The 72,089-nt window shown below is 43.3% G+C and overlaps 1 pseudogene; it reads right to left on the reverse strand.

The window, feature by feature from the left end:
• Nucleotides 1-50,659: 50,659 nt before the first annotated feature.
• LOC140198429 (piggyBac transposable element-derived protein 4-like) lies at nt 50,660-52,065 on the reverse strand (annotated as a pseudogene).
• Nucleotides 52,066-72,089: the final 20,024 nt, after the last annotated feature.

Raw genomic sequence — 72,089 nt, forward strand, 5'->3', positions numbered from 1 at the left:
CTGCCTGACATTCGCTTTGTAAGTGTCCTACTTTGTTGCATTTTCTGCAGGTTTCACCTGTGAATCTGCATTTGTTTGGTATATGTGGGCCTGTCGCACAATGGTAACTCAAGTTGTTTAGCCAGGCCAGGGTTCTGTTTAAACGTTACAATTTTATTCAAGTGCACTTTCATTCCTGACTGCAACTCAATTATGTCTGCAGTTTCCATTGAAACAGCAAATTCCATTGCTCATTTGAATGTAAGCTGTGCTTTAGTTAGCTGATTTTGAATGCTTTAAGATTCCACAAACTAAACAATCTATCTATTGAACTAATAAATACTCAGACAATTGCTTCAACTTAGCCATGCAGGCTGAAATGGAGTCCCCTGTTTTTTGATTTTTGCTAAAGCGTTCTGCAATGAACAAAGGCTTTGGTTATAAGTGCTCTTGCATTACTTTGACAAAATCACCAACGCTTATTTCTGCAAGTTGGATTGGAGCAGTCAAGTGTTGAAGCAAACTATTTGCCTTTAAACCCAATGCACTTAACAATATTGACACTTGCTTTTCATTGGCTATTTCATTTGCTTCAAAATGCTCTTCCAATAGCTCAGTATACATGAGCTAATTACCTGTGATTAAATTCATCATTTTTTAGCTGAATTCAGCCTTTTCTGATGTTTTTTAAAAAAAAAATGGTTATTATCACGAGGTACTCAGTCTTTATGAACCTTGAGTTCTTCTGTTTACTGACTTTTAGAAATTTTTTTTTTTTTTTATCATGTCTCCCCTTCCAAAGGCAGTCTGTTCATGTGCTGGGCTGCGCTAAGCTGTTTATTTCTCTGTGAATGTCTCACTCCACTTTAACAGGTCGGTAGCAATCTCAGATTAATTTAAAAAATACCCCATCAATTTGTTCAGTAATTTCAAAACATTAAAACAAATCCAAAGAAGACATGGGGAGTCTTGGAATATAGATGTAGCTTTGTCTTTACAGTAGGGGAGACTTGCTTCTATCAGATGGTAGTGTGATGATGCAGTCAATTTATTTATTTTTGCATATAACCAGTAATTAAATGAGGAAGACAAAATCATATTATTTATAACAAGATTACTGAAAACTTGTTGCAATATCAAATACACAACAGTTACTTTAAATAACATTCTTCATTAGTTATTCTGACTGTCAGATGTGTTTGAACTTGCCTGGTCTACAGCGGTAACCCAAATTCCTATCTGTATTAGAAAAAGCCATGCAGCCTTACAGAGTTCAGAATTCTCATTTGAACTGTCCAGTTTTGCAATTCTTTAACAAACAATAAAAATGACCGTCTTTCTTCAATGCCTCGATGAACAAGTGAAACCCCACTGGTTTCCTTGGCTGCGAAGGCCAAGGGAAGACACACTCTGGTCCTTCCAGACCCGTGAGATTGAGACAGCTCTCACACCCCAAACCCTGGTTTGTATGGATGCTGTGCCATTTGTTAGTCTATTACAAACTAGTGCTATGAAATAACAGACAGCACAGTGCTTAAGATTAAAGGAATTTTATTTATGAATCTTAACTGAAGGGTTAGTGAAGTGTTACGCATCAGCAGCAATAGATATGAAATTGAGTCAGGTTTTTATAAATAAAGAATGGAATTTATTAACCTCTGCTCAAAAACATAGAACAGTAAACAAACGATTAACTGAAACAGAAGTAAACAGTGTTATGCGTCTATAGTTATCAAACAGTCGAACTTAGAGACAATTCTTAACAGATCTTACGCAAACCCAGTCTTAAGGTGGTAGTTCAAAGAGTCCAAGTGTTTTATGAAATAAATGAGAGGAGAGAGTTTCCGAACCAGCGATGAAGAAAAGACGAAACTGCTGACGCAGATGCCAGCCGAGGAATGCCTTGTCCGAAGAAATCACGAGGAATAAGATTTCTCACATTAACTGACCTCTCGCAGTAGGTAGTCACCACACAGCACCCGAGACCATGCAGGGGTTAACCAATATTGTGCCACAATACTCGTATGGACCATACCAAATGTCAGTGACATGCAAGGCACACAGAACGCTGTTGATTTCTTGGGTTTGTACGAAGCTGACAAATTCTTCACTCTTTCCTCGATTACATAATCACCGACTGACTCCCCAACAAAACAACTATGCAACAAACTGCGGTCTCCCCCTTTATACCAATTGGGACATGCCATCACGTGACATCACATCATCCCATTATCACGACCATTACCTCATGCTAATATCACAAGACAATTGCATCATGCTCAAGAGATACTCATGGGACAGGTAACATCTGCCCGAAGAAAAGAAAATTTTGATCTATCGAGAGCAAGATTTTAACTACAATTTACGAAAATATACTAATGTATAAATTTTACAAAATGCACAATACACATACAGTTATCATACAGTATTAATATAACATATGGCAGGAGTGTATACAAATATCAAAATTACACTCCATTAAAAAAATACATTGCAAGTTCAACATCTGGATAGACAGTCAGCAATTACATTATCTTTGCCTTTAATGTGAGTTATTAAGAGATTATATTCTTGTAAAATCATACTCCAATTTAGCAACCTTCTATTTTTGTTTCTCAGTTTACTCAAAAATACCAGTGGGTTATGATCAGTGTAAACCATGAATGGTTTCTGAGTTGCGCCAACATACACATCAAAATGTTGCAGAGCTAAAATAAGGGATAATAATTCCTTTCCTATGGTTGAATAATTTCTTTAATGCCCATTAAATTTCTTGGAAAAGTAAGCCCCAGGATGGTCAACATCATCATAATTATCCCTTTGTAGTAACACTGCTTCTACAGCCTCATTGCTGGCATCCACAGCTAGGGAAAATGGCTTTTCAAAGTCAGGTGACCTGAGCACAGGGTGGTGACATGGGATAGCTTTAACTTATCAAAGACCTCCTGACAAGGCTCTTCCCAAACAAACTTCTCACCTTTCTTCAGGTTTGTTAATGGAAGGGAATCTTGCCAAAGTTCTTACAGAACTTACAGTAATATCCTACCATTCCCAAGAATCTTTTTTTTGTAATTTATTTTTTATTGAGTTTCATCATCAAAGAAACATTTCTATATGATGTATTTCAGATATCTTCTCCATTTTGTAAATGTCCATTTTAATTTCCATCCATACATTTAAAGTTGGGCTCTCCTGAGATAACCATTTCCTAGTAAGGGTCTTTTTACCAGCCACCAGCAATACATTCATTAAATATTTATATTTATCTGTTTTCAACCATTTTTGAGGTATATACCCAAAATATATGGCCTTGCTCTCTAAGTGTATTTATCTGTTAGTAGCTCATTGAAATTTACAGAATGTAACTTAATGGATATACTCCCTGAACAAATAAGAACCAAGAAAAGTGAATAATAAAAAGAAAGGTAAGGAAGGTGTGGTTCCAAGGCTGGGGTCTCTAGATGACCCTGGGTTGGGCTAGAAGAAAAGTCTAGCTGTGGGGGATAGCCCCTCCTACCTGTGGGTTTTGGGCCCCTGCTGCAGTACCTATAAAAGTAAGTTTAAAAAAAAACTGTGTCCATTACACAGAAATGATTTCTCTCTGTATTCCCCCCATGTATATATTCTCATTTAGGTGGGGGAAAAGAATGAATAAATGACTTTAAAAAAAAACTGAGTAATATAAAATCCACATTATAACATGTATTTCTCGAGATAGGTATATCACTATCTATTTTTGCTTCTGTTTAGTTTATCAGGACTTTTAAAGTTAGCCAAACCGTATGGCTCTTCTGGACGAGGTGAGGGCTGCCCTCGGAGAACTCACAGTCTCTTCCTAATATCCTTCTCTCATCCTGTTCCCGACCCCTGCTTTCTAGCTTCTCTTAGTATTTCCCAAGCAGTTCGGCATAACTGCTCAGCCAGAGTTTCCCTTGGTTTGACCACGCTAATGGGCAGTGCTCTGTTCTTCATGTCTGTAGTCGGCTCTTCCACCATCTGATATAGTCGTATCCCTTTTTGGTAAACTACCCTCAGTTTAGCAGGGTACGGGGTTTGGAATTTAACCTTTTCTTGCTTTAATATTCGTTTTGCTTCGGAATATTGTTTACATTTCTGTAGGACCGCCGGGGGGTAATCATTGAAGTGTGGCGACCCACTTGCTACACAAGCGAACCGGCTCACAAAATAGCCCGCGCGCGGGGAGAGACTTTTGTAATGCACCTCTGATGTCATTTCCGCCCGGAGAGAGCTGTAAGGGAACTGCTTAAAAGCCACTGCCACGAAGTTTGAATAAACGGAGTCTCGAGTGCGACTTACAGACTGCGTGTCGTTATTTCTAGCTCTGTGTGTAGCACATCACTACAGAAGTATATTAACTTCCCGTTCCAAAACACCCTCTTCTTACCCCAGGGCCTTCGTAGAATCTCTGCCTTGCTCTTGAATCGAAGGAATCTAAGTACAATGGAGCACGGTTTACTTTCTGTGTCTCCGAGAGACCACTGGACAAGCGAATGGTGCGTCGTTTCAATTTCAATCTCTGTAGTCTGAGGAATCTCCAGCGTGTCCCGCAGCAGCTTGTCTACATAGTCCATCATCGACAATCCCTCTGCTCCTTCAGGAACATTATAAATCCTGATATTTTTCCGTCGTGATCTTCCCTCCTGGTCAAGCAATTTACTTTCCTGTTGATTTAATATTTTTATCGTCTTACTTAGTATCTGTTCCACGTTTTGCACGCGATCTTCTACCTTCTCAATTCGAGTTTCTGCCACCGCTGTTTTCCGATTGACATTGGCGAGCTCTGACTTTATATCATTTAGCTGCTGCTTTATTTCTTTTTGGACTTCCCTTATCTCTTCCAGAATCCTCATCATATTTGCTGCTTCGCCTGAGCGAGGCCCAGTGTCAGCCTCGCCGCCATGCGCACATGTAGGAGAGCTGCGCGCTGTACCTCTCTCTTCTATAGGCTCCGCAGAGATGCTTTTTTTTATTTCTAAACTTCTTCCCCATTCTTGCCCCCCCTTATGAATTCAGATATTTTTGAAAGATCTTATATTTGATGGATTACCGGGGCAAAATATGTGTTTTTCCGGAGGATCTGTTGATTTAAGCTGCCATTATGAACGATGATGTCACCGGAAACCCCCAAGAATCTTCCGAGAGCTTTTTTTTACCAGTTGGAGTGGGAACCTCCAAAATTGCCTGAACTTTTTCTGGAGCATTCTTCATTTGAAATGGCTGAAAATTGTATTCATATAACCCAGATGGTGTTACAAAGGCAGAAGTTTCTCTCCCTTTATCTGTCAAGGGAACACACCAATATCCTTTTAACAGGTCGATCTTTGTAAGAAACTTAGCTTTTCCAATCTTACCTGCACAATCATCTACCCGAGGGATTGGATACCCATTGGTTTTTGTTACAGCATTCACCTTTCTGTAATCAGTACAAAACAGAATACTACCATTGGGTTTGGGCACCAGGACACAAAGTGAACTCCAATCTGAAGTAGAAGGTCTAATAATATCATTTTCTAACATTTTAATTTCTTATTCATCAAGTGTACATTCATTTGATATGGATGTTGCTTTATGGGTTTGGATTTTCCATCTTCTACAATATGTGAGGCTACTGAGGTTCTTTTTGGAACGTCTGGAGATAAATCCCTAAATTTCATAATTAACTGCTTCATTTGCTGCCACTGCTGTGGCTGTAGATGAGCCAATTTATCATCAATATTTCCTAAAATTATCAAATTTGTTAGTCTAGCGGAAATAATGTTCGGTTTAAAATAAATCTCTGATGGATCAGCTACCAAGTTCCCAGGGAGATCAGACAGTCATTGTGGCAGACTGTTTTTCATAATATGGTTTTATCATATTTACATGACAAAATTGTGTTGGCCTTCGTCGATCTGGTGTTTTTGTCACATAGTCCACTTTATTAACTTTAGATGTAATCTCGTAAGGACCATGAAATTTAGCTTGTAAAGGGTTGGTTTGCACAGGGAAAAGAACATTTTATCTCCTGGCTTAAATGAGCTCGTTCTGGCTTCCTTGTCATACCAAGTTTTCATTCTTTCCTGAGCAGATTTTAAACTTTCCCTTGCTAAGCTGCAAGCTTTTTGCAATCTTTCCTTAAATTTCAAGACATAATCCAGCAAATTAGTATGTAGTTCTTTGTTGACCCACTGTTCTTTTAATAATGCTAAAGGTCCTCAGACTCTACGCCCAAACACAAGTTCAAAGGGGCTAAAGCCTAGGGACTCCTGCACTGATTCCCTTTCTGCAAACAAAAGAATATGAACTCACTTATCCCAATCCTTCTCATTTTCAACACAATGTCCTAATCATAGTTTTGAGGATATATTGGAACCTTCTAAGGCCCCCGGTGATTCTCGATGGTACGCAGATGATATAATCTGTTTGGCTCCCAGGTTATAAACTACCTGCTAGAATATCCGAACATTAAATGACTTCCTTGATCAGACTGGATTTCTTTAGGCAACCCCAATAAGGTAAAGAACTTTATGAGAGCGTTCTTCACAGTTTTGGCTTTTATATTGCTGAGAGGTATTTCTTCTGGAAACCTAGATGCTGGACACATGATGGTCAGCCAATATTCATGTCCAGCTTTAGTTTTTGGCAGTGGTCCAACACAATCTATAATAACTTTAGAAAATGGTTCACCAAATGCAGGAATAGGTTGCAATGGGGCCACTGGGTTGACTTGATTAGGTTTACCCACAACCTGACAAGTGTGAGAGCCACTACCTCCACAAATAATGCTGCTCTGAGAGCGTCGTACTTAGTGGCTAGCTGTATTGCTAGGGCTAAGAAGCATTTCACTGTTGGTGAAGAATTGATTCTGCCTGCTGCCAAGGACATGTTCCGTGAGCTGTTGGGAGAAGCTGCAGCTTACAAGATGGCACAGGTTTCTCTTTCAGCTACCACAGTTCCAAGCAGAATTCGATGACATAGCGGAGGACATCGAAGCACTGTTGTTGGAACAGCTTAATGAGTCTTCATGGTATGTTATCCAGGTCGACGAGTCTACCGATGGTTATGTACGATATCTGTTTCAAGACGATACGCAGGAGGATACGTTGTGTGCCCTGCCCCTGCCAACTAATACAACCGGGGCAGAACTATTCAGGTCTTCGAATGACTACATGTCAGGCAAACTGGACTGGTCATTCTTTGTTGGAATATACACAGACAGGGCTGCAGCTATGACTGGACGGCTGTCTGGTTTCACTACCCGAGCCAAATGCTCCTGAATGCTAGTCTATACACTGTGTCATACACAGGAAATGCTGGCTAGCAGAAAAATGTCACCTGATCTTAACAGCGTATTGAGTGACGTTGTTGAAGTTGTCAATCACATCAAAGCAAAAGCCCTTAACTCATGTCTCTTTGAGCAGCTTTCTGAGGAAATGGATGCAGGGCACAAACCTCTTTTCTTACACACTGAAGTCAGGTGGCTATCAAGGGGGAGAGCCCTGATCAGGGTGTTTGAGTTAAGGGAGCAGCTACAGAGATTTCTTTCAAGAAAAAAGTCACGACTGGCAGCACACTTCAGTGATGAGGAGTGGATAGCAAAACTCGCTTATCTGTGTGACATCTTCAACCTGCTCAAAGAACTCAATTTGTCACTTCAGGGGAGAATGACAACTGTCTTCAAGTTGGCAGATAAAAGTGTCTGCTTTCAAAGCCAGACTGTAACTGTGGGGTCAGCGAGTGGACAGGGGCATATTTGACATGTTCCCAACATTAGCTGGGATTTTGGGAGAGACTGAGGCTGTACAGCTGGTGTGTGATCACCTGTCTTCGCTGTCGATAGAATTCGAGCGTTACTTCCTAAGTGCAAATGACCCAAGATGTGCAAAGGAATAGCTCCGTGACCCATTTGTGAATGTCCCTGGTGAATCATCCATGGCAATGCGGAATAAGATCAACTCCTCGAGCTTGCAAATGATGGTGGGCTGAAAAGTATGTTTGACATAATATCTCTGCTAGCATTCTGGATCAAAGTCAAGGCTGAATACTCTGAGATACCCACGAAAGCACTGAAAACGTTGCTTTTATTTCCAACATCATATCTCTGCGAAGCGTGGTTTTCTGCAATGAATGCAACGAAAACTAAATTGTGGAATAGACTGGACTATATTCATGCGAGGAAAATATGCACTGTGTGTTTAATATTAAATTTGTTAGCTGAACCCTTTTAGAAATGAAATTGAGTGTATTAGCCACTTATAAGTGACTTATAGTTGACTTATCACGTATATTCTGGTTGTGATTAACACCCCCCCCCCCAAGTGACTGAGAAGCCTCAGTATCCCGAAGAATTTTTATTGGTATTTGAGTGGACCCTTCATTCATGGAAACAAATCCCTCTGACATAAAATGATCGAATCCCTTCCTAACTCGGTCAGACCTTGTCAGAGCTTCATTTGAATGTCCTGAACCCTGCGGGTTTATGGGTATTTCAAGGTGTTGGACACTGGGATCTGGAACTGCCTCCTTTTCCTCCTCCTTCAGACGGAAACAGTTAGCCATAACATGACCAGATTTCCTACAATAGTGACAAATAGGACCAAAATACTTTTCCTTCTCTTGCTTCCCTTCATCCTTACCTTTATCAGTAGCTTCCGCTATAATTTCCGGTTTACCCTGACTACACTGACTCTTTTGGAAAGCCTTACTCGGAGTGAACTCTTGTAGGTGAGAGCAAACTCATCTGCTAACTTAGCAGACTCTGGCAACATGGCAGGATTCTTTTCATTCAAATATGCCTTGATGCTATCAGGGACGCACCTTTTAAATTCCTCTATTAAAATCAACTCTTTCAAGTTGTCGTGCTCTCCATTCACATTTCTAAAGGTGCACCAGTGCTCAAAACATACAGATTTGTCATAGGCAAATTCCACATAAGTCTGGTTCACAGATATCTTCAGACTCCTAAATCTCTGTCTGTAAGTTTCTGGAACCAATTCATTAGCTTTAAGTATAACCTCTTTCATAGCATTGTAATCAGCTGCTCACTGGTTAAGGCTGTATAAACCTGTTGTGCTCTACCTTTAAATACCCTTTTCGGCCACTGTGAACTCTGAGCAATCTTCTCAAAATGCTGGAAGTATTTATCAACATCTCAAGTCAAGTCAAGTCACTTTTTATTGTCATTTCATCCATAACTGCTGGTACAGAACATGGAAAATTGAGACAGTGTTTTCCAGGACCATGGTGCTGCATGAAACAATACAAAAAGTACACTGAACTATGTAAGAAAAAACACAAAACCTACACTAGACTACAGTCCTATCCAGGACTGCATAAAGTGCACAAAAACAGTGCAGGCCCTACAATAAATAATAAACAAGACAGTAGGCACAGTAGAGGGTATAGTAGGTTGGTGTCAAGCCAGGCTCTGGGTATTAAGGAGTCTGATGGCTTGGGGGAAGAAACTTATATAGTCTGGTCGTGAGAGCACGAATGCTTCGGTGCCTTTTTCCAGATGGCAGGAGGGAAGAAGCGTGTATGTGAGGGGTGCGTGAAATGGAGGAACCAATTTAGCTTCCTGACTAGCAACAAATGGTACACCAGATTCTACCACTAGTATTTAACCCTAAAACCCTCACTAATTTTTATAGATGCACTGTAGAAAGCATTCTTCTAGGGTGCATCACAACGTGGTATGGAAGTTGTCCTGTCCAAGACCGGAAGAAGCTGCAGAAGATTGTGAACACAGCCCAGCACATCACACAAACTAATCTTCTGTCCTTGGACTCACTCTACACCACACGCTGTCGGAGCGGTGCTGCCAGGATAATCAAGGACACGACCCACCCAGCCAACATACTTTTCGTCCCTCATCCCTCTTCCCTCCGGGAGAAGACTCAGGAGCTTGAAGACTCGTACGGCCAGATTTGGGAACAGCTTCTTTCTAACTGTGATAAGTTTGCTGAACGGATCCTGATCTGGATCTGGGCCGTACCCTCCAAGTATCCGGACCTGCCTCTCATTTTTTTTTGTACTACCTTACTTGCCCTTTTCTATTTTCTATTTATGATTTGTATTTAAGTTTTTATATTTACTATCGATTTGTACTCTAGGGAGAGCGAAGCGCAGAATCAGATATTGCTGTGATGATTGTACACCTTAGTATCAATTGTTTGGCGACAATAAAGTATTAACAAATAGTATTAACAATAAAATCAACAACATACAAGCTCAGACGTGTAAAAATAAAATGAGAAAAGAAAAAAGAGGACATAACATCAGAGGGATACCTGTTGTACAGAGTGCTAAACATTAAGTCTTAAATGAGGGCCGTGAGAGATTAGCTGGGGGGAATTTGTATAACTGCCCCCCCGGCCTCGTCTAGATAGGCAAGAAATGGATCCCAGATAGCGGAAAATGTTATAATTGAATTGGTTCTGAAGAACCTGAGTCTCTCCGTCTGTCAGACATCCTTCTCTGGAAAGAAGCGGGAGAGGGTAATTTCCATTCCCTCAAGATAAGTCTTTTAGCAACAGTCATCCCCAGCATCAGAGACAGTTGTATGGCTGTAGGGAAGCATAAGAATGGATTGTCAACAGCCAAAGATGGCAAGACCAGCTTTCAAGGGGAAGTATCTTTTATAGTCCTTTGAGTACCAGTCAATATTTTGGACCAAAATCCAGTCAGTGAAGGGCAAAGCCAAAAGGCGTGTGACAACGAGCCCTCCGTCCCTTGACACCTATCACACATTGGCGAGACAGAAGGGTAAATCCTGTGCAATCTGAGTTTAGAATAGTGAAGATAGTGGATAACTTTGAACTGGATCAGTTGGTGTCTGCTGTTAACAGAGCAAGCCTGTATCATAAACAAACTTGTCCCAGGCAGCTTCAGATAGTTCAATGCCCAATTCCTCTTTCCAGGCCTCCCTTATCTTCACAGTAGAGGCTATAGTATAAGCATCAAACAAACATCCGAACTTAGAAACGAGATACCTGGAGTCAGGAGGGTTCTTTAAGATGTCAAAAAATATATGCTTCCCTGGAAGGATTTCAAAATTACAAATCTTGGATTTGACGTAATGTCTAATATGTGAGTACACCCTGTCCTCGTTATATACAGGGGATACATTCCTCGAAGTCTACGCATAGTGTGAATAATTATTTAAATAGAGAAAATAGGGATGTGTTCTTGAGGGCTTCCTAAATATATTTTATCTGTAATTTATTCACATTTTCAAAAGACATGAAAATGCCCGATGCAGGCCTCTCATGGTCTGAGTCAACATTCCCCTTCATACCAATATGACACAAAAGCCATACCACAAGGCAATATTCATATTATATTTCATCAATTTAAAGTAACATTCAACACAATAAATCGTAGAAAGTTAACATACTAGAGTGTACAGTACTCACCAACAGTGGCAGATGAGTGGTTGTTGTGGTGTCGGGCAGCTTTTCATGGACAAGATGGATGGTTGTGTGTCATCAGTATCAACAAGGACAGCAAGGGGTGAAGGAAGGCTCAGAAAACTCTCAGTACTGCTGGCCGCAAGAGATGACACCGGTTTGAAGAAAGTGGTGAAGGTGGTTTGCTTGGCAGCATTTTGTTTTTCAGCATAAATTTGCTTGTAGGGAAGAAGACTTGACTGCAGGGAATGACTGAAATGCTGACTGCGTTCTAAACTTGAGTCCATGTGCATTACCATTTGTGCCAAGTGTTCCACAGCCTTAAAAAAAATCTGCCAGTTGCATCAGAGTGGAAGACCTGACCTCTTTCCGGGCTTCGCACATCAAAGTTGCTGGTGAACGCAGCAGGTCAGGCAGCATCCCTAGGAAGAGGTACAGTCGACGTTTCAGGCCGGGACCCTTCGTCACGACTAACTGAAGAAAGAGCTAGTAAGAGATTTAAAAGTGGGAGTGGGAGGGGGAGGGGGAGAACCAAAATGATAGGAGAAGACAGGAGGGGGAGGGATGGAGCCAAGAGCTGGACAGGTGATTGGTAAAAGGGATACGAGAGGATCATGGGACAGAAGGCCCAGGGAGAAGGAAAAGGGGGATGGGGGGAAATCCCAGAGGATGGGCAAGGGGTATGGTCAGAGGGACAGAGGGAGAAAAAGGAGAGTGAGAGAAAGAATGTAAGTATATAAATAATGGATGGGGTACGAGGGGGAGATGGGGCATTAGTGGAAGTTAGAGAAGTCAATTTTCATGCCATCAGGTTGGAGGCTACCCAGACGGAATATAAGGTGTTGTTCCTCCTGCCTGAGTGTGGCTTCATCTTTACAGTAGAGGAAGCCGTAGATAGACATGTCAGAATGGGATGTGGAATTAAAATGTGTGGCCACTGAGAGATCCTGCTTTCTCTGGCGGACAGAGCGTAGGTGTTCAGCGAAACGATCTCCTAGTCTGCGTCGGGTCTCGCCAATATATAGAAGGCCACATTGGGAGCACCGGACGCGGTATATCACCCCAGCCGACTCACAGGTGAAGTGTCGCCTTACCTGGAAGGGCTGTCTGGGGCCCTGAATGGTGGTAACGGAGGAAGTGTAAGGACATGTGTAGCACTTGTTCCGCTTACAAGGATAAGTGCCAGGAGGGAGATCAGTGGGGAGGGATGGGGGGAACGACTGGACAAGGGAGTCGCGTAGGGAGCGATCCTTGCGGAAAGCGGGGGGGGGGGGTGGAGGGAAAGATGTGCTTAGTGGTGGGATCCTGTTGGAGGTGGCTGAAGTTACGGAGAATGATATGTTGGATCCGGAGGCTGGTGGGGTGGTAGGTGAGGACCAGGGGAACCCTATTCCTAGTGGGGTGGCAGGAGGATGGAGTGAGAGCAGATGTGTGTGAAATGGGGGAGATGCGTTTGAGAGCAGAGTTGATGGTGGAGGAAGGGAAGCCCCTTTCTTTAAAAAAGGAGGAAATCTCCCTCGTCCTGGAATGAAAAGCCTCGTCCTGAGAGCAGATGCGGCGGAGACGGAGGAATTGCGAGAAGGGGATGGCATTTTTACAAGAGACAGGGTGAGAAGAGGAATAGTCCAGATAGCTGTGTGAGTCAGTAGGCTTATATTAGACATCAGTAGATAAGCTGTCTCCAGAGATAGAGACAGAGAGATCTAGAAAGGGGAGGGGGGGTGTCGAAAATGGACCAGGTAAACTTGAGGGCAGGGTGAAAGTTGGAGGCAAAGTTAATGAAGTCAACGAGCTCAGCATGCGTGCAGGAAGCAGCGCCAATGCAGTCGTCGATGTAGCAAAGGAAAAGTGGGGGACAGATACCAGAATAGGCACGGAACATAGATTGTTCCACAAAGCCAACAAAAAGGCAGGCATAGCTCGGACCCACGCGGGTGCCCATAGCTACACCTTTAGTTTGGAGGAAGTGGGAGGAGCCAAAGGAGAAATTATTAAGAGTAAGGACTGATTCTGCTAGACAGAGCAGAGTGGTGGTAGAGGGGAACTGATTGGGTCTGGAATCCAAAAAGAAGTGGAGAGCTTTGAGACCTTCTTGATGGGGGATGGAAGTATATAGGGACTGGACATCCATAGTGAAAATAAAGCGGTGGGGGCCAGGGGACTTAAAATCATCAAAAAGTTTAAGAGCATGAGAAGTGTCACGGACATAGGTGGGAAGGGATTGAACAAGGGGGGATAAAACTGTGTCGAGGTATAGGAAATGAGTTCGGTGGGGCAAGAGCAAGCTGAGACAATAGGTCTGTCAGGACAGGCAGGTTTGTGGATCTTGGGTAGGAGGTAGAAACGGGAAGTGCGAGGTGTGGGAACTATAAGGTTGGTAGCAGTGGATGGGAGATTCCCTGAGTGGATAAAGTCGGTGATGGTATGGGAGACAATGGCCTGGTGCTCCTTAGTGGGGTCACACTCGAGGGGTAAATAAGAGGTGGTATCCGCGAGTTGTCACTGTGCCTTGGCAAGGTAGAGGTCAGTATGCCAGACTACAACAGCACCCCCCTTATTGGCGGGTTTAATAGTAAGGTTATGATTAGTGCGGAGGGAGTGGAGAGCAGAGCGTTCGGAATGAGTGAGGTTGGAGTGGGAGCAAGATGCGGTGAAGTCGAGACGGTTGATGTCCCGTTGGCAGTTAGCAATAAAGAGATCCAGAACAGGCAGAAGACCAGAGCGGGGTGTCCATGAAGAAGAGAAGGGTTGAAGATGGGAGAAGGGGTCATCGGTGCGGGTGGAAGAGTCCTTGCCGAAGAAATAGGCTCGGAGACGGCGGAAGAACAGTTCCACATCATGGCGAACGCGGAACTCGCTGAGGTGTGGGCGAAGGGGGACAAAGGCGAGGCCCTTACTGAGGACAGAGCGTTCTCGGATCTTTCGAGGATTCGTCACTATTGTTGATGGCATGTCTGATGTTGAAGGATTTCTACCATTCCCTCACCATTGGTAAACTCCTGGGATTTTCAAAATCGTCTGTTGGTTGAGAGACAGTTGGCCGTAAAAAATACGCCTTGAATGTGGATATCACACCTTGGTCGAGTTGTTGAATCAGTGATGTTATGTTCGGCAGCAGGAAACGCACTGTTATGTTAGGATGAATGCAGTACAAATGTTTAGGATGGGCTGGCACATTGTCAAGCAACAAAAGAACTTTAAAGGCAAGATTGTGTTCCTGGCAGTAGTATTCAGCCTCAACAGCAAAATGATTAGCAAACCAATCTTCAAAGATTTGACCAGTGACCCATGCTTTCTTGTTAGCTGCCCAGTGGAGAGGAAGTATATTCTTACTCAAACCCTTAAGAGCACAGGGCTTAGTGAATGGTAAACTAAGAGAGGCTTCATCTTACAGTCTGCTTTGGCATTGGAACACATAAGCAAAGTCAATCTGTCCTTTCCTGCCTTGAAACCTGACACAGATTTTTCATTCTTACTTCTGTAAATGTGTTTTGGCATATGCTTCCAAAAAAGCCCAGTCTCGTCTGCATTAAACACCTGCCTTGGTGTGATGCCTAACTCAGCTATCATAGTCCGCAACGGCACATGGTAGCGTCCTAGAGCTGTGTTATATTCACCTGACGCCGCCCTGTTTATAATTTCCAACTTTTTTCCCCAAGTGTTAAAGCGGCTCTCTGCCACTTGGCTGATGGCCCAGGACTTGACATTGACATCGGACGCTTAGGAGGGATAGTTAAATATTTCAAGCACAAAATCACTGCACCATAGGTAAAAACACAAAAGTTTAAGAGCGCAAGATCGCACACTCACGCATTGCCAAAACCAACGCGCAGCGAGACTGGTGGGAGTGAGACTGAGGCATGCGCACATGACTTGTATTGGCGGGAAAGCAGTGCTCCTCACATAACTGAGGTTTGGATGCATATAATGAGAAGTTGGTAGAAATAGGATCCTCGCATAACTGAATCCGCATTATCTGAAGCCACGTATAATGAGGATAGGGTGTAATGAAAAAAGTGTGAATGAGGCAGCTCAGATTTCTCTTTCAGCGGACTAAATGTTGCAAACCGTGCCTCTATGTACAGGTCTTCGATAGAAACTAGACCCTTCTCCCTCCAAGCATGGTAGGTTTTGTCTGACCATGAGGGTAGAAAGGAATGATTGAAACAGATTGATGTTTGTACAGAGGTCTGTGGTAGATTCAGAACCCTCCAAATCTGATTTAGTATTCTGACGGAGTTTTTCAAAACAAAACTTAGACTTTTTGAAGTCCAAGGCTTTTCTAACTGAGAGAACAGCATGGCTGGCAAGGAGGAGTTAACAACAGAGTTAGACTCCAATTATAGCCACAAGGCGGCCCCAGGGACTAAATTATCCGGCGCCCCCTGTTGCCAGAACATTAGAGACCAAACATTGACAGCCCAGTAACTGTCTGAATACAGATAATCCCAGCCCTTCTTCAGACTTCGGCTTTTGCAAATGTTTTTGAAATCCTGTGGTTCTTCTAATTCCAGATGTAAGACAAAATTATGGAGTCCAACTCTAAGAAGGCTGATTTAAGAAAAATGGGGAGATTTTGACAAAAATAGAGAAACCTAGGAAGGGAAACAATTTTAATTGGATTTATACGACTAATCATCAACAGAGATTGGGTTTTCCAACTTTCTATGTTTGTTTTAAGTTTTGAGATAAACTCAGTGAAGTTTAAATATTAGTTTAGGATCTTTGGGTATTGCCAAGCCAAGATGAGTAGTAATCTAGAACTATTTTAAACGGGACACTTTCCAGAAAACCCGTCATGTAGACGTCGGAGAGGGGCACAAGGTCACTTTTTGTTCAATTGATTGAGTATCCTGATAGTCTGCCAAAAGAAGTGATTAAATCTAGAAGAAGGGGGACTGACCTTTCTGGGATTTGTAAGTACAGTACCACATCATCGGCATATAAACTAATAAGTGTTTCAATACTACCCACTTTCAAACCCACAATATTTGGGTGACTTCTTATTTTTAGGGTCAGGGGCTCTACCGCGACGGCAAAGAGGGCCAACGAGAGAGGGTAACCCTGCTGAACTGAACGGTGTAGGGGAAACATAGTTGAATTGTTGCTATTGGTTATAATAGAACACATTGGACTGGCATATTATCAGTTTTACCCAGGATATAAATGACTCACCAAACCCAAATCTGTACAGTGACTTAAACATGTAAGGGCACTCAGTCTGGTCAAAAGCCTTCTGTGCATCAAGGGATAAAATTGCTGCCCCACTAGCTTTCCCATGATCAGCATACATAGTATTAAGGAGGTGTCTGACATTGGAAAAAGAGAACCCCTGCCTGGGATGAATCCTGTCTGATCAGGATGAATGATAGATGACAAATGCATATTTAGCCGGTTAGCCAGGATTTTAGTAATTACCTTTCTATCGAAGTTCGGGAGTGAGTGGGCCTATAGCTGACCAGGTCTGTTCCCTCTTTATCTTCTTTAGAATAAGGGAAATGTTAGCCTTGTACAATGTTTTAGGCAAGGCTTTGTCTCTCTTAGAGCAGGATATCATTCTGACGAGAAGTGGGGCGAGGATATCACAAAGTTTCTTATAAAATTCGCAGCCAAATCTCCCTGGCCCAGCTACCTTCCTGGACAGAAATGACTTAATAGCAGAGGTTATTTCTTCCAATGTGAAGTCAGAACCTAGGTCCTCCCTAGCAGCGTCACTAAGTTTCAGCATTACAAGAGAGTCAAAGAAGTTGTTCAAATCAGATTGAATGGCATTGCATTTAGAACTATAGAGTTCACTGTAAAATTCTTTAAAACAGTTATTTACCTCCTTGGGGTTAGATAACAGGGTGCCCACCCTTGATCAAATGCAGTGGATTGACCTTGAGGCCTGGGCGCCCCTAAGTTCTCTGCTTTAACATACACTTCGCTTCAGAACATTCCTTATGTTTCTGCAAGACCGCTGGGGTGTAATCTTGATCAAAATATATTAATCTCTCGTTCAAAATATCTTCTTCTTTCCTCAGGCCTTGCGCTGAATCTTTGCTTTGGTTCTGTAGTGGAGGAATCTGATTATTATTGACCGCGGCTTGTCTTCCTTGTCCCTGGAGGGTCCTGGGGCGAGTGTCCAATGTGCTCTCTCAATGTCAAGTTCCATAGTTGGGGGAATCTCCAGCGTGTCCCGCAGTAACTTTTCTACAAACTCCACCATAGACGACCTGTCCATTCCTTCGGGAACATTATATATCCTTATATTCTTCCGTTGAGACCTCCCTTCTTGGTAGAGTAGTTTATTTTCTTGTTGATTCATCACTTTTATCATCTTGTTAAGCACCTGTTCCACATTTTGACTGCAATCTTCCACCTTTTCAATTCGTATCTCCCCTTCCGCTATTTTTTGATGGACGTTGGTGAGCTCAGATTTAATATCGTTTAGTTGTTTTATGTCTTTATGAAAGTCCTGTATCTCCTCCAGAGTGTTTGCTAAACTTGCTTCTTCGTTTGAATGAGGATTATCGTTAACTTTGCCATCATGTGCCTGTGTAGGAGAGCTGTTCTCTGTATTTTCTTCGTTTACAGGCTCTGCAATGGCACTTTTTTTTTGTTTCTATCCCTTTTCCGCATTCTTGCCCCCCTCACCAGTCGAAGTATTATCAAGAGATTTTGTATTTGGCAGTTTAATTGGGTGAAACAAGCATTTTTTCAGAGGAGGTATTATTTTAGGCAGCCATTCTGGGTGATGACGTCACCGGAACCCATAGCTGAGAAGTTGATTGGTAAGAAATGGGGCTCGCGAAGGGGAGATCTGATAGAAGACAGAAGAAAGTACAGTATGCAATTAGTGGATTTGCCGAAAGAAGGATAGGAAAAGCAGACAAACCAATAGTCTGTTTCGCCGCATTTTGTGGACTCTGAACTGGTTCTTGTCTGTAGTAATCTAATCAGAGCAATTGAATGTTGACAGAAGGAGCTTCAGATACTGACCTGCTAAACCTGAGACCATTCTCTTTGAGTAAATACTTGTGTTGTAACGTGATAGACCTACCAAAGAAGCAATCTGGAATCTTGTCAGACTGTCTGGGTTGCGTCATTTAACTGATTTGGACCAGTCAGAGTTGGCTCAGACTGGCTCAGATGACCTTGAGACAATGGGATGGTGTCAAGTGTCGGGCACTCCAAATGCGTAGGGGGCAATAGTTCTATAGGAACCAGAGAACAACCATTGAGGCTAAGGAGGATCCCCCAGACACGTGGAGATCGGGACCACGAGGAAAGCCTGGCCAACGTAAACTGCTTTCCTGGGTGTAATACATTTTGTCTTCATTGACTGTTTACAGATTCTAGTGGGGACATATGGGTAGGTAGCTTGTGAACTGAGTCACTTTTTAGTTGAGACAATAAAAGTTCTTTGTCGGTAAATACAGATTCTCTGTGCTTCACCGATCATTCTTGTGATAAAAGGGAAGAGGTAGGAGCACCAGAGGGAGGTAATGGCCTGCCAATCCTGTGATACTCTCTTGATTGATTATCAGATTTTTTATCAACAGTATGGAGATTATTACTCATTTTGAGACTAACTTGACATTTTGACATTTTAACATTTTGTCTTCCCCGTGCAGGCAGTTTATTTTTGTCTGCCTGACGTTCTCTTCATTTGTGTCCTACTTTGTTGCATTTTCTGCAGGTTTCACCTTTAAATCTGCATTTGTTTAGTGTATGTGAGCCTGTCACGCAATGGTAACTCAAGTTGTTTAGCCAGGCCAGGTTTCTGTTTAAATGTTGCAATTTTATTCATGTGCACTTTCATTCCTGTGTACTTTCATTCCTGACTGCAACTCAATTATGTCTGCAGTTTCCATCGAAATAGCAAATTCCACTGCTCATTTGAATGTAAGCTGTGCTTTAGTTAGGAGCTGTTTTTGAATGTTTTAAGATTCGACAAACTAAACAATCTATGTATCATTAAGAGCATTATTGAACTAATGATACTCAGACAATTGCTTCCACTCAGCCATGCAGGCTGAAATGGAGTCCCCTGTTTTTTGATTTTTGCTTGTGAAACCTGAAGCATTCTGCAATGAACAAAGGCTTTGATTATAAGTGCTTCTGCATTACTTCGACAAAATCACCAATGGTCGTTTCTGCAAATTTGATTGGAGCAGTCAAGTGTTGAAGCAAACTATATGCCTTTAAACCCAATGTACTTAACAAAATTGACACTTGCTTTTTATCGGCTATTTCATTGGCTTCAAAATGCTCTTCCAGTAGCTCAGCATACATGAGCCAATTACCTGTGATTAAAACTGTCAATTTTTCAGCTGAATTCAGCCTTTTCTGATTTAAAAAAATGATTATAATCACAAGGTACTCAGTCTTTATGAACCTTGAGTTCTTCTGTTTATGGATTTAAAAAAAAATTGATTGTGCCTCCCCTTCCAAAGACAGTCCCTCCATATGCTGGGCTGTGCTAAGCTGTTTGTTTTTCTGTGAATGTCTCACTCCACTTTAACAGGTCGGTAGCAATCTCAGCAACCATGCTGACTTTGTCCTATCTTATCAATTGGGAGAAAGAAGACAGATTCGGAGCGGGAGTGTGGAGGAAGCCTTTTTTGAATTTTTCATTTTTTTTTCATTGACGTCGAGAGAATCAGAACTGTGCAGGCGTGTGACGTCAGGGAGTGAAACGAGGAAGATTTAAAAGGACACAAATCCTGATTCAGGTTTAATTGGGAAAAAGAAGACTGAGATTCGGAGTGGGAGTGTGGATGAAGCCTTTTTTGAATTTTTCGTTGTTTTTCATCGGCGTTGAGAGAGTCAGGACTGCGCAGGCGTGTGATGTCGGGGAGTGAAACGAGGAAGATTTTAAAGGAACACAGCCTTATATAGTGAGCAGCATAGTTTGCGGGCTGCGGAGCAAGCCAGGAGCAGAGTGAAGGCTTAAGGGCTTTGGCTAAACGGGCTTAGGCGGAAACGGGCGAGGTGAAGAGGGTTTGGTTTTTCATTTTTTTTTCATTGTTATTTGAAGAGAGGGGGAAGTATGAGTGTGAGGGCAGCTTGTTGTTCTCAGTTCCGGATGTGGGAGGTAGTGGAGTCTCCCAGCCTCCGGACATCCACATCTGCGCGAGGTGCGTCGAGATGCAGCTCCTAAGAGACTGCGTTAGGAAACTGGAGCTGCAGCTCGATGACCTTCGTCTTATCAGGGAGAGTGAGGATTTGAGAGAGAGAAGTTACAGGCAGGTGGTCACACTAGGGCCACGGGAGGCAGACAAGTGGGTCAAGGTTAGGAGGGGGAATAGGAAGAATCAAGTAATAGAGAATACCCCTGTGGCTTGGGTTGTGCCCCTTGACAATAAGTACTCCTGTTTAAGTACTGTTGGCGGGGGGACAGCATACCTGGGGGAAGCAACACTGGCCATGCCTCCGGCACAGAGTCCGGCCCTGCAGCTAAGAAGAATAGGGAACGGAAGAGGATAACAATAGTAATAGGGGACTCAATAATTAGGGGGTCAGATAGACGATTCCGTGGACAAAGTCAGGAGACCCGGACGGTAGTTTGCCTCCCTGGTGCCAGGGCCTGGGATGTTTCTGATCGCATCCAAGAGAAGTGGGAGGGAGAGGAGGGAGAGGAGCTGGAGGTCGTGGTACATATAGGTACCAATGACATAGGTTGGAAAAGGGGAGGGGTCCTGAAAGAAGAATATAGTGAGTTAGGAAGGGAGTTGAGAAAAAGGACAACAAAGGTAGTAATCTCGGGATTATTGCCTGTGCTACGCGACAGTGAGAGTAGGAATGCAATGAGATGTAGGATAAATGCGTGTCTGAGAGATTGGAGCAAGGGGCAGGGATTCGGGTTTTTGGATCATTGGGACCACTATTGGTGCAGGCATGACCTGTACAAAGGGGACGGGTTGCACTTGAATCATAGGGGGACCAATATCCTGGCAGGGAGATTTGCGAGAGCTACTGAGGTGACTTTAAACTAGAACGGTTGGGGGGGGGAGGGAATCAAATTTAGGAGAGGGGAGGTTGCTGAAGGGGAAAAGAAGAAAAAGATAAAGTTGTTTGCTCAATTAAGGATAAACAGAGAGTGGGAGGTGGAGAGTTTCTTAAATGCATCTATTTTAATGCTAGGAGTATTGTAAGAAAGGTGGCTGAGCTTAGAACATGGATTGATACCTGGAAATATGATGTTGTAGCTATTAGTGAAACATGGTTGCAGGAGGGGTGTGATTGGCAAGTAAATATTCCGGATTTCATTGCTTTAGGTGTGATAGAATAGGAGAGACAAGAGGGGGAGGTGTTGCATTGCTTGTCAGAGATTATATAACAGCGGTGCTCTGGCAGGATAGATTAGTGAACTTGTCTAGGGAAGCTATTTGGGTGGAATTGAGAAATAGGAAAGGTGGTGTGACGCTTACAGGGGTGTACTATAGACCACCTAATGGGAACCGAGAACTAGAGGAACAAATTTGTAAGGAGATAGCAGATATTTGTAGTAAGCACAAGGTTGTGATTGTGGAAGATTTTAATTTTCCACATATAGACTAGGAAGCCCATTCTGTAAAAGGGCTGGATGGTTTGGAGTTTGTCAAATGTGTGCAAGATAGTTTTTTGCAGCAATACATAGAGGTACCAACGACAGAAGGGGCAGTGTTGGATCTCCTGTTTGGGAATGAGACAGGGCAGGTGATGGAGGTATTTGTTGGGGAGCACTTTGGGTCCAGTGATCACAATACAATTAGTTTCAGTGTAATTATGGAGAGGGTTAGGACTGGACCTAGGATTGAGATTTTTGATTGGAGAAAGGCTACCTTTGAGGAGATGTGAAAGGATTTAGAAGGAGTGGATTGGGAAAATTTGTTTTATGGGAAGGATGTAACAGAGAAATGGAGGTCATTTAAAGGTGAAATTTTGAGGGTTCAGAATCTTTATGTTCCTGTTAGGTTGAAGGGAAAGGTTAAAAGTTTGAGACAGCCATGGTTTTCAAGAGATATTAGAAACTTGGTTCAGAAAAAGACAGGGATCTTCAATAAATATAGGCTGCTTGGAGTTAATGAGGTACTCGAGGAATATAAAGAATCTAAAAAGAATCTTAAAAAAGAAATTAGAAAAGCTAAAAGAAGATACAAGGCTGCTTTGGCAAGTAAGGTGAAAATAAATCCTAAGGGTTTCTACAGTTGTATTAGTGGGAAAAGGATAGCGAGGGATAAAATTGGTCCCTTGGAGAATCAGAGTGGTCGGCAATGTGCGGAGCCAAAAGAAATGAAGGAGATTTTGAACAATTTCTTTTCTTCGGTATTCACTAAGGAGAAGGATATTGAATTGTGTAAGGTAAAGGAAACAAGTAGGGTAGTTATGGAAAGTATGACAATTAAAGAGGAGAAAGTACTGGCACTAAGGAATATAAAAGTGGATACGTCTCCGGGTCCAAACAAGATATTCCCTAGGACCTTGAGGGAAGTTAGTGTAGAAATAGCAGGGGCTGTGACAAAAATATTTCAAATGTCACTAGAAACGGGAATGGTGCCGCAGGATTGGCGTATTGCTCATGTGGTTCCATTGTTTAGAAAGGGTTCTAAGAGTAAACCTGGCAATTATCGGCCTGTGAGTTTGACGTCAGTGTTGGGTAAATTGATGGAAAGTATTCTTAGAGATGGTATATATAATTTACTGGATAGACAGGGTCTGATTAAGAACAGTCAACATGGATTTGTGCGTGGTGATGTTTGACAAATCTTATTGAATTTTTTTATGAGGTTACTAAGAAAGTTGACGAGGGTAAAACAGTGGATGTTGTCTATATGGACTTCAGTAAGGCCCATGACAGGGTTCCACACGGAAGGTTAGTTAGGAAGGTTCAATCGTTAGGCATTAATATGGAAGTAGTAAAATGGATTCAGCAGTGGCTAGATGGGAGACACCAGAGAGTAGTGGTTGTTAAATGTGTGTCAGATTGGAGGACAGTGTGTAGCGGTGTGCCTCAACGATCCGTACTGGGTCCATTGTTGTTTGTCATGTATACTAATGATCAGGATGATGGGGTGGTAAATTGGATTAGTAAGTATGCAGATGCTACTAAGATAGGTGGTGTTGTGGATGATGAGGTAGGTTTTCAAAACTTGAAGAGAGATTTAGGACAGTCAGAAGAGTGGGCTGAAATATGGCGGATGGAGTTTAATGCTGAAAAATGTGAGGTACTACATTTTGGTAGAACTAATCAAAATAGGACATACATGGTAAATGGTAGGGCATTGAAGAATGCTTTAGAACAGAGTGATCTAGGAATAATGATGCATAGTTCCCTGAAGATGGAATCTCATGTGGATAGGGGGGTGAAGAAAGCTTTTGGTTTGCTGGCCTTTATTAATCAGAGCATTGAGTATAGGAGTTGGGATGTAATGATGAATTTGGATAAGGCATTGGTAAGGCCAAATTTGGAGTATTGTGTACAGTTCTGGTCACCGAATTACAGGAAAGATGTCAATAAAATTGAGAGAGTACAGAGGAGGTTTACTAAAATGTTGCCTGGGTTTCATCTCCTAAGTTACAGAGAAGGGTTGAACAGGTTAGGTCTTTATTCTTTAGAGCGCAGAAGGTTGAGGGGGGGGGCTTGATAGAGGTATTTAAAATAATGAGGGGGATTGATAGAGTTGACGTGGTTAGACTTTTTCCATTGAGAGTGGGGAAGATTCAAACAAGAGGACATGGATTGAGAGTTAGAGGACAAAAGTTTAAGGGTAACATGAGGGGGAACTTCTTTACTCAGAGAATGGTAGCTGTGTGGAACGAGCTTCCAGCAGAAGTTGTTGAGGCAGGTTCTATGTTATCGTTTAAAGTGAAATTGGATAGATATATGGACAGAAAAGGAATGGAGGGTTATGGGCTGAGTGCAGGTCGGTGGGACTAGGATAGGGTCAGAGTTCGGTGCGGAGTAGAAGGGCCGAGACGGCCTGTTTCCGTACTGTAATTGTTATATGGTTATATGGTGCAGTGTCACCAAGTGCCCCCTTCTCCCATAAACCCAAAGTTTTGTGTATCTTATAAAGGTGTCTTCCCTTGTGCCCATTATCCCACAAGTCTTGCCATAACCCCCAAATTCTTAACTCCATCAATCCGTTAGCAGTGTAATCTCATCCTTAGCAATTGCATGCAACATGTTCCTAACCACTGAGGTCAGGCTAACTGGTCTGTAATTTCCATGCTAGAGTCCAATGATTTTTTAAGGATCATTTCCAATGTGTCCACTATCTACCTCCACCTCTTTCAGAACTCTAGGTTTCAGTTCATCTGGTCCAGGTGACTTATGTACCCTTGGGTCTTTCGGCTTTTTGAGCACCTTCTCTTGTAATAGCAACTGCTCTCACTTCTTTTCCCTCATACCCTTCATCATCTGGCACACTGCTAGTGTCTTCTACAATGAAGACTGATGGAAAATGTTCATTTCGTTCATCTACAAGCTCCTTGTCCCCTGTCATTGTTTCTCCAGCTTTATTTTCCAGTGGTCCTATATCCACTCTCAACAGACCTCCCCCCCGGCCGAGGTGTGCATGGACCCCAGGTTAAGAACTCCTGTTATAAAGGATGCCAAGATGATGTTGCGACCATGGGCTTCCCACTCTATTAGTGCTCTCTCTGCTACTTCTCATATTCAGAAAAATTTTATTGCCAGTATGTGATATCATTATCAAAATATTTACTTCCCTTGTTTTGCACCCTTCTCCTATAAACCCAAAGTTCTCTGTATTCTATTGAGGTGTCTTCCCTTAGGCACTTAGAAACATAGAAAATAGGTGCAGGAGTAGGCCATTCGGCCCTTCGAGCCTGCACCGCCAATTATTATGATCATGGCTGATCATCCAGCTCAGAACCCCGCCCCAGCCTTCCCTCCATAGCCCCTGACCTCCGTAGCCACAAGGGCCATATCTAACTCCCTCTTAAATATAGCCAATGAACTGGCCTCAACTGTTTCCTGTGGCAGAGAATTCCACAGATTCACCACTCTCTGTGTGAAGAAGTTTTTCCTAATCTCGGTCCTAAAAGGCTTCCCCTCTATCCTCAAACTGTGGCCCCTCGTTCTGGACTTCCCCAACATCGGGAACAATCTTCCTGCATCTAGCCTGTCCAATCCCTTTAGGATCTTATACGTTTCAATCAGATTCCCCCCCTCAATCTTCTAAATTCCAACGAGTACAAGCCCAGTTCATCCAGTCTTTCTTCACATGAAAGTCCTGCCATCCCAGGAATCAATCTGGTGAGCCTTCTTTGTACTCCCTCTATGGCAAGGATGTCTTTCCTCAGATTAGGGGACCAAAACTGCACACAATACTCCAGGTGTGGTCTCACCAAGGCCTTGTACAACTGCAGTAGTACCTCCCTGCTCCTGTACTCGAATCCTCTCGCTATAAATGCCAGCATACCATTCGCCTTTTTCACCGCCTGCTGTACCTACATGCCCACTTTCAATGACTGGTGTATAATGACACCCAGGTCTCGTTGCACCTCCCCTTTTCCTAATCGGCCACCATTCAGATAATAATCTGCTTTCCTATTTTTGCCACCAAAGTGGATAACTTCACATTTATCCACATTAAATTGCATCTGCCATGAATTTGCCCACTCACCCAACCTATCCAAGTCACCCTGCATCCTCTTAGCATCCTCCTCACAGCTAACACTGCCACCCAGCTTCGTGTCATCCTCAAACTTGGAGATGCTGCATTTAATTCCCTCATCCAAGTCATTAATATATATTGTAAACAACTGGGGTCCCAGCACTGAGCCTTGCGGTACCCCACTAGTCACCGCCTGCCATTCTGAAAAGGTCCCGTTTATTCCCACTCTTTGCTTCCTGTCTGCTAACCAACTCTCCACCCACACCAATACCTTACCCCCAATACCGTGTGCTTTAAGTTTGCACACTAATCTCCTGTGTGGGACCTTGTCAAAAGCCTTCTGAAAATCCAAATATACCACATCCACTGGTTCTCCCCTATCCACTCTACTAGTTACATCCTCAAAAAATTCTATGAGATTCGTCAGACATGATTTTCCTTTCACAAATCCATGCTGACTTTGTCCGATCATTTCACCGCTTTCCACTTATCCCACTAGTCTTGCCGTAACCCTCAAAATCTTAACCCCATCAACCCGTTAGCTTCTGAGTTGCTAAGTGGGAGGTCTATATTCATTGTTAATGGAATTTTTTTTTGTTAGATAGTCATTCCCCTCAACACCTCCAAGCTGGGACCCATGAGAAGCAAAAATTTGGAAGTTTAGTTGATTGCTGAGTTTGGCAAAATGTTTGCAGACATTTCAGTCCTGATTGAGAAGCCATCATCAGTGTACGGTTGAGGGTGTTGTCTCCTCAGAGCACCAGCTTGTATAATCCTCTGGGATTCAGATGGATATTGTTTAGATGTCGTGATTTGGTTGGCTGGTTCAAAACACTGAACAGTTTAACAGTAGAAGATTCTGATTGGCTAGCTTTAAGGGACATTCATTGCAAGTGTTTGCTTCATAGTCCAGATCCCGAGATTACTGGTGATTCGTTGATTGTTGACATTGTTTCCCTTTGTAAGGGATTATATACTGGATCTATGTGGATGCGTTTGTTGACGGGTCCTTCTGTAGAGGCCCATGCTTTGACAAATTTTCTTTCTTGTTCTTGCTTGAGTGAAGACTCTTGCAGTTGTCCAGCTGAAATGTTGTCCTTCTTTGTCTTCATGAGTTGATAGTAGGGAGAGTGGGTGGCGCTTTCTGCTTGTTAGCTGATGCTCATGTAGCATGGTCAATACTTTTCTCCATGTCTGATCAACATAGTTCTTGTTGCAGTCACTACACTGGATTTTGTAGATTACATTTGTTCTAGCTCACATTTTGTTGTGCTTTGAGTTTTGATAGGTCCCTCCTCAAAGTTGCATTCAGCTTGTCAGCAACTGTGTTGTGCCGCTGAAGCACTTGCTGTAATTTCTGAGGTTTTCTTTAAGTATGGCAATAAAATTTGTTATTTGTCTTTTGTGTTGTATGTATGTTCAGGTTTCTGATCTTGAGGTACCTTTGGATGAAGCTTGTTGGATATCGGTTTTGTTGTAAGGTCTTGAAGAGGCACTTCTCTTCCAGTTTGTGTCTGTGGTGTTGCAGTGGGACATAATTCTCTTGAATAAGATCTTCATGCAGCTTTGCTTGTGGCTCTTTAGATGATTTACATTGAAATTCAGAATTTGATCAGAGTGCGTTGCTCTCCTGTAGACTGGCATCTGTAATTGACTAGTGGTAATTTTCTTGATAAGAATGTTCAAGAATGTGAACTGACTCCCCTTTTCAATTTCCATTGTGAAATACGCCGGCATCTCGCTGTTCAGTTGTTGTGCCTTAGTTAACGCCGCATAATCCAACCCCGGAGACAGAGAGTACACTGACTGGACGGAGGTGCGTGACAGCGTGTCGGCTACCACGTTGTTCTTCCCGGAGATGTGCTTGATCGTGGTGGTAAACTCCAAGATGTACGACAGGTGGCGTTGCTGGCAGCCCGACCACGGGTCCGACACTTTGGCAAATGCGAGAGTGAGGGGCTTGTGGTCTGTGAAAACCGTAAACTCCCTCCCTTCCAGGAAATACCGGAAGTGCCGGATGGCAAGGTACAGGGCCAGCAGCTCCCTGTCGAAAACGCTGTACTTAAGTTCCAGGGGTCGTAGGTGCCGGCTGAAAAAAGCAAGCGGCTTCCACTGGCCTTCGATGAGCTGCTCGAGCACGCCGCCAACTGCTGCGTCGGCATCCACAGTGAGGACAGTCGACCCCGGGGTGGACCAGGAGTGTGGCTTTTGCTAGTATATTCTTGGCTTGTTCAAAAGCTGCTGTCACCTCCTCCGTCCAGGTGACCTCTTTGACCTTGCCGGACATCAGCTCCATGGCGGTTGATCCGGTGCCCCAAGAAGTCGATGGCGGGTAGGCTGAACTGGCACTTAGCGGGGTTGATACCCAGGCCGTAGTTGCTTAGGCGGCGGCAGAGCAGGCGTAAATGTGCCTGACAGGAGCGGCTAGCGATAAGTATGTCATCCAGGTAGATAGGTAGATGAACAGAAAGTCCAAATCTCGCCCTACTGCGTCCATTAGGCGCTGGAACGTTTGTGCTGCGTTTTTGAGCCCGAACGGCATCCTGAGGAACTCAAACAGGCCAAAGGAGGTAATGAGGGCCGTGTTGGGTACATCGTCCCGGTGGACTGGGATCTGATGATACCCTCGGACTAGGTCAATCTTCGAAAAGATGTGCGCCCTGTGCAGGTTGGCTGTAAAGTCCTGGATGTGTGGTACTGGATAGCAATCGGACGTGATGGCGTCATTCAGCCTCCTATAGTCGCTGCACGGTCTCCACACTCCCGCGGAATTGGGCACCAGATGGAGTGGGGAGGCCCACGGGCTGTCGGAACGCCTCACAATCCCCATCTCCTCCATCTTCTTGAATTCCTCTTTCGTGAGGCGGAGCTTGTCGGATGGTACCCTGCGGGCCCGGGCATGAAGGGGAGGTCCCTGTGTGGGGATGTGGTGCATCATGCCGTACTTGGGATCTGTTGAGGAAAACTGCGACGTGATGATAGATGGGAACTCCAATAACACTCTGGCGAACTCATTGTTGGAATAAGTGATGGAGTCCAGGTGCGGGGCCAGTAACCTGGCCTCACCGAGGGAGAAAGTCTGGAACGTCTTCGCATCGACCAATTGTCGTCCCTTGAAATCCATGAGCAGGCAGTGCACGCGGAGGAAGTTCACACCCAGCAATGGCTGTGATACTGCGGCCAGCATAAATGTCCATGTAAAGGAGCTGGAACTGAACAGCAAGGGGATGGTTCTTGTGCCGTAAGTGCAGATGGTGCTGCTGTTGGCTGCCGTAAGTTTTGGTCATGTTCTTCTAGTTTGGGTATCGTGGCTTGAGGGGGGTTGAACACTGATTTCTGCCCCCGTGTCCACCAGAAATCTACGCAGAGTGCTTGTCCCCAATGTAGAGGAGGCTATCATGGTGACCAGCCGCCTTAGCCATCAGCGATGGCTGGCCGTGGTGTTTCCCTGGAACGAACATGGCGGTTGGCAGCAGCGGGCCCCGGAACCCCACTTTTGATGATAAAAATACGAAGACTCAGAAGTGGTGCCGTCCCTTGGTGTGGGTGTTACGTGCTGTGCTGCTGAGGTGCAAGAGGGCTGGACTTTCGGCCGTGCCGCAGCACTAATTTCGATGGTGGTTTCCCCATTTTGTTTGGCGCGCCAAAGCATGTCCGCTTGGGCAGCCATCCTGCGCAGGTCTCTGAAGTCTTCATCTGCTAGCAGGAGGCAGATGCCTTCTGGCACTTGCTCCAAGAAGATCTGTTCAAAAAGAAGGCAAGGCTTATGGCCGTCTGCCAGTGTTAGTATGTCACTCATCAGTGCTGATGGCGCGTGGTTGCCCAGGCTGTCCATATGCAGTAACCGTGTGGCCCATTCACGGCGGGAGAGGCCAAATGTGCGGATTAAAGGGCCTTGAGGGCCTTGTACCTGTCTGTTGCCGGGGGCTGATGCAGAAAGTCAATAACGCGGCCCGCTCTCTCCTGGTTGAGGGTGCTCACAATGTAGCAATACCTGGTGGCATCTGAGACAATTTGCTTGACCTGGAACTGGGCCTCTGCTTGCTCGAACCAGACCAGGGGTTGAATGGTCCAGAAGGTTGGCAGTTAAAGGGAAACTGCATTCTGCAGAGCCGAGCCGTTCATACTGGGTCCAAATGCCGTTGGACAGTTGGGGTCACCAATGTGGTTGCGTTGATACGCAATGAGTGAAAGCAACACAGAGTCGAGCAGGGTCTGGTTGAACTGTTTACTGTTTCAATCTGCGTGCGCTTAAGTGCCCGCTCCCAGCATCACCCGCTCTTTGCAGGGCAGTAGTGACGTCGTCTTCCAGGCCAAGGTCTGCCCTTTACTCAGAGCCCTCTCAGTTGCCGCTGGCTGTGGACTCGCCTGCGATTGCTGGAGCCGGTTCGCTTGCCGCGTGGGCGAACCACCACAAAACACAGATAAGTTAGCATGTATGTATGTTAAATGTCCACTACAAACGTGGGATGGAACTAACATTTAACTAACAAACAAAACAAAAAAAATTGCCATTTGTAAGCTAGTCTTCGCATTCAAAGTAGCGGTATGAAACCTTGCGTGTGTGGCCCTTGCATATGTGTTTCTGACACTTGCAGCAAGTTGTCCCTGTTTTGCAGAGCAGAAGTTGCATCTCCTTCTCTTCTGTCCAGTTGTGTTGGCTTCTTGTGGGACTTGTTGTTGATCAGGACCAGGTTCAGATCACTGCACTGCCCTTACCAGTGCTTCTGTACGGGGAAGATGGTGTCACCTTTGAATAAAAGGAGTTACAAGGGCCCTTACATGCTTCTCCAAAAAGAACCTCCTCCAGTTCCTCTTGCTTGCCCTCCAGGTAAGGTTCAGCTCACTCCATATGAGAAAGGCATTGTAGGTCGATATGTCAGTGATGATATGGAATATGGCGAGAGGCCAGCAGGCAGTTCTTCTCTTGCAGCTGTATGTGCCTGTTACTTTGTCAAGGTTGCCCACTCCTCCTTTGGCATTGTAGTCAAGGATGGTGGCTGGTTTTCTGTCCTCCTGAGCACTGACCTCTGCAGCCTTATGTAATGTGCTCATCAGATTGACATTCTTGTTCTTCTTTTGCATAAACGAAACAACAGTGGTATAATGGGTGAAAGCAAACTGAGAAGACAAGATGTCTCTCCCCCTTGTTGCAGTCAGAGCAGGTGGCAGCTCAGGTTCGTTCCGCCTCACAGTGCCCACCATTGTGGGGCCTGATTGTACCCCAATACTTTTATACTTATACTTTATTGTCGCCAAACAATTGATACTAGAACGTACAATCATCATAGCGATACTTGATTCTACGCTTCTCGCTCCCTGGATTACAAATCGATAGTAAATACTAAAAATTTAAATTATAAATCATAAATAGAAAATAGAAAAATGGAAAGGTAGTACTAAAAAACCGAGATGCAGATCCGGATATTTGGAGGGTACAGCCCAGATCCGGCTCATGATCTGTTCAGCAGTCTTATCACAGTTGGAAAGAAGCTGTTCCTAAATCTGGCCGTACGAGTCTTCAAGCTCCTGAGCCTTCTCCTGGAGGGAAGAGGGACAAAAAGTGTGTTGGCTAGTTGGGTCGTGCCCTTGATTATCCTGGCAGCACTGCTCCGACAGTATGCGGTGTAAAGTGATTCCAAGGACAGAAGATTGGTTTTTGTGATGTGCTGCGCCGTGTTCACGAACTTCTGCAGCTTCTTTCGGTCTTGGACAGGACAACTTCCATACCAGGTTCCATACCAATAAATGGGAATTGTATAGTATTCCATATTACCAGTTTCCAATTGGATTGATCTTTGTTTTACTTGTTGGTGAACTGGTGTCTCCATTTTTAGCAGTGTTTGGCATACTGGGGCAAACATGGGGATGTGGTCAGAGAGGCCAAGATGAGGGTGTGGGGTGCTTTTGTAAGTATTGTGTCTGTTCATAAAACATAATACACTCTGTTTATTTCCTTAGTGGTCATGATGACCTGTTGGTAGAATTTGGATAAAATGACCTGTGGGTTAATATGATTGAAATCTCCTGCAATTATTAAGAGACCTTCTGGATACCTTACTTTGCTATGAAGCTCTCCTAATGGTCCTTGGCTTTAGAACTTGGGGGGAAGGTCAAGGGTGGGGAAAATGTGGACAGCTGTGATGAAGCCTGTAATAAATTCCCTGAACAGGTATTGTGGCCAACATTTAGAAACACATAAAACCTACAGCACAATACAGGCTCCTTGGCCCACAATGCTGTGCCAAACATGTACTGATTAGAAATTACCTCGGGTTATCCATGGCCCTCTATTTTTCTAAGCTCGAGTTACCTATCCAGGAGTCTCTTAAAAGACCGTATGGTATTCACCTCCTCCACCGTTGCCGGCAGACCATCCCATGCACTCACCACTCTCTGCGTTTTGAAAAAAACTTACATCTGACATCTCTTCTGTACCTACTTCCAAAAACCTTAAAACTGTTCGCCATTTCAGCTCTGGGAAAAAGCCTCTGACTATCCACACAATCAATGCCTCTCATCATCTTATGCACCTCTATCAGGTCACCTCTCATCCTCTGCCACTCCCAAGGAGAAAAGGCCGAATTCACTCAACCTATTCTCATAAGGCATGCTCCCCAATCCAGGCAACATCCTTGTAAATCTCCTCCGCACCCTTTCTATGGTTTCCACATCCTTCCTGTAGTGAGTGACCAGACCTGAGCACAGTACTCCAAGTCGGGTCTGACCAGGGTCCTATACAGCTGTAACTACCTCCCGGCTCTTAAACTCAATCCCTTGGTTGATGAAGGCCAATGCACCGTATGCCTTCTTAACCACAGAGTCAACCTATGTAGCCCAAAATCCATCTGATCCTCCACACTGCCAAGAGTCTTACCATTAATGCTATAATACTATATTCTGCCATCATATTTAACCAACCAAACTGAACCATTCTCACACTTATCTGGATTGAACTCCATCTGCCACTTTTCAGCCCAGTTTTGCATCCTATTATGGCCTGCTTTAACCTCTGAAAGCCCTCCACACTACCCACAACACCCTCAACCTTTGTATCATCAGCAAATTTACTAACCCATCCTTCTACTTCCTGATCCATGTTATTTATAAAAATCACGAAGAGAAGGGGTCACAGAACAGATCCCTGAGGCACACCACAGGTCACTGACCTCCATTCAGAGTATGACCCACCTACAACCACTCTTTGCCTTTTATGAGCAAGCCAATTCTGTATCCACAAAGCAAGGTTTACTTGAATCCCGTGCCTCCTTACTTTCTCAGTAAGTCTTGCAGGGGATACCTGATCAAATGCCTTGCTGAAATCCATATACACTACATCTACTGCTCTACCTTCATCAATGTGTTTAGTCTTATCCTCAAAAAATTTAATCAGGTTCGTAAGGCATGACCTGCCTTTGACAAAGCCATGCTGACTATTCCTAATCATATTATGCCTATCCAAATGTTCATAAATCCTGCCTCTCAGGATCTTTTCCATCAACTTATCAACCAGTGATGTAAGACTCTCTGGTCTGTAATTTCCTGGGCTATCTCTACTCCCTTTCTTGAATAAGGGAACAACATCTGCAGCCCTCCAGTCCTCCATAACCTCTCCCATTCCCATCCTCCATAACCTCACCCATCCCCATTAATAATGCACAGATCATTGCCAGAGGCTCAGCAATCTCGTCGCTCGCTTCCCACGGTAGCCTTGGGTATATCTTGTCTGGTCCTGTTGACTTATCCAACTTGATGCTTTCCAAAAGCTCCAGCACATCCTCTTTCTTAATATCTATATACTCAAGCTTTTCAGTCTGCTGTAAGTCATCCCTACAATTGCCAAGATCCTTTTCCGTAGTGAATACTGAAGAAAGGTATTCATTAAGTACCTCTGCTATCTCCTCCAGTTCCGTACACACTTATACACTGTCACGCCTGATTGGTCCTATTCTCTCACGTCTTAGCCTCTTGCTCTTCACATAGTTGTGGTTTTCCTTAATCCTGTCCACCAAGGCCTTTTCATGGCCCTTTCTGGCTCTCCTAATTTAATTCTTAAGCTCCTTCCTGCTAGCCTTATAATCTTTTAGATCTCTATCATTACCTAGTCTTTTGAACTTGTATATAGTTTAACGAGTGCTCTATAAAGCTGTCTCCTTTTAAACTCTTCGAGCTGGTCTAACTTGCTGACGTCCACATGCTTGCGTTTAAGGATGTTGGGGAAGTAAGACATGATTCTTGGACTCTTGTAAATAATGGGTTAAAAACTTAAGTGCCACCCTATGTGTGCTAGTGAACAAACTCTGTTGCTTTTGCTGAAGAATAGGCCCGCAGTTTGTTTAGATTAAAAGCTTGCCTGATTAACAGCCTGTAGCTGCCTCTTCAAGGTGACATGAGGGCTGGAATTGCTCATTGCTCATATAGGTCATGCTTTATTGTTTTGCTCCACTGACTTAAGTCTTTTCTTTAAAGAGGTTCAATGATAAGAACATCTGTCTCTAATTAAGTCAGGGGCCTAGCTACAGGGATGGCTGGTACGGGATGGACAATATATCTATTTGTAATTAAACTCTGATTTAGCGGACTCTCTTATCAAAGTAATTGGGTTTCGCTCTGACTTAACATACCATTGTAACTGAGTGTTCTTTGTCTGCTCGTTCTATATATTGTAGCATTTCTGTTTTAAAATCAGAAAGCTCGTCTGAGCCTCCAAGGAGAGAGAGAGTCTCTGTCTCTCTTTGATGACTGGTTCCGAGTTCTTTCTCACTGGCTGAACTGAGCACAATAAACTGGTGAAGAGGTTAAAGTAATAACTGTGTGGTGTGATTATTGGTCCGGCAACCTTTTTTAAGTTTACAGTCCTTCGATCAAACTGCTGAAGAAAAAACTCTCCTTTTAAACTCTTTGAGCTGGTCTAACTCGCTGATGTCCATGCGCTTGCACTGTTGTCCTTCGATTAATTATAAGATGCTCTATTGTCACAGGGCAGTGACTGCGAACTACCATTTGTGCACAAAGCTTTGTTGATGTACACAGTCTGCCTACTATGAATTTTCCTGACAGATCCTATCCACACAGAATAATCATCTGGTTGAATTGAAATGGCAAGCTTGGCATGTTATTGTCTAGCCACATTTTGGCAAAAGGCAGAATCTAACATTTTCTCATCTTTCTCTATGTTAGTGAGTCCATTTTGTTTTCTAGCAAGCAGACATTGCCAGGAAAAGTAACGGTACCTTTGCAAAACAGGCCCAATGCTGAAGGAACTCAATAAGTCAGACTGCATCTATGGAAATGCATATATAGTTGATGTTTTGGCCAGAGACCCTTCCTCAAGAGTGGAAAGGAAGGAAAAAGACACTAGATTAAAATGGTCGGGGATGGGGAAGGGGGCTAGATAGAAGGTGGTAGGTGTGAAACCTGGTGGGTAGGAAAGCTAAATGGCTGGAGAGAAAGGATACTTACGGGATTGGGAACTGAATGAAGGAACTCAGGACAGGATGGATGGTAGAAAAAAAAGCAAAGATAACATGCATTCGGACTGTCAGGAAGGGCAGGCAGATGATGGGACAAAATTAGAGCCAGCAGAGTGAGTACCAGTGCATTAGGGATTCAGAATCAAAACGGGTATCAAATACAGTACTCAGTGTTAAATCTCAATGCACGGAGTACAAAAAATAAGGTGGACGACATTGCACTTTTACAGATTATCGAGTATGATGCTGTGGCCATCACTGAATTGTGACTGAAGGATGATTGTAGTTGGGAGCTGAACGTCCAGTGTTACACATTGTGTTCAGTTCTGGTTACCTCATTAGCTGGCTCTTATTCTCGGACCTATGTTCTGGTGTCTAGAGGAGAACATGCAGCAGCTGCTCCAGATAATGGCCTCATCAGACTTCTCCTTGGAGCTCTGCTCTTATCAAGCCCATCACTGGAAGAGACTATTCAGGCAGTGATACATTTCAGTGGGTGACACTCCTGGTGGTAGAGTACTGGCATGGAAGCATTGGTAATAGGTTTCAACTAACGTTGATAAGAGATCGAGAAAGGGGAGAGAGGTGCCAGAAATAGACCAAATTACTTTAAGTGCAGGGTGGAAATTAGAGGCAATGTTTATGAAATTAACAAGCATAGCATGGGTGCACGAATTAGCACAATGCAGTTGTAGCCCCCCTGGCCACCCTCAGGGTCGCTCGGCTCTCTGTCGTCTAGGGAAACAGCCTCGGCCCCGCCAAACTGGGTAATTAGTTTGTGTGGATGCTGTGTGAGGTACCCCACCCCGCCCAAATAACAGACAATACACCAGATGCAATTAAATGATATACAGTTTATAGATATTACTGGAACTATATAATTAAAAGAGAATAAAATATGAAAGAAAAATAAAAGGCGCCACACTTATCAAAGTTCAATCTCTTCGTGCACAAAAAAACCGTTGGAGCTCAAGGACCTTTTTCTTCACCCTGTGACCCCCTCGGACCACCTCGACCGGCCGCCTGGGACCAACAACGGTGGTCGACCAGACGCTCCACACGAATCCGTCTCCGTCTCCTTGCCGAACGTCCCGCTCGGGGTCCGACCCCGTTAGCGGACTCACAGCACCTAGTCCATCCTCTGTCTCGCTCTCCCGCCTTCTGCCCCCAAAACCCCCTCGCAAACAGTATCTTCAAATACACCAAAACCATAACAACTATCCCAATTGGTTAATAACGTATTTCTTATCACCCTCTAAATCACAACAAGCTGCTAGTGCAAACTTTCTCAGCGTTTAAGACAACAAAGCCGCATTCCCCAGATTAACATAACAAAGACGCCATTTTAATTAGCCTCCGCAGTAACATAAAAATCGAAACCCCCTTACACAGTCATTAGTGTAGACAGAGGAAGAATTGGGGCATATTACTGGGATGTTCTACATAGCCACCCAAGAACAGGCATAACTGGACCCATCCAGCTGCCCTTGGCTACCCCTCGAGCTTGGAGAAAGTAGGATGAGCTGAGGGAAAAATTGTTGAAAATGAGTACCAGTTCTGGCAGACAGAGGGTGGGGGTAGTGGAGGGTAACTGATTGCTTCTTTTACTGAGAAAGGAATGAAGTGCTTTAAGGCTTTCTTATTGGGGGAATAGAGATATATAGGGACTGATATCCATGATGAAAATGAGATGGTCAGGGCCAGGTACAGGTTTCCCACGCTAGCCGAAGGTAGAGCGTTCCTGTGAAACGATCCGTAAACTGGAATGTGGAAAGTGAATAAGCAATTACCATTTATTAATATGGGAAAAAATTTTGAGCATTCCCAGACGCAAAAAAAGACCTGCAAAATCATGCCAAAGAACACATAAAACCTAAAATAACAGTAACATATAGTAAACGCAGGAATGATATGATAAATACATAGCCTATATAAAGTAGAAGTACTTCTCTGCAGCACTAACGCAGCGAAAATCTCGCGGAAGCGCTCTCGGCAAAAACACAGTGCAAGCACTCTCAGCAGAAACACTCTCTCCAGTAACGTTTAAGATATGAAGCTGCCAAATCATACCAAATAACACAGCCTATATAAAGTAGAAATAATGTATGTACAGTGTAGTTTCACTTATTGGAATTGGGAAGACTCCAATAAATTGCAGTTTCGTCACAGTTAAACACTTGCTTATACGAATAAGCACCTGACGCAATCGGCAATTGCCTCTGACCTGGGCTGACATTTACGTGCGGGCAGCACCTAATTAACTTGTTTATTTCGGCTTTTTTCTTAAAGATGTGCTGTGTGCATCCTGACTAACGCTGCACCACTGCATTCTTTGCGGCAATGTATTGGTCGGCGGCCCGGAGGTTGGGGACCACTGCTTAAACTGTGAAGCTGCCCTCACCTCAGAAACCGATCAAACTACCCATGGCTACCTTTAAATTCCACTTTCATCACGGTCGTCCAGTGCTTCCTGTTTCAGCTTATTAAAAAGACTGACTGGTTGCTCCTTAACAGAACACCGCGTTTTGTACACCCATCAATCCACTCAAGCAATAGACTTTCCATTTTATCCATTATTGGATGATTATAGATTATGAGGACACGCAATCCTATTTTATTGTCATTTAGTAATGCATGCATTAAGAAATGATACATGTTCCTCTGGTGTGATATCACAGAAACACAAGACAGACCAAGACTGAAAAACTGATAAAAACCACATAATTATAACATATAGTTACAACAGTGCAAGCAGTACCGTTAACTTGATGAAGAACAGGTCATGGACACGGTAAGAAAAGTTCAAAGTCTCTCGAAAGTCCCATGATCTCACGCAGACGAGAGAAGGAAGAAAAGCTACCTGCCATGCTTTTAGCGCCTCAAACTTGCCAATGCAACATCCTGGAAGCACCCAACCACAGTTCGACTCTGAGTCATCCGAAAACTTCGAGCCTCTGACCGGCCCTCCAACACCGAGCTCCGTCTCTGCCGAGCGCTTTGACCCCAGCCCCGGCTGCCAGCAACAGGCAAAGCCGAGGAATTGGGGCCTACCTTCCGGAGATTCTCGATCGCACAGTAGCAGCGGCAGCGAACCGGGCATTTCAGAAGTTTCTCCATATGTTCCTCCGTGCTTCTCACATCTGTCTCCATCAAATCAGAATTGTGCGCGGCTCAGACAAAAATATTTCACTGGAGAGGCCACGCGTGCTGCGTCGCGCCGCCATCTTCTCCTCCCGCTATTCTTAGAGAGACTACTTTGCTACGAGCAGAGCCAACAGTAACATCGGCAGCTTTCAGGATTCTCTCTCTCTCTCTCTCTCTCTCTGTCTCTCCATATAACTAGTGTGAATGGTGGACGCAGGCAAGTTCAACGTGTGGAGAATGTCCTTACTTCGTTCACCAGGATGGAAATGCTTAATTATGTCTAGTTTTATGCTAAGTATAACACCCTTATGAGCTGTTTTAGGCTTTTCCAATACCTTAGAACAGCAGTCCCCAACCATTGGGTCGCAAAGCATATGCACCTGGGCTGCGAGGAAACGATATGATTTGGCAATATGAGTCAGCTGCACCTTTCCTCATTCCCTGTCATGTACCGTTGAGCTTGAACGCATGTGAGGTCATTACCTGCGTGTCATCTATGTCAGCGCGGGAAGGAGATCACCTCCTCGAGCTTGCAAATGACGACGGGCTGAAAAGTATGTTTGACATCTCTGCCAGCATTCTGGATCAAAGTCAAGGCTAAGTATCCTGAGATAGCCACGAAAGCACTGAAAACGTTGCTTCCATTTCCAGCATATCTCTGCAATGAATGCAACGAAAACTAAACTGCGGAATAGACTGGATATAAGGAACGCCCTTCAAGTATCGCTGTCTCCCATCACCCCTCGATGGGACTGTCTTGTTGCAGGGAAACAAGGCCAGGGCTCCCACTGATTCAGCAATATTGGTGTGTTGCAATGATTTTATATGTTCATACAGGGAGAATATGCACTGTGTGTTTAATATCCAAACGTTACTTAAAAGTTTTGACTTATAAGTGACTTATGTAACCATATAACAATTACAGCACAGAAACAGGCGATCTCGGCCCTTCTAGTCCGTGCCGAACGCTACTCTCACCTAGTCCCACTGACCTGCACTCAGCCCATAACCCTCCATTCCTTTCCTGTCCATATACCTATCCAATTTTTCTTTAAATGGTAATATCGAACCTGCCTCTACCACTTCAATTGGAAGTTCGTTCAACACTTACTTCAAGCTTTCCTGTCCTCCCCTGATAATTGAATTATCACTATATTCATGCGAGGAAAATATGCGCTGTGTGTTTAATATTAAATTCATTAGATGAACCCTTTTAGAAATGAAATTGAGTGTATTATTCACTTATCACCTATATTCCGGTTGTGATTAACACCCCTCCCGAACAGAATTGCCAAAAATGATATGTAGAAAAACAAACCCACTGGTGCCCACGCAAGGCTTCATGGTTATTGTAGTCTTTCAGGGGTAAACACAAAGTATTTGACTGCTACTCTTGTCCGTTGGCAACCGTATCCCCCCCACTGGGTCGGCTGGTCTGTGTTGCAAAAAAGGTTGGGGACTCCTGCCTTAGAACTCATCTTGCTAACGGATGCACAAAATAAATCAAGATAAAGCATGTGTTTAAGCAATGCCGGCTAGAATGCATTTCCGGGGGAGGAGCTTGGCTGTTCTGGCGCGCACCACCTTTTTTCACACGCTGCCTTTTTTCATAATAGTGAAAACACCTGTTAGCGAAAACAGGTAACTAATGTAGATCTTTCGTAACAGCGAGGTTTCGTAAAGTGAACGCTTGGAAAATGAGGAGCTAGGGCTTTACTCTTTGGAGAGAAGGAGGATGAGAGGAGACATGATAGAGGTGTACAAGATAATAAGAGGAATAGATAGAGTGGATAGCCAGTGCCTCTTCCCCAGGGCACCACTGCTCAATACAAGAGGGCGTGGCTTTAAGGTAAGGGGTGGGAAGTTCAAGGGGGACTTTAGAGGAAGGTTTTTTACTCAGAGAGTGGTTGGTGCGTGGAATGCACTGCCTGAGTCAGTGGTGGAGGCAGATACACTAGTGAAGTTTAAGAGACTACTGGACAGGTATATGGAGGAATTTAAGTTGGCTTATATGGGAGGGACGGCTTGAGGGTCGGCACAACATTGTGGGCTGAAGGGCCTGTACTGTGCTGTACTATTCTGTCTATTTAAAACGGGGGCCACGTGTAATTGAAAGTTACTGAGAAGTGTGAAGGGACCGAACCAAGGGAGACAGAATGGAGTTGAGGTATGAGCATACGAGTTCAGTAGAATGGGAGCAGGCAGAGACAGTAGGCCTACCCAGACAGTCAGGTTTGTGGATCTTGAGTACGAAGTAGCAGGGAGTGGATGAGAGCTCTCCAGAGTTGATGAGGACAGTGGTGGTATTGGAGATTGTTTACTGATAGTCAAGGGGGTAGGTATGGATAGGTGTCAGAGTTGCCCCCTGGTCTCAGAAAGGTAGAGGTTACTCTGCCACACTACAACAGCACGCCCTTTGTCTGTGGGTTTGATGGTAAGGTTTGGAATTGTGCGGAGTGAGTGGAGGGCAGTACATTCGGTGGGGGGGAGGGGCGGTGGGGAGGGTATGCTGAAGTCAAGACAGTTGATGTCTCACAGCAATTCAAGTTGAAAAGATCCAGAGCAGGGTGTCCAAGAATTGGAGCATCATTGCAGATGGGAGAAGGGGTGATCAAGCTCAGCTTTCACTTTCCGTTTCATAGCGTAAGGTAGATGTCATGGGGGTAACACTGTGGGTTGAACTTACTAATCAATCTGCAGGTGGGCTGCAACCGGAAGCTCCCTGAGCGCATCATCGAACACCTCTGCATAGTGTTCTTCTGGTGTACATTGTTTATCTTTAGGTGTAGATGCATGCACCCTGCGAAAGTTGTCATCATTGACTGTAATCTGCTTCATTTGCTGACTGGCCCTGCTTCCCATCAATGGTGCAAAGTCGTCAGTGACCATGACAAATTTGACCGAACACTTGTGGTTCATCATGGGATTACGCAATTTCACTCTGCACATCCCTTCTGCATCCATGGTGGTCTTGTTTCACATCATCAGCTTTTTAGTGCGTTGTCTTAGTGTGTGGTCTACTCCCTCCAAGTATTTGCGGGGTAAGATGTTAATGCTCACCCCATTGTTGACTTGGAAGTCTATTGGCTTTCCATTGATGAGCATCTATGCAAATACGTCATCCTTTGTCTTCAAGCTGTTGACAACCAGTATGACTCGGTGCTACTGTCACTGTCAGTTTGGTCATCGCTTTTTGCTTCCACCCCATGCACGGGCTTCTACTTGCATACCTTTGCAAACTGATTTCGAGTACTACACGCCTTGCACACCTGGGCATTGTTGCTTGTCTCTTGCATGTTCCGTGCTTCTGTGGCTGTTCAAGGTGCCTTTTGCTCTGGCTTCATCACTGGGACTAGCCTTCTGTCCAGGATGCTCTGAACGTTTCTTGTTATTGCGAGGTTTAATCCCATGGACCGTAGCAGACCTGCTGTCTGCAGCTGTACTGAATGCTTGTAGGTGTGATTCAGCCATTTCTGCTTTTACAGATGTCAGTGCAGTCATTGAGCGATGGCTTTCTTGTAACAGAATTTTTCTGGTTTGAGAGTGGTTAATGCCCAATACGATCTTGTCTCTCAGCAGACTGACATATACGAGCAAAAATTACATGTCTTTGCAAAAGATCTAAGGCTGGCAAGAAATAATTCAAAGGTCTCACCTTGTTCTTGTTGCTGCTTGTTGAACAAGTACCGTTCATATGTCTCATTTTTCTCACCGATAGCATACCTGTCAAATGCAGCTAAAATCTATGTGAGGCCTTCAGCCTCATCTGCGAACACAAAATTGTTGTGGACCTCAAGGCCTGACGGTCCAATTGTATGTAAAAATAATGCCGTCTGGTATGCTGGAACTTGTTTGTGCAGTTGTGGTACAACACTGTAATTAGTCCTCATCTGCCGCCATGTCTTCCATCCGTCTATCACTCCACAGTTGACCATCACGGCTGGTGACGGGTGGATGCTGTTGACTGGGGGAGGACTTCTGTCCCGACCATGGTTTCCCGGCATGGGGTCGTCTGCGGGTGCTGGGTGCTGCTGAGATTCTGCTGTCTCACCTCCAGGCATTACTACTGCACCGGTCTCTATTTGTGGCTGGTTGCTCGTCTCGGTTGACATTTTTCTACTCTTACACTCACCCTCCAATGTTTCAGAGTTGTGCTATTATTATGCTGCCAACTGCAAGTTGAAAAAATCGGGCACTGCGGTTCGAAAAAGCAATTTTCTGAGACCCACTGCTGCCACCATGTTTCGAGACAGATATTTCAGATAAAAACAACGGCGCATGTGCACCAACTTTAATCGTTTGCTCACGAGTGCATGTACAAGTATATCATGACATAAATTGCAGTCTAGGTGTTTGGGGTCATAGACGCCAGCATTGGTACTGGTGGAATCGGGAATCTAGATCTTGCGTCTTTCATGGTCAGATTAGCTCGTAGCCTTGTGAGTTCCCTGGCTCCCTTGCCCTGTTTCTGCTTCCTCTTGCATCTCTGTCAGCTGAGCTGCCTTGGCCGGCGGCTGTTGCTGGGCCTGGTGTCCGTAGAAGCTCTGAATGTTGCCAAAGGTTTAAACATTCTTTTTCTAAGAGATCAATGGTGCTTAGCTTTGATTGACTGGAATCCCCAAGAGAAACTTTGAAGCAGTGTACACTCAGACGCCGTTTAACGCTGAGGGTACGTTCCTTGGAAGTGGACTGATATGTAAATCATTAGACATAGGAGTAGAATTAGGCCATCTAGCCCATCGAGTCTGCTCCACCATTCAATTATGACTGATCATTTTTTTTAACCTCCTCAGCCCCATTCCTTGGCATTCTCCCCATAACCTTTAATGCTGTGTCTAGTCAAGAACCTATCAAGCTTTGCCTTAAATACACCCATCGACCTGGCCTCGGCAGCTGCCTGTGGTAGTAAATTCCACAAATTTGACACCCTCTGGCTAAAGAAATTTCTCTGCGTCTCAATTTTAAATGGATGCTCCTGTGTCCAGAGGCTGTGTCCTCTTGTCCTAGACTCTCCCACCATGGGAAACATCCTTAAAACATTTACTCTGTCTAGGCCTTTCAACATTCGAAAGGTTTCAATGAAATCCGCCCCCCATCCCTCTGAATTCCAGTGAGTACAGACCCAGAGCCATCAAAAGTTCCGTGTATGATAACCCTTTCATTCCTGGAATCATCCTTGTTGTAAAATTCCTCTGAACCCTCTCCAATGCTAGCACATCTGTTCTAAAATGAGGAGCCCAAAACTGTTCACAATACTCGAGACGATGCCTCACCACTGCCCTTTAAAGCCTCAGCATCACATCCCTTCTCTTGTATTCTAGATATCTTGAAACGAATGCTAGCATGGCATTTCCCTTCCTCACCACCGAGTCAACCTGCCAGTTATCCTTCGGGTTGTTCTCCAGAAGGACTCCCAAGTCCCTCTGCATCTCAGATTCCTGGATTTTCTCCCTGTCTAGAAAATAGTCTGCATGTTTATTTCTGTTACCAAAGTACACGATCATGCATTTTTCAACATTGTATTTCATTTGCTACTTCCGTGCCCATTCTCCTAATCTGTCTTTGTCTTTCTGCAGCCTTCCTATTTTCTCAACGCTACCTGCCACTCCACCAATCTTTGTATCATCTGCAAACTTGGCAACAAAGCCATTTTGTTCATCATCTAAGTCACTGATATACATAATAAACAGAAAACTGGCAGCCAACCAGTAAAGGATCCTTTTATTCCCACTCACTGCCACCTACCAATCAGCCAATGCTCTAACTATGCTAATAACTTTCCTGTAAAACCATGGGCTCTAACTTCGTAATTAGCCTCATGTGTGGCACCTTGTCAAAGGCATTCTGAAAGTCCAGATATACAACATCCACTACCTCCCTTTTATCTATCCTATTTGCAATCTTCTCAAAGAATTCCTTAAGGAAACCATGCAGACTTTGTCTTATTTTGTCTTGTGTCACCAAGTACTCCATAACCTTATCCTTAACAATTAACTTCAACATCTTCTGAACGACTGAGGTCAGGCTAGCTAGTCTATAATTTCCTTTCTGCTGCCTTCCTCCTTTCCTAAGGAATGGAGTGACATTTGCAATTTTCTAGTCCTCTGGTACCATGCTAGAGTGCAATGATTTTTTTGAAAGATCATTACTAATGCCTCCACAATCTCTACCACTACCTCTTTTAGAACCCTAGGGTTCAGTTCTTCTGGTTCGGTGACTTATGTACCCTTGTGTCTTTCAGCTTTTTGAGCACCTTCTGCCTTGTAATAGTAACTGCACACACACATCTTCCCTTCCACCCTTCCACATTGGGCACACTGCTAGTGCCTTCCACAGTGAAGACTGATGAAGAATTCTCATTTAGTTCATCTGCCATCTTGTCTCCTGCTATTTCTCCAGCCCCATATTCTAGCGGTCACTTTCATCTCCGTATTTTTTGATCATCATCATGTGCCATACTCCGCCAGAGCCTCGGTGACCATTTTCTTCCACTGCAATCTGTTGGCAGTCAAACCTGTTGCATTTCTGGTGGTGAGGCTGGTCCACTTCTTGATGTTGTCGATCCAGGTTGTCCTCTGTCTGCCTCGGGAGCGGCTTCCTTCTACTCTGCGTTCAAGCACAGTGCGTTCCAGTGTGTCATCAGTTCTTGAGATGTGTCCAAAATAGCAAAGTTTCCTTTGGATAACGGTTTCCAGAAGTATTCGTTTCGTGCCAATCTTTTTGAGGATGAAATTGTTGGATCTCCTTTCAATGTATGATACCCTGAGGATCGGTCTGTATGTCCACATCTCAAAGGCTGTCAAATTCTTTTCATCAGCTGCTTTGAGGGTCCATGTTTCACAGCCATATAGGGTTACTGGCCAGACGAGACTCTTGAGGAGGCGTATCTTGGTGTCAGTGTTCACAGATCTATCTTTCCAGATGTTCCAGAGTTTGGCAGTGTATGTGTGTGCCATTGCTAGCCTTCGCCTTATTGCCTTGCTGCGTTTGTTTGTGTCATTTAGTTCTGCACCAAGGTATATAAAGGAGGACACCTGTTCGATCTTGTTGTTTCCGATGTAGGTGTCAGCTTGAATTGCAGTTTTGCTTATCACCAGAACTTTGGTCTTTTTGCCATTTATCAGCAATCCAAATTCAGCAGAGACTTTTGCAACATTATTGAGTAGTACTTGTAGGTCTTCTTCTGTTGTGGCTAGCAGGGCTGTGTGATCTGCATATCTCAAGTTACTGATGGTTCTTCCTTCTATTTTAATGCTAGTGTTGTCTGGAATTGCCAGTCTCATGATCATCTCAGTGTAGATGTTAAAAAGTTGTGGAGAAAGGATGCAGCCTTGGTGGACTCCTTTCTCATTGCAGAATGCTTCAGTCTCGCCAGATGTGGTCCAAAGGCTGGAGGATTGTGTTACATACAGTATTTCTAGAAGAACCACTAGGTGTGGTGCCACACCCAGTGGAATCATTGTCGTCCTCAGTTTGGTATATTGAACACAGTCAAACGTCTTTGAGTGGTCTGTGAGGCGAATGTACAGGGGGGATTGACCTCTCTTATTTTCTCAATTATTAGGTGCATGTTGAAGAGCTGGTCCCTAGTGCCTCGGCCGCTCCTGAAGCCAGCCCGTTGAAGTGCATTTCTCTATCTGCTAAGTTCTTTAGTCTCTCAGACATGGTTATTTGTCGAACCTTGCTGGCGTGTGATATCAATGCAATTGTTCTGTAACTGCAGGAGGTCCCCTTTCTTGGGAATTGGAATGTAGACAGATTTCCACCAGTTTGTTGGCCATTTGCCAGTCTTCCAGATGGCGTAGACAATGCGGTACAAGATGTGGGCCATTGAGGTGCTTGTTGCTTTCAGTAGTTCTGCTGGTACGTTGTCTGGACCAGGCGCTTTATTCTTTTTAATCTTCTTGATTGCTCTTTCTACTTTTGACAGTAGTGGCTCTGGTTTTTTTACATACAGTTGTTTTTACATACTTGAAAAAAGCTTTATCTATCCACTTTGATATTGTTCTCTTGCTTACTCTCATATTTCATCTTTCCCTCCTAATGATTCTTTTACTTGCTCTCTGTAGATTTTTAAAAACTTAGCAAACCTCTGTCTTAACACTAATTTTTGCTTTGTTGTATGCCCTTTCTTTTGCTGTTATATTAGCTTTGACTTCCCTTGTCAGCCACAGTTGTCTTATTTTGCCATTTGAGTATTTCTTTGTTTTTTGAATACATCAATAGTGCATCTTGCACATTTTTCCCTAAATATCGTGCATTTCTGCTCTGCTATCATCCCTTCTAGCATCTCCTTCCCGTTTGCTTTGGCGGACTCCTCTCTCATACCTCTGTTACTTCTTTTACTCCAATGAAATACTGTTACATCAGACTTTACTTTCTCCCTATTAAATTTCAAGTTGAATTCAATCATATTGTGATCACTGGTTCCTAAGGGTATTTTTACCTTAAGCTCCCTAATCACCTCCGGTTCATTACATAACACCCAGTCGAGGATAGCTGATCCCCTAGTAGGCTCAACAATAAACTGTTCTAAAAAGCCATCTCTTAGGCATTCAACAAACTCACTCTCTTGAAATCCATTACCAACCTGATTGTCCCAATAGACCCTCATGTTAAAATCTCCCATGAATACCGTAACGTTGCCTTTTCTGTTTCCTGTTGTAATCTGTGGCCCACTTCCCAGCCACTGTTGGAAGACCTGTATATAACTGCCACCAATGTCCTTTTACTCTTGCAGTTTCTTAACCCTTACATACTATTCATATTCTATACCTTCAATTTTAACCTGGCCTAAGAATCCCCTCATAACAACTGTCTATACCAAATTTTGAACCACAGATCTATTTAGAATGTATAAATAGCCTACCTGACATTAGTAAATGGGTGATTAATCATTAATTAATGTTTCAGAGAGCAGGGAGAGTGTATTTTTTAGGTTTTACACCACTCATTTATGGAGAAAAAACATCTACTATCACACAATATCATGTCCTATTTTACCAAAGACACGAAAATGTAACAGCCATAATGATTTAAATATGTTTTATTGAAACTGAAAATGGCAGGAACATTCTGGAACTGTGGGGTTTATTATATAACCATTTATAACCATTGTACTTGGGTGTCTTGCCATTCGGCGTGGGCGATCATGTCTGTCCATCCATCATGGTCCCTGACCCTCTGAATTGTATTTATTGCCTCCCCTGTTTCTAACCATGATGTTAATCCATCTATCATTTTCATTCTCTGTCTGCCTCTGCTTTTTCCTTCCAGCTTTCCAGTTGTAACTAAATGTTCTAATGTCTCTCTTCGCATGATGTGTCCAAAGAACTTTGCTCTTTTCTGATTTTTTAAAGTAATGCACGTTTTGTTTTCGTTCTCTGTAGAACTTCTTCGTTGGTTATCCTGTCCGTATATGATATGCATAGCATTCTTCTGAGCAACCACATCTCTGCTGCATAAATTCTTTTTTCCATTGCATTTGTGATGGTCCATGACTCGCAGCCATACATCAATATAGGAAAAATGTAACAGCTGAGAGTTCTAAGGCGGATGTCAATTACTATTTGCTTGTTCGTTAAGATGTTTCTCATTTCTGTAAATGTTGTTCTTGCCATTGCTATTCTTTTATGTCTGTTTCGCATTTGCAATCAGATGTTACCCATGATCCAAGGTACTTGAAATTGTGGACTTGTTTCAGGATTTCTTTTTCCAATACAATCCTACAGTTTAGAATATCAGGTTTCTTTGATATTACCATTACTTCAGTTTTCTTCTTGTTTAAGGTTAGGCCAAGTCTTTCGCTCTCTGTGTTGATGGTAGATACTAGTTTCTGTAAATTTACTTCACTATTTGCTATCAGTAGTGTGTCATCCGCATAGCGGAGGTTGTTGATATTATATCCTGTATACTTACTCCAGGTAGGTCTTGTATGGTTCTCATGATATTTTTACTGTACTGGGAGAACAGGTCTGTTGATAGAACACAATCCTGCCTGACTCCTCGCTTTATTGGCTGATATTCACCCTCCCGTTGTCTATCCTCATGGCTGCACTTTGTTGCCAGTGGAGATTCTTGATTATTCTTAGATCTTTTCCATTGATATTACGAGGAGTGATTGATAAGTTTGTGGCTTAAGGTAGAAGGAGTCAATTTTAGAAAACCTAGCATATTTATTTTTCAACATAGTGCCCTCCTACGTATACACACTTAATCCAGCAGTCGTGCAGCATACGATCTCTTCTTTGTAGAAGTGATCCGCAGCAGGAGTGATTGATAGGTTTGTGGCCCAAGGTAGAAGGAGATGAGTTATTAACTTCAAACTTTCTTCATTATCACTCAAAGAATTGAACGGCACGTGCATGTAATGAGAGCATCTTGGACCTCCAGGTGGTCTACAGCAGGGGTGATTGATAAGTTCATGGCCGAAGGTAGAAGGAGGCGAGTTATACAGCTCTCGTTACGTGGACGCGCAGATCCACAGTTTGAGTGAAAATGCAGAAAGTTTGAAGGTAATAACTCAACTCCTTCTACCTTAGGCCATGAGCTTATCAATCACCCCTGCTGTGGATCACTTCTGGAGGTCTAAGACGCTGACCTCTACAAAGAAGGGGTCCGTATGCTGCACAACCGCTGGACTAAGTGTGTAAATGTAGGAAAAATAAACGTGTTAGGTTTTCTAAAATTGACTCCTACCTTAGGCCACAAACTTATAGAAACAGGAAACCTACAGCACAATATAGGCCCTTCGGCCCACAAAGTTGTGCCGAACATGTCTCCACCTTAGAAATTACTAGGCTTACCTATAGTCCTCTATTTTTCTAAGCTCCATGTACCAATCCAAAAGTCTCTTAAAAAGTCCCGTATCCGCCTCCACCACCGTTGCCGGCAGCCCATTCCACGCACTCACCACTCTCTGAGTAAAAAACTTACCCCTGACATCTCCTCTGTACCTACTCCCCAGCACCTTAAACCTGTGTCCTCTTGTGGCAATCATTTACAGCCCTGGGAAAAAGCCTCTGACTATCCACACGATCAATGCCTTTCATCATCTTATACACCTCTATTAGGTCACCTCTCATCCTCCGTCGCTCTTAAGGAGAAAAGGCTGAGTTCACTCAACTATTCTCATAAGGCATGCTCCCCAATCCAGGCAACATCTTTGTAAATCTCCTCTGCACCCTTTCTATGGCTTCCACATCCTTCCTGTAGTGAGGTGACCAGACCTGAGCATAGTACTCCAAGTGGGGTCTGACCAGGGTCCTGTATAGCTGCAACATTACCTCTTGGCTCCTAAATTCAATTCCACAATTGATGAAGACCAATGCACCGTACGCCTTCTTAACCACAGAGTCAACCTGCGCAGCTGCTTTGAGCGTCCTATGGACTTGGACCCCAAGATCCCTCTGATCTTCCACACTGCCAAGAGTCTTACCATTAATAATATATTCTGGCATCATATTTAACCTACCAAAATAAACCACTTCACACTTATTTGGGTTGAACTCCATCTGCCACTTCTCAGCCCAGTTTTGCATCCTATCAGTCACCCCTCGTAATATCTTTAAGCATTTTCGTGATGACTTGGTGTTTCACGGTGTCAGAGGCTTTTGTGTAGTCGATGAAACAGATGTATAGGTCTTGTACTTCTATTGACCTTTCAATAATACTCCTGAGAATATAAGGTGCATTTGATGTTCCCTTGCCTTTGACAAAGCCGTACTGTTCTTCACTAATCTCTGGTTTAATTTTGTTTCTTATTCTCAGCATGATGATTCTAAGTAGCATAACCATTACAACCATCAAACTCTGTCCTCAGTGCTATATCATAACAAAATCTCATAACTACTATCTAATTATAACAATTAACTGTTATTTCAACAGTAACTAATATTTAACCAACAAACAAAACAAAAAAATAATTGCTATTTGTAAACTAGTCTTGGCATTCAAAGCAGTGGTGGGAAACCTTGCATATTTTCCCCTTACATGTTTCCCACATTTGCAGCGAGTTGCCCCTGTTTTGCAGAGCAGAAGTTGCATCTCATTCTCTTCTGTCCCCTTGTGTTGCCTTCTTGTGGGACTTGTTGATCAGGGCCAGGTTCAGATCGCTGCACTGCCTTACCAGTGCTTCTGTGCGGGGAAGGCGGTGTCGTCTTTGCATAAAAGGAATCACAAGGGCCTTTCCAAGCTCCTCCAAAAAGAACCTCCTGCAGTTCCTCTTGCTTGCCCTTCAGGTAGGCTTCAGCTCACTCCATATGACAAAGGCATGGTAGGTTGATGTATCAATGATGATATGGAATATGGCGAGAGGCCAGCGGGCAATTCTTCTCTTGCAGCTGTATGTGCCTGTTACTTTGTCAAGGTTGTCCACTCCTCCTTTGGCATTGTAGTCAAGGATGATGGCTGGTTTTCTGTACTCCTGAGCACTGACCTCTGCAACCTTATGTAATGTGCTCATAAGGATGACATTTGTGTTCTTCTTTTGCATAAACGAGACAACAGTGGTGTCATGGGTGAAAGCAAACTTAGAAGACAAGACGTCTCTCCCACTTGTTGCAATCAGAGCAGGTGTTGCCTCACAGTGCCCACTATTGTGATTTTCTTCTTCAGGAGCGCCTGACCAAGCTCATGCGATGTGAAGAAGTTGTCACAGGTCACGTTGTGTCCTCTTAGCCCTTCTGTCATCTCTAATACGACGTGTATGCCTTGTTTTCTCTCTGGGGCTCCACCAGCTGACTTCCCAGTATATACTTGCATATTCCAAGCATAACTGGAACATGCATTACAGGCTGCCCATAGCTTTATTCCATATTTTCCTGGCTTGCTAGTCATGTACTCACAGAAAGGACTGTGACCTGCAAGAACACAAAAAGGGGAAAAATCATTTGATATCACAACCAATAGTATGTATATATTGAAGCTGTTATTAACTAGTCTAACAATAAAAGGACAGGCATTTATTACCTCTGAATGGAACCAGTCTTATTCCACTGTGAGCTCAGGACCAGGGTTGTACATAAGAGGCAGCCATTCCACCCACTTGTCCCAGATCTGCCTGATTGCTGCCAGTTTGTCAGTGACACGGTGTGCAGGTCTTGTCTCATGGTTGTCAAATCTGAGCACCGCTGATATGATACGGAACATTTCCAGGGACACGGTGGCAGGAAAAATTGGTCTTCCCGTCTAAGCATTCCAATGACTGAAAGCAGCCTCACCTGGGGACCTATACACACCAGCTAGTATTAGAAGCCCCATGTAGGTCAGTCACATCCATGATCTTCCATTTTTGAACATACTGTTTAATCCCCTCCATGTTTGTCATTTCAATGACAATTTTTCAATGGTTGGAGGGAGGAAGAGCTGCAAAGTTGATAAAATGTCGGATGCATGGAAAGTAGCCAGTCTTGTAGCTCGTGGAGTTATTCGAATGGCATTTTCCGCTACCATCTTGCCTGCAACCTGATATGGAAGGGAGGACCAAATGATTGTGTTATTCTTGGACATAAATGTCTCCCTTGCTGCCCGCTCCTCTCTGGCAGAATCATCTTTATTTGACATTTGACAGCAGTAAAATCACCCTAAATGCCATTTTTTTTGCCGAAATTTGATGACTTTTCCTAAAGTGACTCAAAATGCTAACTGCCTATTCACATTTCCATTTCTCCTGAAAGGTGCCCAGCTACTCACCTCCTGCAACTTAGGGGTGGCTACTTCCCAGTAACTCTGATCAGTTATCTCCTCCCTCCTGAGCAAACCGAAGGTCATCCACCTGCGGCTCCAGATCCCTGACACGGCCTTCACGGAGCTACAGCTGGATGCACTTCATGCAGATGCAGTTCCCTATGAGACCCGGAGTCTCCCAGGACTCCAGCATCCTGCATGAAGAACATATAACAGCCATTTAGTACTCTTGGTATTCTGAGAAAACTGAAAAGAGAACGTTAACAGAAGCTTACCCAGAATCAATGCCTCCTTTGAGCCAAAGCTTCTCACTCCTACTCTCACCATTGTCCTACTGCCAACAGTGACGGCCCCGCTTATCTCTTCTGTCGTTTTAAACGAGTGTCATCGACCTGTGAGAAATCTTGTTGCTATGGCCTTCTGCCGCTGACTGGGGTGTGGCATATCAGCGCTATGCAGGGTAGTAATAACATTACATAAATAACGTGTGTCTAATAAAAAAAATCAAACCCGAGATATATGATACATTATTTTATGTATAGACATTAAATTGTGGAGTAACAAATATGCAAATAGGCTTAACCTGTACATTCAATGGAGCAGCAACACATTGCAGCAGCAGCGGAGGGAAGTAGGTTACATTTTAGAGGAGGGACTTTGTTGTAGGTCCTTCTCTAACTTCGGCTTCTTCAGGAAGGCATTGAGATTTGCCTGCCTTTTCTTAAGTTTTCTCTTACAAAGCTGTTCTTGGTAGCAGGAATTCATGTTGAGATCACCTCTCTGTCTTACTGCTTCGCTCCCAGTCTGGGTTCATATCAATTTACTGGTTCGTGATTTGTGTGAACATGGTGATGCTAGTGCTGAGGTTTCCTGCTGGTGTTTCCTCAATCCGTGTAACACACCCAAAATGCTGGTGGAACGCAGCAGTCCTGGCAGCATCTATAGGAAGAAGTACAGAGGACGTTTCGGGCCAAGACCCTTCGTCAGGACTAACGGAAAAAGTGGTAGTAGGAGGTTTGAAAGGGGGAGGGGGAGACCCGAAATGATAGGAGAAGACAGGACGGGGAGGGATGGAGCCAAGAGCTGGACAGTTGATTGGCAAAAGGGATACGACGATGGAGAAGGGAGAGGATCATGGGACAGGAGGCCCAGGGAGAAAGAAAGGAGGAAGGGAGCACCAGAGGAAGATGGAGAACAGGCAAGGAGTTATTGTGAGAGGAAAAGAGAGAAAGAAAATAGATAAATAAATAAGTACATAAATAAATAGGGATGGGGTAAGAAGGGGAGGGGGGGCATTAACGGAAGTTAGAGAAATCAGTGTTCATGCCATCAGATTGGAGGCTACCCAGACGGAATATAAGGTTTTGTTCCTCCAACCTAAGTGTGGCTTCATCTCAACAGTAGAGGATGCCTTGGATTGGCATATTGGAATGGGAATGGGATGTGGAATTAAAATGTGTGGCCACTGGGAGATCCTGCTTCCTCTGGCAGACAGAGCGTAGGTGTTCAGTGAAGCGGTCTCCTAATCTGTGTTGGGTCTCACCAATATATAGAAGGCCACACCGGGAGCACCGGACACAATATATCACACCAGCTGACTCACAGATGAAGTGTCGCCTCACCTGGAAGGACTGTCTGGGTCCCTGAATGGTGGTGAGGGAGGAAGTGTAAGGGCAGGTGTAGCACCTGTTCCGCTTACAAGGATAAGTGCCAGGAGGGAGATTGGTGGGAAGGGATGGGGGGGTGGTGATGAATGGACAAGGAAGTCGCGTAGGGAGCAATCTCTGTTGAAAGCAGAAAGTGTGGGGTAGGGAAAGATGTGTTTGGTGGTAGGATCCCGTTGGAGATGGCGGAAGTTACGGAGAGTTAAATGTTGGACATGGGGGCTGGTATTTGATGACAAGAAGAGCCCTATCCTTAGTGGGGTGGCTGGAGGATGGAGTGAGAGCAGATGTGCCTGAAATGGGAGAGATACGTTTGAGAGCAGAGTTGATGGTGGAGGAAGGGAAGCCCCTTTCTTTAAAAAAGGAAGACGTCTCCTTCGTCCTGGAATGAAAAGCCTCATTCTGAGAGCAGATGTGGCGGAGACGGAGGAATTGAGAGAAGAGGATGGCAATTTTTACAAGTAACAGGGTGGGAAGAGAAATAGTCCAGGTAGCTGTGAGAGTCCATGGGCTTATAGTAGACATCAGTAGATAAGCTGTCTCCAGAGATAGAGACAGAGATATCATGGAAGGGGAGGGAGGTGTTGGAAATGGACCAGGTAAATTTGAGGGCAGGGTGGAAGTTGGAGGCAAAGATGATGAAGTCAACAAGCTCAGCATGCGTGCAGGAAGCCAGCGCCAGTGCAGTCGTTGATGTAGTGAAGGAAAAGTGGGGGATGGATACCAGTATAGGCTTGGAACATGGATTGTTCCACATAGCCAAGAAAAAGGCAGGCATAGCTGAGACCCATACGGGTGCCTATGGTTACACCTTTAGTTTGGAGGAAGTGGGAGGAGCCAAAGGAGACATTATTAAGTGTAAGGATCAATTCCTCTAGATGGAGGAGAGTGGTGGTACAGAGGAACTGGTTGGGTCTGGAATCCAAAAAGAAACGGAGAGCTTTGAGACCTTCCTGGTGGGGGATGGAGGTATATAGGGACTGGACATCCATGGTGAAAGTAAGATGATAGGGGCCAGGGAACTTAAAATCATTGAAAAAATCCAGAGTATGAGAAGTGTCACAAACAGAAGTGGGAAGGGATTGAACAAGGCGGGATAAAACTGTGTCGAGGTATGCAGAAGTGAGTTCGGCGGAGCAGGAGGAAGCTGAAAGAATGGGTCTACCTGGACAGGCAGGTTTGTGGATCTTCGGTAGGAAGTAGAAACGGGAAGTGCGGAGTGTGGGAACTATGAGGTTGGTGGCAGTGGATGGGAGATCCCCAGAGCTCATCAGGTCAGTGATGGTGTGGATGACAATGGCCTGGTGCTCCTTAGTGGGGTCATGTTCGAGGGCTAAATAGGAGGAAGTATCAGCAAGTTAGCGCTGTGCCTCAGCAAGGTAGAGGTCAGTACACCAGACTACTACAGCACCCCCCTTATCAGCGGGTTTTATAGTAAGGTTAGAATTGGTGTAGAGGGAGTGGAGAGCAGAGCGTTCGGAAGTAGTAAGTTTGGAATTGGAACAAAGTGTGGTGTAGTCAAGACGGTTGATGTCCCGTCGGCAGTTAGCAATAAAAAGATCCAAAGCAGAGTATCCATGAAGAGGAGGAGGGTTGAAGACAGGAGAAGGTGTCATCAGTGGGGGTAGGAGAGTCTTTGCTGGAGAAGTAAGCTCGGTGACGGAGCTGGCGGAAGAAGAGTTCAGTGTCATGGCGCACGCGGAACTCGCTGAGGTGTGGGCACACGGGGACAACGGTGAGGCCCTTACTGAGGACAAAGCGCTCTGCCTCAGGGAGTGGAAGGTCAGACTGGATGATGAACACCCGGAATGGATGAGAGCTGGGATCAGAGGGGGAGAGAGGTTGGTAGTGTCAGTTGAGAGGGGAGGGTTGGGGTGAGAGGAAGGTGGAGCCTCTGAGGGCCAGGGAGCTGACGATGGGATCTGAGGGAGACGGGATTGCAGAGTGGTGGTGGGGTAAGAATCAGAATCAGAATCCTTTATTATCGCCAAGTATGTGGACACATATAGGGAATTTGATGCCGGTTTCCCTGAGCTCTCGCATAGAATCAAAAAGTAAACAAAACAATAGTGCAAATAATCATGAACTATATACAATGAGGTATACCTGTGTACGGAAAGAAACTGTTCTTTTACCTATTTGTCCTGGCATACACTGATCTAAAGCGCCTGCCAGAAGGAAGGAGTTGGAACAGGTGATGTCCAGGGTGTGATGGGTCTACAATGATGCTGCTTGCTCGCTTCCTGACTCTAGATGTGTATAAGTCCTGGATCGAGGGCAGCTTCACACTAATTATTCTTTCTGCAGCCCTGACGGTTCTTTGGAGCCTATTCTTGTTTGGTAGCTGATCCAAACCAGACGGTGATGGACGAACAGAGAACAGACTGGATTATTCCTGAATAGAATTGAATCAGCAGCTCCTGAGGCAGGTTGTACTTCCTGAGTTGACGTAGGAGACGGGAGTTCCAGTAGCAGCACGTGAAGACCTGGCCTGGAGTTCATGGTTGGAGGCTGTGCAATCACTTTGAAGGTGTCCATGGTCATTGGAATCCACATGGATGGTGGTGGAGTCCGGGTCTTGAATTTGCTCTGGGTCGGTAGAGCCGCGGAGATCAAAGGCGGGGGCATTGGTCCGAAGTTCACGCCTGCTAGCGTTGGAAATGGCAAGCTCTGGGGTCTGCAGATGGACGATCTTCCAATCCTTGCAGGACGTGCCCTCGGATTCACCCAGGATGCTTTGCTATGCCAATTCTCAAAACTCTTCATTATTAAGGCTCTCACCATGAGAATGCAGTAACTCTTTAACATCACCATCATTAATATCCTCTAATCCTGCTCCATTGCCCATTTCAACAATGTTTTGGATGACTAGTTCTGTCTGAACTCCTCGGATGTCATTACATGTTTCTGGCCATAGCTGCTTCCACAGTCTGTTCATGTAGTTTGAAGTTACTTCATCCAAGGCTGCTCTGATAGTGTCTACAGCTTTCATGACGTTGTAGTTTTTCTAAAATAGTCTGATGGATTGTTTGTCTTGACCTTTTGTTTCCTCTACAAAAGTGGTCGCCAACCTTTTTAAGCCCAAGATCCCCTACCTCGGCCTTAGTGAAAGGCAAGATCGACCTACTAAATTGTTTAGAGGAAAAACAACTCAGATTGTACTTCCAACTTGAGGCCTTTTATTTGGACTAATTGTATTTGAATTACAGAAAATGCTTTTGTCAAACTTTCAAATCAATTCAACCAAGAAAACACTGTAACTTGCATGTCAAACAGGCCATAGCTGTCTTTGTTTAAAAATATTACAATACTTAATACCTTTAATTCTTAAGTTTCATTATTTAATTTTATTTCAACGTGAAAAATAAATGAATAAAAGTTGACTGTTGCACTCAGTGTGTTGACTGGGGCTGAATACTTTCAGCTAGTTCCCTGAAATTTGGCTCATAACTACAGACAGCCAGTTTGAGCCAGTCTATGAGGTGTCTTGTCAGTAAGACAGCTCCTGTACTTATATTTAATAATTTTCATCTGTGAAAATGCAATTTCACACAGACAAGTTGACCCAAAGTAGGTACTGACTTTTAGTGCACATGTGGTGAGATGAGGAAACTTCTCCCTGCTGACAAGCCCCCAAAAGTCACCGTCCCTTGATCTTGCTTTAAGCTCGATGTCATTTTGCAAGTTGATTATTTCCATTTAAATATCGCTTGGCACACCAAATAATTTCTGGAATTTGGCTGCTATCTGTTTTATATGGATTGGCAGAAATGGATTTGAAATAAATGCAGCAATATTTTTCATGACGTTTAACTCCCCAAAACACCGATCAAACTCTTATTGCTAGTTTGTCTAGGTAAGCACAGTACTGCTCAGGGCGAAAAGCATTTTTTTCTTTGATGGCCTGTAACAGTTTCTCCAAGTTGGGAAAATATGTCAGCCTCCCGTTCTGTAAATGTGAAATCCAGATACCAAGGTTGGCCTTAAACGCATTTACTGCGCTTACCATGTGGGGCAGGTATTGGTCTTTTCCCACGAGCTTGTGGTTAATTACATTTAATTTAGCCGTTAGGTCTGTCAGAAACCCTAAATCCAGTAGCCACACATCACCTGACAGTTTCTCGTGCTCCTTGTTTCTTGTCGACAGAAAAGTCTTTATCTCAGGCAGCAAGTCAACAAATTGTTGCAGGATTACCTTAAATGGCTGTGATGTTTCTGCTCCTGGACCGTCTAGACAACAGCTGGGTCCATCTATCTTCAGACGTTTCACCCCCTAACCCTGAACATCCTCGGGATGGTGGGACAGCAGGAGGTGATCAGTCTTCTATCCCCGATGGTCAGACATCCAGCTACTGTCGTGCCTTCACAGCCAAAGCCAACTGGACGCTCTCTCTGCTGCTTGGGCCATGGTGTTAATGGCTGTCGTCCTGATTTTGCTTTGTATCCCTAAAGCTGCCATCATCTTCCAGCATGACATGGTGGGAAATCCTCTTGCTCCGGCTTCGACAGGGAAGTTCCACGTCTGCCAGCCTTGCCGTCTGCAGTCCACCACCAGGTTTTCGTACCTTGCAAGCTTCCTCTCGTGAGCCTCTTGGCATTGGGTCTCCCATGGTACTGTTAGCTCTATCACCACGAGCTTCTTTGCACTCTCTGACAATAGTAGAATATCTGGTTGAAGTGAGGTCTCTACTGTTGGTGGGAACATCAGCTTTTCAAGATTGACCTCCATCTCCCAGTCCTTTGCTATGCTCAGGATACTGTCTCTTCGCTTGTTTGTTTCTGCAGCATGTTCCCCGGTCCTGATGAGGTTGATGAAGTTTGGTTGGCTGTCCTTTTTCCTCTCTGTCTCCAAAGTGTGGGCAAGTGCTCTCAAAACCTGCTTGTGTCTGCATCTGTACCGTCCCTGGGAAAGGGCAACCTGGCTTGAAGAAAGAACATGCTCCAGGTTGACTGGTTTCTGGCACAAATGGCACGTTGGGTCTTCTGTTATTCCTCAGTTCCGCACTTTGCTGTGACTAAGCACCATCGAGCTCATCGAATAATGCCTTGGATAAACGGTGCTGAAGCACTTTTGCTCAAATCAAATTTATCAGTTTGACCACCAGTGTCATTACATGAGAAAAGTCCACGACTTTTCCAGCCAAGGCCTGCTGATGAATCACACGGTGATAATAGGAAGTCGGGAAAATCAGGGTCATTATGGCACAGTGCTATAAAACCAACGCTCACACCACGCATTGCTGGGGCCCCATCAGTAGTAATTGCCATCAGTTTATGAATGGGGATGCCATTTTCACAGACATTTTTTAAACTCACTGTAAATGTCCTCACCTCTTATTCTCTCCTTTAAGTGCAAAAGAGTGAGGAAGTCCTCCTTTGTTGTAAAATCCTGGAAAGCTATTCTGACAAATACAACAATCTGAGCTGTTTGCATTACATCCAGGGATTTGTTGTTGGATCCACAGCCCTGGAAATTGTGTCAGCCGTGTACATGAATTTTCCAGATGTGTATGGCACATTCAGTGCATACCTTTGTAAGTTGATCATCGTTCGCTGAATTCGCAAAGACCAGTCACTTAAAGGTTTGTGAAACAATGCAATCAGAGGCTTATGATCAGTTTCAACATCAACAGGTTGCCCTGACACAAACTGATGAAATCTCTTGCAAGCAAACATAATGCTGAGCAATTTTTTTTCAATTTGGGCATACCTTGTTTCTGTATCAGATAATTAATGAGATGCATATGCCACAGGTAGCCATTCCTTATCATGTTTCTGGAGTAATACTGCCCCTAAGCCTGCTTGAGATGCATCGCATGAAATTTTGATGGGTCCCTCAGCATCATAGAATTTCAACACAGGTTCTTTAGTGAGCACTTTCTTGAGATTTTGCCATCCCTTCTCCTGTTACTGATTCCAGCTCCATTCGTTTTACTTTTCTGTTAGCTGCCTCAATGGAGCAAGCTGTTCCGAAAGATTGGGTATGAATTTTCCTATGTAATTGACCATTCCCATGAACCTTTGAACATCTTTTTCACATTGCGGTCTTGGCACGTTCTCAATAGCAGAAACCTTCAATGGATCAGGACGCACACCCTCATTGCTGGTGATATCACCCACAAAGGTAAGTTCAGTCACTCCTAGCTGACATTTGTCTTTATTCAACTTCAGGTTTGCCTTGCGTGTTGCCTCAAAGACTTGTCTGAGTCTGAGTTTAGATGATCCCCAAACAATAATATCGTCCATGGATGTATCCACGCCCTCAGTGTGCTCATATAGCATGTGAATGGTTTTATGGTACACTGATGCAATTTCAAATGGAGGCCGAAGAAAACAGTATCTGGCAACAGGAGTGTTAAAAGGTACACAACTTTGAACTTGGTTCATCTAGTTTTAGTTGCCAAAATCCAGAGGATGCATCTAATTTACTAAATTACTTTGCGTAGCAAACTGTGACATAGTTTCTTCACGAGTAGACAATTTGAAATGCTCTCTTTTAATGGCTTGATTCAAGTCTCTAGGATCTAAGCAAATTCTCAGTTTCCATTTTCCAGTTCCATTAGGAAATGTTATGGGTAGAGTGCTGAAAAGAAAAAGAAACCTGGGCAAAATATTCATCCTGATCACTTCTACTCTACCTATCAGTGATAAAGGAAGCATCTCCCAATGTTCAAGATCTCTCCTCTCCTGGTTAATAAGTTTAATATAATTGGCTGCAAAGAGTTTGGAGGAACTATGAGGTAAACTAACCCCCAAATATCTAAAGCCCTGTTTTGGGCCACGAAAAGTCACTTCATCAGGTGACCAGGTCCCTGTAATCATCATAGCTTCAGATTTTGCTTCGTTAACTTTGTATCCAGAGACCTCTCCATAACTTCTCAAACGTTGCATAAGCAGGGGAACTGATGAAAGAGGGTTCTTTATAAAGAGAAGAATGTCATCTGCAAATAAAGCTATCTTATGGGTTATACCTCCTTTATTTGTATACCCTGAATTTGTTCATTTTGTCTTATTAACTCAGCCAGTGGTTCAATGCTCAAGGCAAATAATGTCGGAGATAGGGGACTCCCCTGTCTGGTTCCCCTTTTGAGCCTGAAGAAATTGGAACAGTACCCATTTACTCTAACCCTGGAAATTGGAACTTTATTCAGTGTCTTCATAGAACTTCAAAATGTTGCATTAAAACCTACTTCATAAGATATAGTCTAAGTATATCCAATCCATCCTACCAAATGCCTTCTCGGCATCTAAGCTAAGAAGCATTGAAGGGTGGATGGATCTCTGTGCTAAAGACTGGATATTCAAAGCCCTTCTAACATTGTTTGCTCCCTGGCAGCCTGGAATAAATCCAGTTTGATGATTAATCAATTTTCCTATATATTTCTGTAGTCTCTTTGCTAAAATAGAACAAAGAATCTTCACATCAGTACCAAGCAGGCCGATTGGTCTATATGAACTATATGATATAGGATCCTTTCCATCCTTGTGGATTACTGATGTGATTGCCTCTGACCAGCTCTTCGGTGGGGGGGGGGGGGGGGAGGGGGTTATGTTCTGTCACGTTACCCGTGAAGAGTTAAAGAACCAGCAGAAATGGAAAACACTTTGGAGTCTGGTATTGCTGTTAACTAATGCTATTTATTAGTAACTATGCAATACAGTAATATAAATTCAGATAATATCAAACAGGTTAGCAATGAATATATGTACAAACCCCATTTCCAGAAAAGTTGGGATATTTTCCAAAATGCAATAAAAACAAGAATCTGTGATATGTTAATTCACGTGAACCTTTAATTAACTGACAGAAGTACAAAGAAAAGATTTTCAATAGTTTTTCTGACCAACTTAATTGTATTTTGTAAACATACACAAATTTAGAATTTGATGGCTGCAACACACTCAACAAAAGTTGTGACAGAGGTATGTTTACCATTGTGTTACATCACCTTTCCTTTTAATAACACTTTTTAATGGTTTTGGAACTGAGGATACTAAGTGTAGTAGATTTGCAATTGGAAATTTCGTCCATTCTTCCTTGATATAAGACTTCAGCTACTCAACAGTCCGTGGTCTCCGTTGTCTGATTCTCCTCTTCATGATGCACCATACATTTTCGATAGGAGATAGATCTGGACTGACAGCAGGCCAGTCAAGCACACACACTCTCTGTCTACAAAGCCACGCTGTTGTAGCCCGTGCAGAATGTGGTCTGGCATTGTCCTGCTGAAAGAAGCATGGACGTCCCGGGAAGAGACGTCGCCTTGATGGCAACATATGTCTCTCTAAAATCCTAATATACGCCTCAGAGTCAGTGGTACCTTCACATACATGCAACTCACCCATGCCATGGGCACTGATGCACCCCCATACCATCACAGATGCTGGCTTTTGCACCTTTTGCTGATAACAATTTGGATGGTCGTTTTCATCTTTGGCACGGAGAACTTGACGCCCGTTTTTTCTGAAAACTAGCTGAAATGTGGACTCATCTGACTACAGCACAAGGTTCCACAGGCTTTCGGTCCATCTGAGATGAGCTCCGGCCCAGAGAACTCGCCGGTGTTTCTGCATAGAGTTGATGTATGGCTTCCTCCTTGTGTAATACAGTTTCAAGTTGCATTTCTAGATGCAGCGACAGACTGTGTTGAGTGACAATGGTTTTCCTAAGTACTCCCGAGCCCAGGTGGCTATAATTGTTACAGTAGCACGACAGTTTCTTAGGCAGTGCCACCTGAGGGCTCCAAGATCACGCACATTCAACCGCGGTTTCTGACCTTGCCCTTTACGCACTGAGATTTCTCTGAATCTTTTCACAATATTATGTACTGTAGATGTTGAAAGACTGAAATTTTCTGCAATCTTACATTGAGAAATATTCTTTTTGAACTGACTAACAATTCTCTCACGAATTTTGGCACATAGGGGTGAGCCATGACCCATCCTTGCTTGCAAAGACTGAACCTTTGGTGGATGCTACTTTTATACCCAGTCATGATACCTCACCTGCTACCAATTAGCCTGCTTAATGTGGAATCTTCCAAACGTGAATATTCTGTGTACTTTTCAATCTTATTTTAACTCTGTCCCAACTTTTGTTGAGTGTGTTGCAGCCATCAAATTCTAAATTTGTGTATATTTACAAAATACAATGAAGTTGGTCTGTATATATGTTTATATATACGTAAGTGTGGAAATATAAAAAACAATCTTCTTCAGGCCTAGGGGTAAATGGATACAGTCTTACAATGATGAGTAAAGGGAATCAGTTCAGTTCATGGTATTGAGTTGAGTAGTGATGGAGGGAGAGAGGTGTTGTGGTTGTCCAAGTAAGCTGATGCTGTCGATTCTTCCCGGTGTCCTCCGAAACTTCCAAGTTGGCCAAACTTGACCAACTTAAGAGCACCATCTTCAAGTGATAGTCTACCAAACTAGGCAAAGGCTAGACACACAGGTGGACTCCACAGGGTTGCTCTTTCACGCACTAATAATCACAGATCAATCCCTCACAATCGATCCTCAGTCCTACACTCTTGGGAACCTGAATAGGATAGTTGTAACTTCACCACACCTTAGTGCGTCTGCGTGTCCTGTGAAACAAGCAATTACGCTGGTTTAAATACTGTTGTGCTGAACACCAGCTGTCCATCAAGTAGATTCTCCTTTCTCTCTCTGTAGGAACTCAGAAGCTGGCAGTGTCCTTGCAGAAATTCCAAACAAACTGTGAGCCGTCTTCGCCTGCCCCCCGTCCCTCCCCCTCCCCTCCCTCCCTCCCCCTCCCTCCCTCTCTCTCTCAAGTTGTTCATGCTGTACAGCTCTCAGCGGTGCCTCCACCAGCTGCATGCTCTCTCTCTTTTTAAAAGCATAGTTCATAGGGGATAATTCAGGATCCCATCACAGTTCATTGAGGGCATAATTAAAAACTTTACATAAAACTGCGGTAAGTTCTGTAACTGGAGTAATATAGAACTCACCTGGAAATCTAGCCATACCTGGAGATTTATTATTTTTTAATGTTTTAATAACATCTTTTATTTCTAGTTCTGAGATTGATTGTGTCAGTGAAACAATCTCAGTTCTTTTTAATTTTTTTTAAATTTTCAAATCTTTTTATTATCAATCCAAAATTAAGGAGTACGTCGAAGTAAACATCACTTACAATGCCTCAAAGAGAAGAGAAAAAAAAACATATTAAATTGAAAAGTTTTTTCTGACAAAAAGAAAAAACCCTACTAAAGGAAAAAAAAGTTAAGAGGAAAAGAAAAACCCATTGGGTGTTCAACCTTGGAGCGATGTGTTATACAAAATGCTTCTTTAAAAAAAAGATAAACATCAAACCGCCAGCAAAAAAACCCCCAAAATTTTACAATTAGATTGTGAAGGAAATCCAGCAATTAACTCAAATGATAATAGCAAGCAAATGAACCCCATCTTTTCTCGAAATGAAACATAGGTTCAAACTTTCGACTTCTAATTTTCTCCAAACTAAGACATAGCATCACTTGAGAGAACCACTGTGACAAGGTGGGAGCCGACACATCAATAGAATGGCCCTCCTAGCTATCAATGTGACAAATGCAATAATGTGTTGATCAGACAAAGAGATACCGTGGATATTTTGAGGAATTATTCCAAAAAGCACAGTTAATTTATTAGGTTGTAAATTAATTCTTAGTGCTTTAGAAATTGTTGAGAAAACTGACTTCCAGAACTGTTCTAGTATAGAACAGGACCAAAACATATGTGTGAATGTAGCTGTCTCAGTTTTACATCTATCACAATAACTATCAACATTAAGAAATATTTTAGGCAATCTCTGCTTCGTCAAATAGTAATGGTGTACAATTTTGAATTGAATCAGTGAATGACTAGCACAGATCGAAGAAGAGTCAACCAACTTCAGAATCTGCGTCCAGTCCTCCGTCACAAAAATCAAATTAAGTTCCTTTTCCCAATCTTGTTTAATCTTAAATAGAGGACGCTTATCCCATGGTAATAGTAAATTATAAATTCTTCCAATGGAACCCTTCATCAAAGGATTCATACTCGTGATAATATCTAACAGGTTGGCATCCAATATGTAAGGAAAGTTACTTAAATATTTTTTATTTAAATGTCTAATTTGAAGGTACTGTAGAAAGTGTGAGTATGAAAGAGAATATTTATCAACTAATTGCTCAAAAGGCATCAGTCTACCTTCTTTAAATAAATCCAAAAAAGAATTAATACTTTATTTTTCCAAAGTAAAAAAAATTGGATCATTCAATGAAGGCTTAAAAAAGTAATTTCGATAAATTAAACTAAAAAGTTTAAATTTTTTAAGGTTAAAAAATTGTGAAACTGGAGCCAAATTTATAAAGAATGCTTAATCACAGGATATAAATTTAAATTAGCAACTTTAGCTAATTGTATAGGTAAAGCAGCTCCCAATAATGAGGTTAAATAAAACTGTTTCACAACTTTCGGCTCCAAGATTATCCAAATTGGCTGATAGTTCTTATCAACCCAGTGTAACCAAAGGGACATATATCGCACATTAACAGCCCAGTGATACATTCTTAAATTAGGTAAAGCAAGCCCTCCATCCTTTTTTAATTTTTGTAATTGATATTTATTAATTCTTGGTTTTTTATTATTCGAAATAAAATATGAAATAATAGAATCAATCCAATCAAAAAACTTCTTAGTCAAAAAAACGGGGATATTCAGAAATAAATATAAACATTTTGGTAAAATCATCATTTTGACTGCATGGATGTGACCAGCAGGTGAAAATGTAAGTGGATTCCATCTGCTAAATAAATACTTCATAGAATCTACCAAGGGAACAAAATTAGCTTTATGAAGATCTTTGTATTTTTTAGTAATTGTAACACCTAAGTATCTAAAGGCAGTGGTCCCCAAGCACCGGGCCGCAAATCATGTGCTACCAGGCCGTGAGGAAACAATATGATTTGGCGATATGAAACAATATGAGTCAGCTGCACGTTTCCTCATTCCCTGTCACGCCCACTGTTGAACTTGAACACAAGTGAGGTCATCAGTGACCCAAGACGTGCAAAGGAAAGGGTATGTGACCCATTTGTGAATGTTTCCGGTGAATCTTCCATGTGAGCGCGGGGAAAAATTCAACTCCTCGAGCTTGCAAATGACGGTGGGCTGAAAAGTATGTTTGACATAACATCTCTGCTGGCATTCTGGATCAAAGTCAAGGCTGAATATCCTGAGATAGCCACTAAAGCACTGAAAATGTTGCTTCCATTTCCAGCATCATGCCGCTGCAAAGCGGAGTTCTCTGCAGTGAATGCAATGAAAACTAAATTGCGGAATAGACTGGACATAAAGGAACCCCCTTGAAGTATCGCTGTTTCCCATCACCCCTGGATGGGACTGTCTTGTTGCAGGAAAACAAGCCCAGGGCTCCCACTGATTCAGCGATATTGGTGTGTTGCAATGATTTTATATGTTCATACAAGGAAAATATGCGCTGTGTGTTTAATATCGAAACGTTACTTAAAATGTTATGATGCTATTGACTTATAAGTGACTATAATTCAGTGGTCCCCAACCTCTGGGCCGCGGAGAATGCAGTAGTACAGCGGTAGCCAGAACGCACCCAGCACCTCTTTAAGAAAAAAAGCCGAAATAAACAAGCTAATTGATTAGGTGCTGCCCAGCTGTGATCTGGGCTGACATTTATGTGCCGGGCGGCACCTAATCAATTAGCTTGTTTATTTCAGCTTTTTTCTTAAAGATGTGCTGGGTGCATTCTGGCTACCGCTGTACCGCTGCGTTCTTCGCAGCAATGTATCGGTCTGCAGCCCAGAGGTTTGGGACCACTGTTATATTTGACTTATCACTAGATTAATGCAAGGAAAATATGCGCTGTGTGTTTAATATTAAATTCATTAGATAAACCCCTTTAGAAACTAAATTGAGTGTATTAGCCACTTGTAAGTGACTTATCACCTATCTTCCAGTCATGATTAACACCCCCCCCCCCCCCCCCCCCCCGGGTCGGCTGGTCCGCCCGAATATTGTCAATATTAAACCGGTCCACGGTGCAAAAAAGGTTGGGGACCCCTGTCTAAAGGAATCCGTGAATCTGAAGGGAATATTATCATTATATAGAAACAGATTCATGTAATGGGAACAGTTCACTTTTGTGAAAATTTCATTTGTATCCCGAAAAATCTCCAAATTCATTAAATAATTTTAGCAAGGCAGGGTTAGATTCCTCGGGATTAGAAATATAAACCAGTAAGTCATCAGCGTACAGAGAAATCTTACGAATGGTCTCATTCACAAGAATCCCATGAATATCTTTAGCTTCACGGAGAGCGATAGCAAAGGGTTCTCTTTTTTTGCGTATGCCTGCATGCGTGCGCGTCTGCGTGTGCATTTGTGTGTCCGTGCATGCGTCCGTGATGATGTCTGTTTCATGGCTTTTTTTACAAGGTGCAAAGCGAGAGAGAAAGAGACAGTGTGGCGCGCCGCTCCTCCCACAGATATTTTTGCAGTATTTTCCCTTAATTTTACGAGGTCAAGTTGCGATCTTGACACTCAACCTGGCACAGATGGAAAGTGTATTTGAGAGCGGAACAGACCAGTTTCGAACCCAGGAACATATGCTCCCGGGTCCAGAGCCGATGTCGTTGCCCCATCAACCGGCCCAGCAAGGGGTTCTGACACCAAGTTAAATAACAAAGGGCTCAATGGACAACCTTGTCTTGTCCCCTGTGAAAGCTGGAAAAAAGGGGATCTACAATTATTGGTACTAACAGTAGCGATAGGAGTTTTATATATCATTCTAATCCAATTATTAAAATTAACACCAAAACCAAATTTCTCTAAAGTAATAAATATTTCCTTTCGACCCAATCAAACGCTTTTTCAGCATCCAAAGAAACAACACGTTGTGGAGTTTTAACAGAAGACGAGTATATAACGTTAAATAACCTCCAAATGTTTGAGAAAGAATAACAACCTTTTATTAAGCCCGTTTGATCTTTAAAAATAATTTTATCCCGAATATGTTCCAACTGATTGGCCATTATCTTTGACAGAATCTTAGCATCAACATTCAATAATGAAATAGGCCTATTTGAGGCACAATCAGTAGGATCTTTATCCTTTTTAAGAATTAAAGAAATAGAGGCCTCATAGAAGGTAGAGGGTAAATCACCTTTCACAAAAGAATCCCTAAACATTTCCAACATATACGGAGAGAGCAATTTTCCAAATATTTTATAAAATTCTACAGGGTAACCATCAGGTCCAGGGGCCTTACCAGATTGCATTAAAAAATAGCTTTATGAATTTCGGCTTCAGTAATTGCCGCATCAAGAGTTTGTTGATCCTCAACAGAAATTTGAGGAAAAGCAATCTTTCATTAAAAAAAACATTCATTTTGGAAGAATCTACTGGAAATTGAGATTTATAAAGTTCTGTATAAAAATCTTGAAAAATCTTACTAATTTCCTCATAGCTAGGCTACCATCTTTCCTACGAATTTTCAAAATTTGCCTTTTTGCTCTGGCCGTTATTAATTGAGATGCAAGCAATTTGTTATTTTTATCTCCAAACATATAAAATTGACTCTTTAACTTAAGCAAACAACTTTCAATAGGATAGGTTAATAGTAAATTATATTGTGATTGGAGTTGCACCCTTTGTTTAAATAAATCAATATTAGGGGAGATCGCATAGATATTACCTAAGTCTTTAATTTGTTTTGAAATCCTATCTAATTTTACTTTAGTTTGTTTTTTAAGCTTAGCTGAATAAGAAATGATCTGACAACGTAAAAATGCTTTAAGTGTATCCCATATGATTAATTTAAATATACCCCCTATATCATTTAAAGGAAAAAAGTATTTTATCTGGGTTTCAATGAAGCCGACAAAGTCAAGTGTTTTACAATAATGTCTGAGACAGGCACCATGGTGGGCACACAAGAATGACATCATCGAGTTTGAAAGACAAACTCAGAGGCGCATGATCAGATATAACAATAGCATCATACTCACAATTCCTAACACTAGGCAAGAAGTGAGGATCGACTATAATATAATCGATCCTTGAATATTTTTTATAAACGTGAAAAAAAATATTCTCTTGTCATCAGGATGTAAATATCTCCATAGTTCGATCAATCCAAAATCGACCAAAAAAGAATTAATAAGTGACGTGGAGCGATTTGGAAGTTGCTGGTCTTGTCAATCAAAGGATTTAAGCAACTTTTAAAATCCCTGCCCATTATCAACATATATTCGTTTAAATAAGGCAGTAAAGCAAATACATTTTGAAGAAAAGGATCATCTGAGTTAGGACCATGCAGGTTAACCAAAACAACTTTTCTATTACAAATTACTCCTTTAACAATTAAAAATCTACCATTAAAATCTAACTTAATATCCTCTCGAATAAATGAAATATTAGATTTAATAAAGATAGACACTCCTTTGTTTTTACTCTGAGAAGTAGAATGGAATTTCAAACCCCTCCACCATCCAAAAGATCTATTTTGATCCCCCAACACACAAAGTTGCTGGTGAACACAGCAGGCCAGGCAGCATCTCACGAAGTCCTGAGGAAGGGTCTTGGCCCGAAATATCGACTGTACCTCTTCCTAGAGATGCTGCCTGTCCTGCTGCGTTCACCAGCAACTTTGATGTCTGTTGCTTGAATTTCCAGCATCTGCAGAATTCCCCGTGTTTGCGTATTTTGATCTCCCGCTGTGATATGCGTCTCCTGGGCAAAAGTTATATCAGGTTGGAATCAATTGATGATTTTAAAAGTCTTTTACGTTTGATAGGATGATTCCAACCATGCACATTCCAACCTATTACATTAGTCCATTTCAATACCATAATAGAGTATAATACCATAATTCTACTTTACACATGCACAGAAGCATACTAATACGGGATAATCAATGCGATGAAAAATACAACCATATAGAAAACATGCATGCTCTGGAACCACCCAATGGGAAAAGCCCCCTAACTTTAACCCCACCTCCCTCCCCCCACGGTCCGAAGGATAGCAGGCACCCCATAGATACCAAGCGATGGACTGCTCTGTCTGTAAAAAAAAAAGTTCTAAAAGATTTTCTATCCCTCCCTCTAGTTAAGAAAAAATGAAACTCACTGACCTTCTAAGAGGAACAGCAAAATCTCAACAAAGGAAAATGTTTATATTTCCAACATCTACAAAACTATCCCATGTTTATATTTAGTCTTTTTTAAATGACTAAAAAACCCGACAATACCAAAACAAATTAAAGACAGCTATGTTATCTCTTAAAGAAAAACTGGTGCGATCTTAAATTTAATATTAAATCCCTAAAAAAGCTTTAAATTCAGTTATAAGATACTATAACATTCTATTATATAAAAAACATACTGATATATTGAAATTAAACCAAAAAGAAAAAAAAAACAATCATTAAAATCTAAAATATATTACCTAGAAACCCCTAAGCATAGCTTTTAATAATAAATCAGCACAGTTTTTCAAAAAAAAAGAGTACGAGAAAAAAGATTAATAGCGACCTAACAGTTGTCTGGTTAGACCTGGCGAACGCCTACGGGTCTACTCCACATGACCTCATCTTAGAAGGACTCGACCACTACTACATCCCAGTAGCTATTCGAGACATGATTACCAGCTACCTAGGAGGATTCAAACTCAGATTTACAACAGCCCATTTCATAACTAGTTGGCAGGACCTCCAGAAGGGGATTCCAACAGGGTGCACCATCTCCCCCATCCTATTTATTATGGGAATGAACCTCCTATTATCAGCAGCAGAACACGTAACCCACAGCCCGACGCTGGAGTCAGGCATTGTTCAGCCGGCTCTACGAGGATTCATGGACAACATCACTATAACAACTGTGTCACATGTCCAAGCAAGATGGGTATTGGAAACCCAGGGTAATGTAGCCACTTGGGCGAGGATGTCCTTCAAGACCAAGAAGTCCAGATGCATGGTGATCAGAAAGGACAAAGTTACTAGCAAGATTAGCCTCCAGGTTCAGGGTGAGGTCATCCCTTCCATTGAAGATAACCGGATAAAATGCTTGGGGAATTGGTTTAATGTGCCACTGACAGATGGGGCTAATGTAACCAATGTTGTGAAGCAGACAGAGGAACGGCTGAAGAAGATCAATAAATCCAGACTTCCGGGTAAATTCAAGACCTGGCTGTACCAATACGGCATTCTGCCCAGGGTTCTCTGGCTCTTCACACTTTATGAGTTCCCCATGACTGTTGTAGAGGGCATCGAGAGGAAAACCAACAAGCACCTGCGGAGATGGTTGGGAGTTCCCCCAAACTTCTCTTCAATGGGCCTTTACATTCGTTCTGGGCAACTGCAGCTTCCCCTGTCAGCTGTTGTGGAGGAATTCAAGGTGGCAAAATGCAGAGCTTTATTAAGCTTGAGAGATTCTAATGACGTCTTGGTAAAGCAAGCAGGCATTACAACCAGATCTAGGCACAGGTGGGCAGCCAACGCAGCTGTGGAGGAGGCAGTGTGTTCTCTGAAGCTGCGAGATATCATCGGCAATCCCTGCGTCGGGCGGCAAGGCCTCGGCTCAGTTCACTTCCAGAAGTGGGGAAGCGCAAGCATAAGGAACAGGCGAGACATGATACAGGCAGAAGTACGGATCCGTGTGGATGAGAAGCGATTTCAAAGGCAGTGGAACAAGGGTCCCAGGGTGCCTGGACAAAATGGGATCTGCCTAAGTGCAAGATCTCATGGGCAGAGTTATGGAGACTGGAGCCCTTCCGTATTTCCTTCCTCTTGCGATCCGTGTACGACACCCTTCCTTCACCGTTACATCTGTACACATGGGGGATGAGAGAGGACCGGAACTGTAAGCTCTGTGGTCAAAAGGGGACACTGGCTCATATACTGTCCGGGTGTAAAACAGCTCTAACTCAAGGACAGTATAGGTGGCGCCATGATAAGGTACTTTTGGCTTTTGCTGACACACTAGAGTGGGAGAGATGCAAGAAGAGGACTGCTGGCACAGATTTGAGGAAGGCCATCAGCTTCATCAAAGAGGGAGCTAGGCTTTTCGTAACCAAAAAACTAAAGGCCAATCTGCTGCTAACAGC

The sequence above is a fragment of the Mobula birostris genome, chromosome 5, assembly GCF_030028105.1.
Source record: "Mobula birostris isolate sMobBir1 chromosome 5, sMobBir1.hap1, whole genome shotgun sequence".
NCBI lineage: Eukaryota > Metazoa > Chordata > Chondrichthyes > Myliobatiformes > Myliobatidae > Mobula > Mobula birostris.